This window comes from Elaeis guineensis, chromosome 4 (assembly GCF_000442705.2).
Source record: "Elaeis guineensis isolate ETL-2024a chromosome 4, EG11, whole genome shotgun sequence".
In the NCBI taxonomy this organism is placed as follows: domain Eukaryota; kingdom Viridiplantae; phylum Streptophyta; class Magnoliopsida; order Arecales; family Arecaceae; genus Elaeis; species Elaeis guineensis.
Genome location: NC_025996.2, coordinates 34,418,475 through 34,490,563, shown reverse-complemented (window position 1 = coordinate 34,490,563; position 72,089 = coordinate 34,418,475). Strand labels below are relative to the sequence as shown.

Here is a 72,089-nt window from a genome sequence, read left to right as displayed (position 1 = left end):
TGGGGGCCGCATCAACTCGCTGCTAAAGGGGTGGGAGTTTCGTCACTCTCGCCCTCCTCGGTTCTAGGGTTTGGCTCACCCCCAACAGCAGCACTATTGTCCATATCTCTTCAAGTCTGATTCACCAATAGTAACGGCCTCCTCATTGGTTGCACTAAGAGGAACCTAGCATCCATTCTGTATGATTTCATTGTTCTTGATTGCCTTAAGAAGCTACGATCCCAGACCGATGACCATGAGAACCATCTCACGGTGCCTTGAGGCTTGCCGGTTATTAAAATGTGGAGGGAAGCTAACCGACAGCCGGCCCAGCATCTTTTAGAATCTTTGGATCGCCGTCTGCTCTCTAGTTGCACCCTCGATGAGAAAGGAAGCAAGGAGTCTCAAGACGATAGAGTTGGAGTGTTGAAGGGCGTGAGCACTCTATTTGCAGAAGAAATTCTATTCGGACATAGTCGGATGGATGTGATGAGAAAGAGCAGCTCCTTTGCATGCATGAGCTATTTTAAATAAATAAATATAAAATAAATATAATAATAGATAAATAAAATTAAATATTATTTAAAAAAATCACATTCCATGCGTCGCATGGGTTTAGGGCTGGAAGTGGGCTCGGGCCGGCCCGGCTTCGGGCCGGGCTTCGGTCTCGGCCCAAAACTTTTCGGGCCGGGCTCGGGCCTAAAAAATTGGGCCAGATTTGCTTTTGGGCCGGGCTCGGGCAAACCTTTGGCCCGGCCCGGGCCCAAGCCCGAATTAGGCCCAAAGTCAGGCCCGAATCAGGCCCAAAGTCTCGGCCCACCTGGATCACAACGCGGAGCAGCGGAAGACGACCGTTGCTTCCTCCACTTCGACGACCCCGGACGAAGTCGGAGTCCGATCACCAGACCCTAGGGTGCTCTATAAATAGATCCCTCTACCTTCAAAGATCCTTAACCACTATCCATTCCTTTGTTTTCTCCCTCTCTCTCTCTCTTCAAGTTCAATGTTTTGTAGCACTATGGCCGTCGGAAATCAAGCCTGCAGTAGCCGTCGGAGCCGGTAAGAGCCCCAATCCCCCTCTTCATCATCTTTCCTTGTGATTAGGATTGTCTCTGGCTAAGAAATCACCCAAGAAGTCGGCGCCGGTGAATAGCCAACGGCCAAGAACCATCGAGAAGGGGCTCCGATGTTCTTTCCCCATTTTTCGGCCACCTGCCCCTCCGTCTTTGGACACCAAACCTTGAGCCGATCCATCCCTCTTCTTCCCTTGTGATTAGAATTGTTGCCGGCCAAGAACTCGGTGCTGGTGAACAGCCAACGGCCAATAAATCGGGCCAGCCCAATTGGGTTTGGGCCGGTCTCGGGCCGGGCTCGGGCCTATATTTTTTCAAAAAAATCGGGCCTAGGCCCGGCCCGAACCCCGAAAAATTTTTTCGGGCCGGGCTCGGGCAGGGGTAGAACCCGGCCCAGCCCGGCCCAGTTCCAGCCCTACATGGGTTTCTAAGTTAGTATTGATAGAAATTTGAGTATCTAAATTACATCCATATCCATATTCATTAAAGAAAAATGGATATAGATATAGATAGAGAACCATTCGATCAATATCTGAATATCTAATTTTATTTGTAATCTTATTTAATTTTATATAGTATTCATGAATTTGTAAGAAAAATAAATGACTATATTAACATACTATTAACTTTATTTATTTTTCACTTACTACTATCTTAAGTTTTATGGCCATCAAATTTAATTATCTAATTTATATTTATATTTATATCCATAGATTTACTATTTGATTTGTATCCATATCTGTTTAAAATAAATATGAATATAAATTTCTATATCTAACCAACATTCGTATCTGTATAGTTTTTGTCAAATAAAATAAATAAATAAATAAATAAATAAATAAATATATATATATATATATATATATATATATATATATATAATAAAAAAGACAGGTGTCACCTTTTGGAATCGATTCCCCCCAAATTTGCCATCCAGACCAAGATTAGGTGGTAGCTCGCATGTTATTTTGATGTTGCTCTGTTTTGGATTGGCTTGCAGAGGCTGCCGGATTAGAAGCAACTGAAAATTTTCTGTATAAGATTTCTATTTTATCAGAGCATCTATGTTGAAATCTGATCAACATCACTTCAACGTGTCCTTGGTGGACCATGCGGTAAAAATAGTATCACATCATAAAGCAAAGTCCTAACCGGACATCTACATTCACCGAATTCTTGACCAAGAATTCTTTACTATTGCCGACATTGAGTCGGTATTCCTGTGATGGTGCGACAATTGACATAACATGCACGGTGGAGAGCCTTGTAGACGGCCCCAGGATGTCAACACAGCGTGGCCGCATGGTTTTGCTCGCAAATCTGTGTAATGGTTCTGTCGGTTTATCCCTGTTCACTTCAGATTTCAAATGACAGGATTACTTCCTCACAAGAGGATCGATATTGATCACTAACATAATTACAGTAGTTGCTATTCTCCTCGTTATATGATGCGATGTCATTTGTTTCAGAGTACTAATGGTTATAACTATCATTATAACTATATTACATATATAAAAAAGTCCAAATAAATAAATAAATAAATATATTGGCTTTCTTGTCCAAATCTTTTATTAATAAAAACTATTATTACATTCAGATGGTGTGTGCTTTTTAGCTAAAAAAACGATGGAAAAAAAACTATCTGTTTAGAGAAGAAGGCACATGGCTGCTATTCAAATATTATTAATATGTGTGATGAAATGGACCTTTTCCAAAACTGTTGTGCCAGCTATTACAAGTGTCATAAATCTAGACTTTTGTCTACTCTTCTTTCAAAAACATTTCCCCAAAGTACTTATTTTCATCCCATGTAAATGCAAGTATAAAAGAAGAATTTGAGATTATATATATATCGGATCAATTTATTTCGCCTCCGGTGCGCAATGCTGGGGAAACGGCTCGGCAGCGGAAAGTTCCTGCCGTTCACAGACGTTCCCATACGGCACCCACCATACGGCACCCACCCTCGCCGCCACACGTTCCGTTATTCCGCGGATATCCCCAACCCCACGCCTCCTCTCCTGCCTCTCCTTCCCCTCCCCCAAACCCAAACACAAACACAAACACAAACACAAAGCCTGTCCGATATGCTACCTTAATTCCCATCCTTATCCCATAATGTGCCGGAATAGAAGGGACGTAATGGCGTCGGCTCCCAATCCCCGACCCAGACAAAAACCCAAGTCCTCTCCCCGCGCCTTCCGATCCTCCTCCTCCGCCTCGTCAGCTGCCGCCGCTGTCCCCACTGCCTCCAGCTCCGCCGCCACCAACTCCACCACTAGTGACCTCACCGCTCTCTTCTCCACCTCCTCCTCCTCCACCTCCCTCGCCGGCCTGAGCCTCTCCATCCGCGACAAGGGCCCTATCCTCTACTCCTTCGCCGAGATCCTCGCCGCCACCAACAGCTTCCTCTCCCCTTCCCTCTCCTCCTCCTCCTCCGCCTGGCGCTGCTCCCTCCGCGGCGCCGACGCCGCCGTCGTCTGCCGCCCCTTCCGCGACGACCCCGCCGCCCTCCCCGCCCACCTCGCCGCCCTCTACCGCAGCCACCACGTGGCCGTCGCCCGCCTCCTCGGCGCCTCCCTCGCTGGCGACCACATCTACCTCGTCTACGAGTACGTCCCTGGTGCTACCCTCGCCGACTGCCTCAGAAACCCTAGAAACCCCAGCTTCTCCCCACTCCCCTCCTGGCTCTCACGCGTCCAGGTCGCGGCCGACCTGGCCCAGGGGCTCGAGTACATCCACCACTATTCTGCCGGCACCAGCCAGCAGTCGCCGGCGCCGCCGGAGCGCGGGCGGTTCCGCGGCACCGTCCACGACCGGATCAAGAGCTCCGCCGTCATCGTCACCGAGCATGGCTTTCGCGCCAAGATCTGCCACTTCGGCGCCGCGGAGCTCGCCGGGGACGTCTCGGTCGACGCCGTGGAGACGAATGCCTGGGAGATAGAGAGCGCCTCTCCTCGACGGCGATCGGAGACCCGCGCGACGAGGATCGAGGGAAAGAGGGGGTACATCGCGCCGGAGGTGATCGCTGGCGGGCGGATCTCGCGGAGGTCCGATGTGTTCGCCTTCGGCGTCGTCCTCCTCGAGCTGCTCTCCGGGGAGGAGCCGGTCCGTTACCGGTACGACCGGGAGAGCGGGGGGTTGGAGGTGTTTTCGATCATCGAGGCGGCGAGGAGGGCGATCGAGGCGGCGGAGAAGGAAGAGAAGGAGGAGAGGTATAGGAGGGTGAGGGGGTGGGTGGACCGGAGGTTACGGGACTCGTTCCCGGTGGAGGCCGCGGAGAAGCTGATCCGGGTGGCGCTGAGGTGCGTGGAGGCGGAGGCGGGGAAGAGGCCGGACATGATATGGGTGGCGGGGAAGCTGTCGAAGCAGTTGATTGAGGCCGAGGCCTGGGAAGAGAAGGTTAGGATTCCAGCGGACTTCTCGGTGTCGCTTGCTCCGCGGTGAGCATGTCACGGGAGTTCATATTTTTTTTTTTTTTTTTTTTTTACACGGCACACTGAAAAGAAAGTTTGGGATTTGCTTTCAAGGTCGCAAAGATCGGATGGGCCTCTGGATTCAGGATGTACAAACAAACTAGATTAAAGCTGCTATAGTGTGGGACCAATAAAAATAAAAAAAAGGAAAAATTTATTTTTTTCTGACCGGATAAATTTGAAAAATCTCAACGGCATTACAGTAACATTTGAATCTGGAAATGCTTGCGATCGTAATTAAAAAACTGCCGGTGTTTGAAATATTTTATTCGGCTGGGTTTGGGTCCACGCGGAAACCCCGTCTAATTTTATATATGACATGCATGGTGCACCTCTATATGGAATCATGATTCGATTGGATATTCATGATGTTTACGTTTGTTTGATAAAGTAATATTTTGGTGCACTTGATAACTTGGAGAAGTAAAACTCTGGCCGCCGAAATAGTTTGACGAATATCCAATTTGATGTCTGTCTGACTTGGCCTCCACTAGCGCGTATGGCTGCGGGTATGGGAACCTGATCGTTTTTGCAACACCGCATGAATTGGTGGACCGTCCCATCTTTGGTGGGCGAATTGCGTGGTCAATTTTAGGAGAAAAATCAAGCGTCGCAAAATTTACTACTTCTTCAGCTTTGGTGAAGGGGGAGGACTCTGTCTTCTGCGTCATGTCAAAGCCTGCGCGGCTTCCAATCATGTTTTTATTCGTTTCTTCTTCTCTTTGTTTTCCTTTTTTTTTTTTCTTTTTTTTTTTTACAATTTTTGTTGGATTGGGCAGTGGGGATTTGCAGGTGAAAGCTATATTTTTAGTTCAAATTAGGAGCGACAAAAATCGATCCAATCCGTCAATTGGACCTGCATTCGATCCATTTTAAATAGATTTAGATTTGAATTAAACAGATTTGGATCGTAAATGAGTTGATTTGTTTAATAATCGAATCTGATTCATATTTCAGACAGCTGACTCGTTTAACCCGTATAACATAACCTGTTTAAAGTCTTTACAGCATGGAGTGCACTCCTTTTTTTCGAATTCGCCCATTCACGCCTAGGAAATTGGATCGTGTCCGCATGAAATACTGACATTCTGTCGATAATACGCCACGTTACCCTTAATTTTTCTGTTCCCATCCCACAGCCCCATGCCTTTTTTCTCTTCCCCTCGGCCTTCCCCTTTTCTTCTTCTTCACACTGCCGGAGGCTTGTCGGAGACGAAGACCACGGAGGCCAAGACCATGGCTTCTGGGGTTTTCTTGTCCCCTCTAAGGGTTCGCCGATGGGGGGCTTTGTATGGGGTAGGCCGTACGGATATCAGGCTAGCTTGAGGACACCGGCAGTCGCGATGGAGGAAGGGGAGGCGAAGGAGATAGGGAACCCGAGGGGGAGGTGGTAGTGGAGGAAGAATCATTCGAGAAGGGTGAGAGAGTGATGGAGACAATGGAGAAGGTGGAGTCGACAGAGGAGGGGGGAGGGATCTAGGGTTAGGAGGGTGCATTAAGGGTTAGGCCGTAGGTGAAGCTGGAGGCAAGGGCTTTCGGTTAGGCTGCGGGCGGAGCCGAATGCATCTAGGGTTTCGATTAGACCACGGGCGGTGCTGGAGGCAAGGGCTTTTGATCGAGCAGAGCTAGAGACGGTCGACAGCGTGGCGATTGGGCGGAGATGGAGACAGTTGACAGTGCAGCGGTCGGACAGAGCAGGAGGAGGGCAGTCTGATGGAGATCCGACAGGGCAGAGCCCTCTCAAGTTTTTATTTTTCTTTTAATCGCGTTTGGTTGGTCTGATTGATTTTTTTAATAAATTATTATAAATGGATAGTAAACAGATTGGATCGGATAATCTGTTTGTTAAGTAGGTCGGTTTTGAATTTTAAAATCTGATCTGTTTAAATAAATAGATCAGATCCGAATTTCAAGTTTTTTGAGTCAATCCATATCTAATTCGATCTGTTTATATTTGATCCGATCCGATTGCCACTCCTAATTCAAATTAACATGGTTGGGTTCGTTCGTGAGCAAAGCCCCCCCACCCGCTCGTATGCATGCATGTATGCACAGTTTCAAAATCAAGAAATATTCCATTTTGATTTTGCCTGTTATTGTTACGCTCGATCTGTTTATATTTCATCCGATCCGATTGCCACTCCTAATTCAAATTAACATGGTTGGGTTCGTTCGTGAGCAAAGCCCCGCGCCCCCTCCCCCTCGTATGCATGCATGCACACACAGTTTCAAAATCAAGAAATATTCCATCTTGATTTTGTCTGTTATTGTTATGCTGAGCATATACCAATGCGCGCACAGTTTCAAAATCAAGAAATATTCCATCTTGAGTTTGTCTGTTATTGTTATGCTGAGCATATACCAATTGTATTGATTATAAAAACAAGTTATCACCCTATAACAACTTTCTCATTATTAACTACCCTGCACTCTTTCTTTCTTTCCCAGTCAGATGGAACACTTGACTACCAAACATATTATACTCGCTCACTCTTCCAATTTTTTTTGGGGTTCCATGTTGATGCGAGACAACCCTAAAGAAGAGAGAAAAAAAAATCAATCTTAATGATCAAGCTCTCTTCTATTCATCAACAACAAATCACGTCCAGCTAGGAGCTCATTATTCCTAGGACAGACAGTACAGTTGCCTATACTCTGCTCAGGAAGCGTGATACAGATGAATGCCATTCGAGAGATCAGTAAACAACTAGTAATAGAGAATTTCATAAACAGATAGCAGAAATTAAACATGCTCATGAGTAAATGCAAAAAGAAATAAGAATGAACGAGAGAAAATAAATATTAAACCCGTGAGAAAATCCAAGAAGATGATAAGAATCTAGATCGTGGTAGTTAAGAAACTACTCTGATTAGGGCTCTTAATCTTTTAACCAAACAGATCCATCGATAAAGAACTAGGTCTTTACCAATATCGGATTAAAAAAAAATCAAAGATCAACTGTTAAGGAACGAAGGTCCTTGACAGGATATGATCTGTAGAATAAGAAATCACTCTTTCTCTCAGCACGACAGATGAAAATTTTGGAGGAGACAGATCTTCTCTTGACGGAATAGGCTTACGTGGGTAGATGGTGAAGTCGATCAGAGTCGCAGGAACACTGGATCTTAAGTAGAAGGAGTAGGATAGAAAGTGAGCCTCACACCCTCCCCTTGTGGGGCGATTTTGGGTCTCACACTCTCTTCCTCTTGGAGCGATTGACACAAGTATTTGTGAAGTTTGTAAAATCATTCATTGTCTTCTTCATGAAAGATACAAGGATTTATATAGGACTCTAAGGGTCCTGTTTGTTTAGGAATCTCTTATCTTTTACAAGGAAGAAATCAACCCTCCATAAAAAAGTAAAGCATTATAATCTATCATGGGAAAAAAATCAGCCTTCAACAAAATAAGTAAGTAGCCAAGAACTCTTAAGAAATTCTAAGGAAGAAATGGAACTCCATGTGGGTGCTTGATGCTTGACACAACTTGACATGAGCACGGCACATGCTGGCATGCATATTTCTTCTCTTAGCATGTGGAGAGTGGTGGCTCCAAAGGTGACGTGGACAAATCCAAGTATGGCTCTATGGATCTAAAGCTAAATGCATTAAAAATTTATTGACTAAAAATAAATAACTGAAGTAGAATCAATCTAATGAGGCTTCTTCAATCCAAATTGAACTTAAATCATGTTGTCGATTTTTGATGGCTCTGGTGTCCGCACCAATTCTCCCGAGGTGGAAAAAACTCGACCCTGTCGAGTGTGGGTCGATTCCGCTCTGATGACGCTCAAGTAGATCGGGATCAATGCATTGCAGCTCTTCTCGAGTGATCCAGATATCTTCAGACTCAGGTCGACCTTGCCATCTGACCAGATACCGCTGATAGCCTCGACTCCGGATGGAAAGGATCTGCTCATCCAAAATTCTCTCAATCTGATCGTGTTTTGCTGACATTTTGGTTGGTGGACACTCAGGGATAGATTCACTCTCAAGGTTGGTTCAGGCTCAATGGCTCACTAGGTATCCGAGTTAGTTTTTTATAGGCGACAAGATCTGTAATGTTAAAAGTAGAGCTAATCCAAAATCAGAAGGTCGGTCCACAACATACGCATTTGATCTGATTTTCTTTATGATCTTAAACGGACCTGCTTCTCGGCATGTAACTTCTTCACGGTTCTGGAGGAAAACCGTTCAGGCCTCAATCGAACCATCACATAGTCTCCCTCTGCAAACTCTTGAACACGTCGATGAGAATCTGCATTCTGTTTATAACTTTATTGCTCATACTAATTTTTTTACTAATCTCTTTATGCAGGCTCTTGACATGCTGTGCAAATGACTCTGCAGATTCGGAAATCCTAGCATGCATGGGTAGTGGGATGAGGTCTATTGATTTTCTAGGTTGATATCCATGAACTATTTCAAAAGGACTCATGCCAATGGACCTATTAACAGAGCTATTATATGCAAATTCGGCTCGGGGCAGCAAAAGATTTCAGTTACCCATATGTTCCCCAATCAAGCAACGCAAAAGATTTTTAAGACTCCTATTAACCACTTCGGTCTGACCGTCTATTTGCGGATGATAGGCAGAAGAAAACTTTAGTTTTGTACCTAAAAGGTGCCATTGGATTTTCAAAAGTAGCTCATAAATCTAACATCCCTATCAGAAACAATAATTTTAGGCAATCCATGTAGTCTAACAATCTCATCAAAGTATATCCTTGCAACTTTCGACGCATCAGACGTTTGGCAACAGGGTAAGAAATGGGCCATTTTTGAAAATCTATCTACAACCACTAGAATAGAATTATGCTTTCTAACTGTCCTAGGTAATCCCAAAACAAAATCCATACTAACATCTTGCCAAGGACAGTCTGATATAGGTAAGGGTGTATATAAGCCGGTGTTTTATTTTCTCTGCTTGGCCATGGCACATGTTCTACATTGGGCAACAATTCGGGCGACATCTCTTTTCAAGCTTGGCCAAAAGAACTGGGCTTCTACCAACTCTATAGTTTTATTCCTACCAAAATGTCCAGCTAATCTCCAGCATATAATTTCCAAACTAAAAAATCTCTTAAAGATGTACGGGGATACACAACCTAGTTTCTCTAAATAGGTAACCATCCTGAAGGGTATATTCACTACATTCTCTAGATGGCCCCTTACGTAAAGCGATAAGTATGTCACCAAAATCTGGACACTCCTCATAATTTTCTTTAACCTTATCCAAACCAATAACTTCTATACTAACGGTGGACAGCAAAGTATGACGACGACTCAGGGCACCAGCAGCATGATTTCTACACCTGCACGGTTTTCAAAATAAAAATATAGGCTTGCAAAAACTCGACCCACCTATCGTGTCTATGATTCAATTTCTTTTGAGAATTCAGAATCTAAAGGCCTCATGGTCAGAGTACAAAATAAATTTTTGCGGTAGTAGGTAATGCATCCAATATCTTAAAGCTTGAATTACTGCATAAAACTCCTTATCATAGGTAGAATACTTGAGTTTAGAATCGTTAAGTTTCTCGCTAAAGTATGCTACCGGATGACCTTCTTGACTAAGGACACCACCAATCCCAACTCCTGATGCATCGCACGCTACTTCAAAAAACTTTAGAAAAATCAGGGAGACGTAAGATTGGGGCATGAGTCATCTTGTCCTTAATGTCTAGAAAGGCTCTATTGGCTGCCTAGTCCATTCAAATTTTTTCTTTCTAATGCAGTCAGTGATGGGAGCGACTATGGTGCTAAACCCTTTGATGAACCTACGATAAAAGGTTGCTAATCCATGAAAACTCCGCACGTCATGCACACTCTTGGGCACCGGCCACTCAACTATTGCTCTAATCTTTTTAGGATCAGCAGATACACCATTGGGGGTAACAACAAAACCTAAAAAGATGATATGGTCTGTCATAAAAGCATACTTTTTAGGATTAGCATACAAGCTTTCTGTTTTAAGAACTTGACACACTCTTTGGATGTGATCTAAATGGTCTTCCCTAGTTCGACTATAGATCAAAATGTCATCAAAATATACGACTACAAATACTCCTATAAATGGTCGTAGTACTTGGGTTATCAACCTCATGAAGGTACTAAGGGCATTAGATAATCCAAATGGTATCACCATCCACTCATATAAACCATTTTTTATCTTGAAAGCAGTTTTTCACTCATCTCCCGGTCTAATCCTTACTTGATGGTAACCACTCTTAAGATCGATCTTAGAAATGATAGTGGATCCGACCATCATATCTAACATATCATCTAACCTAAGGATGGGAAAGTGGTACTTAATGGTGATCTTGTTAATGGCACGGCTATCTATGTACATCCTCCATGTATCATTCTTCTTTGGAGTCAGTAGTGCAGGAACTGCGCAAGGACTCAAACTCTCCCTCACAAATCTTTTTTTTATCAGCTCTCCAACTTCTCTTTGTAGCTCGGCATGCTCATTAGGATTCAACCTATAGTGGGGCAAGTTGGGTAGGGTAGATCCAGGAACTAAATCAATGACATGTTGAATGTTTCTCATAGGCGGTAAGTAATCTGGAAGATCCTCAAGAAAGACATCAAGAAACTCACTAAGAAGGCTAACTACTTTCTTAGGATAATCCACCTTAGAATCCTCACGAACTTCTCTAGCAACAAGCATCCAAACTGGTGATCCTTCACTTATGGTCGTCTCTAATTCTTTAGCACCTATCAGATTGAGGCTTTTCTTCTTGAGATTTTCTTTTGGTCCATAACCTATCTTTCTATTAGTAGCCTTAGGTGGGGAAGGATTAATCGTGATCTTCTTACCCTGATGAGTAAAGCTACAGGAGTTGGTACGGCCATAAATCGTAACATCATTATCGAATAGCTAAGGCCGACCTAATATGATACTTCCGACTTCCATGGGTAAGACATCACACCACCATGATCCTGATAGGAATGAAGCTGGATGGGCACACGGCATTTAAATTTGATGAGAATAGAGGAGAAATCAATCCAAGACACACGGTATGGATTGGGATGATTTACAGGAGTTAATCCTAATCGCTTAACCGTATCGGTGGAGATGGCGTTGATACAGCTACCACTATCAATGATCACCTTACAAATTTTATCGTCAAATTTTATGAAGGTATGGAAGATAGGGTCCTACGCCAGTCTTCACTTTCCTTAGTTTGTGCTAGGACATACCTAACGACTCCAAGCCTAAGGTCTGACTCAGGTGTGGCATAACCTAGGATGTCCTCAGTACTCTCAAATTTCTCGGCTAAATCTGGATCAGCTTCATAAACTTTCTCCTCAATATTTTCTAGAGTTTCTCCTTCTAATTCTTCTACGAATAATGATCGGTTGGGGCATTGTGCAGCAAAGTGACCGTAACCATGGCACTTGAAGCAATGAGATCGAGAACTACTTCCTTTTGATAACTCTCCTATAGTTCCTTTTCCTTTATCTTTTTTTCTCCCAATAGGATTTGTAAGTGGAGGTCCGTTACTAGGAGTTTGATTAATATTAGGTCTCGATCCAGAAGGAGTTATTCGACTGGGTTCAGCTCGACGGAGAGTCGAATATCTAGAAAATCTCTCAAAGTCTAAGGCAAGTTGATAAGCTTGTTCCAACATGGTTACCTCTCGCAGAAAGAGCTCCTGCTGAATATCCTCTCGTAATCCAGCTCTAAATCTAGATAAGGTAACAACCCTATCTTCGGCTACTCCACATCTCATGAGGTATTCATCAAATCTCGTGATATACTCGGTGACTGATCTATTCCCTTGAGTAAGCCTCTGCCATTGATCTAAAAGTCTTTGTTGGTAAGAGGTGGGGAGGTACTTCTCTCTGAGTTTTTCTTTCATCTCATCCCAGGTTTCTATCGGATCTTGTCTTTTCTGATTGAGAAGACGCTCAACACTTTCCCAATAAAGTCGGGCTTGCCTCACCAATTTCATCCTAGCAAACCTAACTCTCCTTGCTTCAGATATTTCATACCATCCAAAACAATGGTCCATACCTGATTTTCAATCTAGGTACTCTCTCAGATCTAGACAACCATCAAAACTTGAGGCTTCGACTTTTACATTCCTAAGAATATGCTCATCTTGATCGAACTGGTTATGGTGCGGGCGTGCCCCTATAGGTCGATCAAGTTCTAGATTCCTACCTCTTTGTCCTATAGGTAGTCGGGGAGACAGGTTCAGGTTGTTTCTGCCTAGCTTCTTCTAATACCACTATTCTTTCATCCATGGCTTTCATAAAATTTTTTATGTCATCAAACTTTTCAATCAGAATATTAATGATGGCTGCTATATTGGGATCCATATTGGTGTTGGGTGGGAAAGTAGAATGTTGGTACCAGGTACCTGATCTAGTGGTCATGAAACTCTAAGATGCAGAAATAAGGTGCAATAAAAATTAAAATGCTTGAAAGTAAAGTACGAAATTTAGAGTGCGAAAATTTAACTTACGAAAATTTAAATTGCTGAATTTAAACTAAACCCTAATCAACCGACTCTGATACCAAATTAATGCGGGACAACCCTAAAGAAGAGAGAAAAAGAAATCAATCCTAATGATCAAGCTCTCTTCTGTTCATCAACAACAAATCACGTCCAGCCAGGGGCTCATTATTCCCAGGACAGATAGTATAGTTGCCTATACTCTGCTCAGGAGGCGTGATTGATTGATACGAGACTAAAGCGAGATCAATCTAAATGATACAGATGAATGCCATTCGAGAGATCAGTAAATAACTAGTAATAGAGAATTTCATAAACAGATAGCAGAAATTAAACATGCTCATGAGTAAATGCAAAAAGAAATAAGAATGGAACGAGAGAAAATAAAACATTAAATCTGTGAGAAAATCTAAGAAGATGATAAGAATTCGGATCGTAGTAGTTAAGAAACTACTCTGATTAGGGCTCTTAATCTTTTAACCAAACAGATCCATCGATAAAGAACTAGATCTTTACCAACATCGGATTAAAAAAAAATCAAAGATCAACTGTTAAGGAACGAAGGTCCTTGACAGCATATGATTTGTAGAATAAGAAATCACTCCTTCTCCCAGCACGACAGATGAAAATTCTGGAGGAGACAGATCTTCTCTTGACGGAATAGGCTTGCGTGGGTAGATGGTGGAGTCGATCAGAGTCGCAGGAACACTGGATCTTAAGTAAGAGTAGGATAGAAAGTGGGCCTCACACCCTCCCCTTGTGGGGCGATTTTGGGTCTCACACCTTCTCCCTCTCGGAGCGATTGACACAAGTATTTGTGAAGTTTGTAAAATCATTCATTGTCTTCTTCATGAAAGATACAAGGATTTATATAGGACTCTAAGGGTCCTGTTTGTTTAGGAATCTCTTATCTTTTACAAGAAAGAAATCAACCATCCACAAAAAAGTAAAGCATTATAATCTACCATGGGAAAGAAATCAGCCTTCAACAAAATAAGTAAGTAGTCAAGAACTCTTAAGGAATTCTAAGGAAGAAATGGAACTCCATGTGGGTGCTTGATGCTTGACACAACTTGGCATTAGCACGGCACATGCTGGCATGCATATTTCTTCTCTTGACATGTGGAGAGTGGTGGCTCCAAAGGTGACGTGGACAAATCCAAGTATGACTCTATGGACCCAAAGCTAAATGCATTAAAAATTTATTGACTGAAAATAAATAACTGAAGTAGAATCAATCTAATGAGACTTCTTCGATCCAAATCGAACTTAAATCATATTGTCGATATTTTATGGCTCTGGTGTCCGCACCACATATCCAATTTCAAACATATTGGATTAGAATGTTACACTTGATTACTAAATATATTGTACTCTATTGTTACCAAAAAAAAAAAAAAATTGCACTCTATCACTCACTTTTCCTTTTCTCTTTCCTCAAATATATATTTCACATGCCTAATATATGCATGCATGTATGTATATCTATCACTCACAATGTGTGTATGTTTATCCATCACTCACATAATTGCATAGCACTCGCAGAATACCATTGTTTGTGTGTTGTATTTATGCTTTATAAAGGTCTGTAGAGTTTTCGGCCTTAAAAAAATTTGTATATAAGATGTCGGGTTATAGCATGCTTCCAACCTCATGATGAGGTAATTTATGACAATGTTGTTCGACTAGTTCAACGTATGAAATGATTTGCTTCACTTCAACTCGGATCATAAATTCAAAATAAAGAGTGTGGTGATAAGTATGCAAGATATGGCTTCTATGAAGGAGGCTTTCTCGAAGTATTATATGGACGGTAACATTTTGATAAGAGGATCGGAGAACTTTGGGGGTTTTCTCTGAGGTTGCTCTTTGCTGCTCAGAACCGATGGTTTTTGGATAATTTATTTTCAAGCTTTATTAACATTGTTTAGATATGCTTGAAATAGGTAGTTAAAATTTGCTTTCTCAAACTTGATTGATGAAACGCTTTTGAGTGAGAACTACTTTTGTTTTGTCAAAGCTACTAAGATAATATTTCTATTCCTCCGAAAGATTCTGAAATCTCAAGAGGACCTAAAAGAGCATATTATACTGTTGCAAGCATGAATCTGCCCCATGTTCTACTAGAAGTACGTTCCTCCATAAAGCTGATGTTCACGTCCATCCTCCCATGGTTATTGTTTCTGTGCCTTTTGAATTTAGGTTCATTGACTTTGTCTCCCATTGCTCGTATTTGTTTGCCTAGTGGTGCTGTACATTGACCTGGCTCATTTATTGTCGATTGTGGAAAGTCCACACACGTAGTATTACACACTTGTTTTCTACTAAACTATTTTCTACTGAGACACATTCGTTCAGCCTTTTTCTAATTTTTTTTTCACCTAGTTGTAGTCTCTATCTGACAAAACAGCAACATTGAAATCATGGTTTTCTTTGCTAATTTTTTCTTGATGTTCTGAATCCTAAATGTTAACAGTAGTAAGTATTGTATGTGGTTCAAGAAGTAGCTATTTCATCTTGTTTAGTACATAAAATTCCCTTAGAATCTAATCCCCATGAGCTTGCATCAAATATTTTAGTTTTATTTTCTTAATATCCTATCATGAATCCGGTCCTCCATTTACAGTTGATACTGTTCCACCCATACCTATTCCCATCAGATGTATTTGTTATCCAGCTTTGTAAACCTTTATCCCCTGCATTTCTGCCATGGTTTTTATAACGTATGTGACAGTAAGTGATTATGAAAAACATCTTTTTTATCTTCATATGCCGATATGATTACGTGCGAAATCTAACTGCCACGACTTGACTTTGGCCAGGTCCTAATTAACTTAGCTTTCATCCAGCATCCTACTTTCCTAGTAAAACACTTCACCAGGTGGATGCAAGAACAATCTTTGTTTCTGTTTCATTCTTCAATATATGACCTGAAACCTCATTAGCATGCAACAGATTTAGTGTCAGAGAACTCCTAATAGCATGGCTTCCATACCTCTTCATGTTGCACTACTGCTTTCTCTTCTCTGCACCCAACCCTTTATTTCAACAGCACATTGCTTGCAACAAGAGCGAGATGCCCTTCTCGGCTTCAAAGCCGGCATTAAAGATCCTACCAACAAGCTTGCTTCATGGGTCGGCGACGACTGCTGCCAATGGAGAGGAGTACACTGCAGCAACACAACAGGGCATGTCGTCCAATTAGACCTCCATAATCCACAGCCTCTCAACTATGATGGCTCGCCCGACTACAGTGGCTCTCTCAGTGGTGAGATCAATCCATCCTTGCTTGGCCTTGAACACTTGAGCTACTTGGACCTCAGCCTCAATTATTTTGTAGGTGCCACCATTCCTAAATTCATCGGTTCATTAAAGGAGTTGACATACATAAACTTCTCTCGAGCCAGTTTCGCAGGTATCATACCACCTGAGCTTGGAAACCTCTCTAACCTTCACCACCTTGACTTGTATTCCCTTGCTCCCACACTCTATGCTAAGGATGTTCAATGGATTTCCAGTCTCTCTTCTTTGAGATACCTTAATATGGGTGGTGTGAACCTAATCAGTGTGACTAGTTGGTTGCAAGTTCTCAACATGCTCCCCTCCATCACTGAGATACATTTGTCTTCATGTCAATTGCATGATTTTCCGCAAAATCTTCCACAAACCAACTTCACTAATCTCTCTGTTCTTGATCTTTCTGATAACACTTTCAATTCTAGCAGAATACCAGATTATTTGTTTCATATAACAAGTCTTAAACATCTTGATCTCCGAGCAAGCGAACTTAGGGGTGTTGTCCCAGTTGACATCGGGAATCTGACCTCTCTCGAGTACCTTGACCTGTCTTACAATGTTTACTTTGTGGGTCGAATGCCAAGATCACTTGGTAGACTCTGCAATTTGCATACATTATACCTGTCTGCTTCATTGTCTAGCGATAACCTGGCCGAGTTTGGGGAAGTCCTTGATGGTTGTATTAGAAATAGCCTGGAGGAATTCTCTTTAGAAGCCAATGGATTTTTCGAGCCTTTACCAGATTGGTTAGGGAACCTTAAGAATCTCAAAACTCTTGATCTTTCCTCTAACAACCTTTATGGTTCCATTCCTGCATCTATAGGAAGAATGTCATCATTACAAAACCTTTATCTCGCACAAAATGGACTCAATGGAACAGTTTCAGAAAGCATTGGACAACTTTCAAAGCTAGAATATTTGGATCTTAGCTTCAATCCTCTGAAAACTGTCATGTCTGAAGCACATTTCACTAATCTCACTAGTCTGAACTATCTGGAACTGACTGAAAGTTCCTTAGCTTTACATGTGAGCTCTGATTGGATTCCACCGTTCCAACTTAGGGTGATTCACTTATCTTCTTGCCGACTTGGTCCACAATTTCCGGCATGGATCCGAACACAGGTGAATGCTTTTATCCTCGATATGACGAACACTGGACTGGCAGGTACCATGCCAGACTGGTTTTTTTCGGAAGTACTTTCTCATCTGAATGTTGCAGAGCTATCACTCAATCGAATCAGCGGCGAGATGCCCAGAATACTAAAAGTTGGCAAGTATGGACCTGTAAGTCTTAATTTAAGTTCCAATCGCTTGGAGGGTCCAATACCTATCTTCTCTCCAAACCTTATAACTCTGGATTTATCAAATAACTCACTTTCAGGAACAATTCCTTCTGCCATTGGCAAGGCATTACCATATTTGACCTTTCTTTCTCTCTCTGCAAGCAACTTGCATGGTGGTATCCCCTACTCTTTGTGTAATATGAGGTTTCTGAGGTTTCTGGTGCTGTCAAACAATCACCTATCTGGAGAGATCCCAGATTGTTGGGAGAATTCGGTCAGAATGCAATTTTTGAGCTTAGCCAACAACAACTTGTCTGGAGTTGTTCCAAGCTCCATTGGTTCACTAGCATTGCTTAATGTGTTGGACTTGAGCCATAACAGTCTGGGTGGAGAACTCCCAGTCTCCTTGAAGGGTTGTAAGGAATTGGTTCTTTTGAATCTTGAACAAAATAAATTGAGCGGAAACCTACCAACTTGGATTGGTGAAAGTTTATCACGTCTGTTGATCCTCAGCTTGAGATCAAATATGTTCGCTGGCGATATACCCCTGAAGTTATCTCAACTTAGTCTTCTGCATTTCCTCGACCTGTCAAACAATAAATTATCTGGAATTATACCAGCAAGCTTTAAGAATTTCACTGGAATGAAGGTTGTCCGTCGAAGGGCTGGCGAATCTTATGTCAACTTTTGGAGGACCCCAATGGTCATCATGCAAGTGGTGATGAAGGGAAGAGATCTTGATTATGGGAAGTTGCTTTCACTTTTGACATCCATAGATCTCTCGGACAATAATTTATCAGGACAGATACCAGAGGAATTAATGGATCTCGTCGGGTTGCGAAATCTGAATCTATCTGGAAATAGTCTTACTGGAGAGATCCCTGAGAGGATCGGTGAACTGCGATCCTTGGAGTCATTGGATTTATCAAGAAATGAGCTTTCAGGTCCTATTCCATCAGGTTTGTCTGGTTTAAACTTTTTGAGCCATTTGAACTTGTCATATAACAACCTGTCTGGAAGAATTCCCTCTGGTGGACAGCTGCAGACATTCAACGATCCATCAGTTTTTGTCGGAAATCATGACCTCTGTGGGTTCCCTCTGCCTGTAAATTGCCATGTTGATGATAAAAATCAAGGTCCAAAATCTTTTGCTGATGATGAAGGAGAGAGTGGAATTCTGTGGTATGGTCTAGGTGCCGGAACCGGTTTTGCTGCTGGATTTTGGACGGTCTTTGGTGTGTTAGTGCTCAATAGGTTGTGGAGAATTGCTTATTTTCGATTCGTGGACGGTATGTGTGACATGATTTATGTAGCTTTTGCCAGGAACATGACCAAATTGAAGAGAAGCTTGTTTGGAGGAAGGATGGGATGAGGTGATCTCGGAGGATAACAAATAAGAGCTCTTCACATAGTTTCAGACCTGCTTTTACCTTTATGTTTATAAACCTTACGAGGTGTTTTTGATTTTTTTTTTTTTTTTTTTTGATTTTTTTGGAAACCAAAAGACAGAATCTTACTCTTTCCTTTCATCTGTTTCTATGACTTGGTTGTCCCAGGTATAGTGAATTATGTATGAGAGAAACTTGACACTTCCTTTATTTTCATCACTTCGTTGTCCCTGGTGTACTCAAATATGTATAAATGAAGTGCTTCATGAATCTGTATGCATCAAGGAAGTACTACGCAAATTCGTGTCCTGGCACATCACTGATAAGAGTAGCAACTTTCTTTTCATTTCACCTAATGTTGATGTTTCAATTATGTTAATTTCACTGCCATCCATATTTTTTTTAATAAGAAGTGTTGGTTTCACTCCTTAAGAAATGGAACAAATTACACCCATGATAAGCAACATTTGAAGGGATGGATATTTCCCAACACATCATAAATTGCATTGGAAAAGATCATCCTTATCATGCAAGTAGTTAATCAACCATCGTCTGCTTGTATGTCCAGTTCATCTTAGTTCTAGTCTAATCACAAATGTTGATATCTATGTGCTTGAGTACAGATTCAGTTCCAGAAGGAAGAGCAAATTTTATCAAATTTTGTAAATGAATGCTGGATAAGGTTAGTGAAAAGAAACCATCGACCAAACGTGGCACTTGAAATCCTTTGTCTTAGATTATGTAACTATATAAAAGATAACCTATTACTCGAGTGGCACTACATAAGCATATATCAGAAGGTTTATTAGCTTTAAGGACTGTGAGTTAGATCATATCAAATTTGGGAAAAGAAAAAGATCGCAAAAATGAAAAGAAAAAAGAGGTTTTACTTTGGGGTTAAGGTTACAAAGTCAAAACCTCAGACGTTCAAAGTATAAGGTGATGCAAGCAGGCTGCAAATAGATGAAACAAGGACAAGGATACCGAATCATACAAGAAAACCCATGCCATAGATGAAACAAAGACCTATGAAATACACAGGGAAAATAGGGAAATAAAAAAAGAGAGGCAGCCAGGGACAAGAGTGGGTTGAGATGTGCATTTCCAAACAATGGCCCCCACTTTGAGAACGACATGAATTTTTTTAAATTTTTTTTTTATCCATTAGTTTTATACCATCCAAGGTGCCATCTGCAAGCAGAAGAGGTAATAATAGTACCATGAAGAAAAACAAACCCATCAGATATTCTTATGAAGAGATGTCATTCTAGTACGAGGATAAGGAAAAGGAAAGCAATCAAATAAACTGGAGTTCCTCGTGCATGTAATAGTATCGAAGTTATTTGTAACTATTCTGGAAATGGTTGTTTTGAGTTTTCAAGATTTGATGTCTCGTGATTGTCCTGATCGTTTTCATAGGATTGTTCATATACATTAATTTTCACATTACAACAATCACTAGAATTGCATGGGCATTAGTTTCGACGAATGGTGGTAATTCTTGCGTGACCAAAGAATTAGCATCAACAGCTACACTTACATGGATAGGTCAAAATTTTATATGCCCATTCCTGAGCAAATGGAATACACTAACATAATACATAATTATGCAGGAAAAGAGAAGAGGTGATAAAACAAATCTTGAATGGATCAGGCCCCCGCACGTGTCTCACTGGATGACTTTTGTTTCTTCCTTTTTCTTTTCTCCCTGCCCTCAGACCTATCTTGACGCTTGGACAGCTGCGTTCGGATTTCCATAAGCTTTGCCTTGGCATCTCGGAAAGGGGCATCAGATTTCATTGACATTAGTTCCTACAAGACCACGCAAAAACATCATTTAGGTTGACTGGTTTTTGTGTTCAAAGATAGAAGTCTGTAAGTGCTGTTAATGGGAAGTCCAAGCAGTATTCACCTTGAGATGATCCATTGCAGCAAGATTGAAACCAATCGTGTCTTTGCATTCCTGAAAAATCAGAATGAAACATTATACTCTTGTCTGATATTTTACAGATTTGTTAGCCATGCTGCCATTCACTCCACTAGCAACAACTTAGTATTTGTAGAATTTTTTTCTTTCTTTTTTTTTTTTTTTTGGGAAAAAAAGGCTGACATCCATGCAGTATCACTCTAACCTAATTAGTAATGCTTTATTGTAGATAACTTTATAAGGTTTCCCATGAGAAAATAGGTTGGGTATGGCACGAATTCATATCAGGAAATTGTTAGTCGTTGTTAGAAAGTCATGATAACAAATCAATTACCTTGACTCGTCCATGAAGAATATCCTTGAGCACTGTCAACATGGGTCTGGCAGATGGTGTAGCAGTTAACTGGTTATGATGCGTTTGCAGCAGCACCGTGGTAACCCTGCAAACAAGCTCAACCTGCAAGCAGATATAACCAGGTAAGTCTATGGTGCAGCGACATTGTATGGATCAGAAAGCAAAATCTGATTTACGACTAGCATTTTTATAAACAAACCCTCAAGCGATGCAATTTCTTCTTTTTTCAAGAAAGCTTGATCAATGTTATTTCATTTAATCAATCACTAGTGAATTATAACTCATATATACATCATCTGAAACCTTCCTCAAGATAAAACCCACCTAATAATTTCTCATAAGTTGTAATTTCTTATAAAGGAGAACTACCACCTTAAACATCTTTGGAAGTCGACATTTTTCCAAACAACAATTTCCCAATACCGCCACACGGACATGGTAGGGGTGGGTGAACAGGAAGGTCCATGTAGGCACACATGCATGCTAGTTGTCATCTAGGTTAGTTCATTTTAATCATGAGGGCTGAGTAATGGACCTGTACATAACTTTTGGGGTAACCACAAAAATAACCTTTATGGCGGTTTCACAATTTAGGATGGCAAAGGAGAAGTTGTAGCTGGCAGCATTTGGGCCATAAAATCGGTGAATGTGATCATTGACCAGCAAGGCAGACTGATAAATCTTGCTTATTCTTCGTTCAATTTCCAGGGAATGATAATGTAACAAATCTGACATGGAACATCCCCTCCACGATTATTAATCAGGAGGGCATGAAGGGCAGCCTCTGAGTACTTTCAATCTTTATTCATCGATATGGCAGAGTTGCTTGATGAGTTTAAGGAATATATTGCATAGTCACAACTAGATTCAGAACAAATACATACTGTACTTTCAAACAACTCAACATGAAAGAGGAAGAAGAAAGATAGTAATTAATATCGGAAAAAAAGACAAGCATTCATAGAATCAGAATATATAAAACAGGGAAAATCAATGCAGTATTTTAGAAACACAGGGAAAAAAAGGAAAAAAAAAAAAAAGAAGAAAAATCAGATAGACTGCAAGCCCAATAACACAGCACAGAACATGGGCATTACCTTGTCAGGAATAAGGGCCCATTCCTTCAAGTAAGACATAAGCTTCAAAGCATCTGAGAATGGCAATGACTGCAAAAGAAAATGCTTGCAGTGAATTGAATGTACGATCAAGTCTCAATGACAAATCAGCAAGTAGAGAAGCCACCACAACAACTAAAAAGCTTCTATGAGGCTAGAAGGATCAAGAAATAATATTTGCAAACATGTAACCGCAATTTTTCCCCAACAGCAGAAAATTCAATCCAGCATGCAAATAGTTATTCTATGATTTGATCACATGAAGGTTATTGCAGAAACTATCATACAGATTAAATTCATGACATTCAAATTGATGCTTCTTTGATATCATTATCCGCTTTGAATTAACTGGTATATAAAAACATATGTGCATGTGATTTGCATACAAACATTAATTTTAGTTCTAGAAAAAAATGCGTATATGGAGTTTGGCCTCAAAGAAAGTTTTCTGGTAACAATGTTTGAATGTTCTAACAGGACAACATTGTAATGTAAAGACTTCAGTCAAATCTTTCATGCCACGACTTACAAAACTTATCATTTTTTTTTCCTAGAGAAATGACAATACCAAACAGGATACTTAATTAAAAAAAATGGTTGAGAACACACAGTACTATAACATGATGCAATATGATAAACATGGAAGCAGCTTATTAGTAAAGACTGCTTAATCAACAGTTTGCAAACCATCTACATGGTATATGGTGCAAGAAAAAAAATGCAGTGAACAAATAAATCATAAACATACCAGCAGGGTCTGCTCCAGATCATTGGTGTTAACATTGGAAAGTGCATGGAGAACATAATCAGATGGTGGAAGCCCACGCATCATAATATTTGGTTGGAATTCACCTGCTTTTCCTTTTTTCTTGTCCTCCTGAAAATTTTAAAGAGCAAAACATTGCCAAGAATCTGAATCAAAATTCTCTTGTATTTGGGTGGATGCATTATAGACCTGGGCTACATATTAACAAAATCTGAAAGTATCCCAGATGAGGTATAGATAATCCAAAAAGAAATGTCAACCTGCTGTGATGAAGTGGTATTGTCACTTGATTATAATATAAGTACATGAGAGCATAGCAACTTATGAATATAAATAAAAACTGTAAACAAAATATGTTTGTATATCATGTTAGCAAGTTTGTCTTCAAAAGTAGTGTTACCAGCATGTTAAAGATGAGTAACCAGTAAACTCTATTTGTTTAGACCCTTCAACCACCATCTTCCTCTTTTACAACAATCTATTTTTTGATTACCATGCACTGGAGGGGCAATGAAACTCAAATTATAAGAGATCATTGCAAAATTAATTGACCAAAATTTAGGTACCTAAGTCACGATACAATATATCATACACCTTACCCATCTCTCTGCCAAGATCCAAACACTTAATTATCTTAAGCTTCACAGAATGAAACTACTCTTCCCTATATGTTGATTGTTAATGACGTATAAGCAACAAGAAATCATTTCAAATGAATAAAATAATAAACATGCTTTAACTTCATAATATTGCTCTTCATCCTTTATGCCAACTATTTATCAAAACACATGGAAACCCACTAGGTTCCCAAAATAACTAAGAGCAAATGAGATTTATTGTTCATCTAAATGAATGGGTTACATGGCAATTGACATACTCCATCTCAATGCTTGGATTTTCTTTTTGACATAGGAACAAATACTTAAAGAATGGGGGTTCTCCATCTCAATGAATAACATAAGGATTAAGAAATGAGACAGATGATGGCATTCATGATACTTCATGTATGTCCCCACCTAAGACAGATCAATCATTTCATTTGAAAGATATCAAAAAAATGTTTAATTTATTTTCCCTCTTCAATGACTGCAATTTATTTTTAACTTTGTAGATTGGTTTGCACCTTCTTTACCCCAATAGAAATAGTTGATCTGCTAAATTTCACTTTATGTTGAGAACCTGATGATTTTGCCCATCATATCTATATTTTCAGAATATTTCACACCTATACCACATTTAGCACAAATTATGTTCTTATTAACTAGATGACAAAGAACAACAGCAAAGTTCAGAATTATATTTGCATAGCAAGGTATACAAATTGTACCTTATGTTGATCAATTCGCTTTATTTCTGCCTCAGCTGTGTCTAAGGCATCAATAATCATGTCAGTTGCAGTGAGAGTTTCTTGAGTCTTCTTTCCTGGCACAGCAACAGATCCCTCCTCTGGAATCAATTCTTTTGGTGCATAACTATTTTCATTTAAATTGTCCAAGTCAGACTCAAACATCTCCTCCAACCTTTTCTCCCTTTCTTCCTGCACAACAGTAAGTTTTCCAACAGAACTTCCATTAGTCCAATAATAATGATTATCTGTAAAGGGCTTCATCTCCAATAGAACAAACATACACACAAACAAAAAAATAAAAAAAAGCATAAAATAAACAACACCTCAATGAAAAATGGTTCTTCAGTACGATCCCAGCGGCGAATTGAACGATCATGAGATCCTGTGACGATGAAATCACCATGATTACTAACTGCAAGGCACCAAACTTCGGCATGATGCCCCTCGAGAGTTAACAGTAACTCAAATTTATCAGCATCCCAATATTTGACAAGGCGATCTTTCCCCACACTAAACATATAATGAGTATTTCGCACAAACTTCACATCCATGACACTGCAAAAACAGGCACAACTGCATTTCAGTTCTGCATTATCTTTGATAACAAAAAGCAACTTGTATTGATGTACATTTTAAGCCACCTGTCAGCATGAGCAAAAATAGATTTATGGCAGTCACCAAAATCCAAACCCCAAATCTTCAAATTTTTGTCTGCAGAACCACTAACTATAAGATCTCCATCTGATGAAATATCCATGCAGAGCACAGGCAGCTTGTGGCCATAAAGGGAAAGGAAAAATTTCAAGGAGTCCATAAAGAAGACCTGTCGAAAATTGTGTCAGTTGGACATGCATAAGAAATTTAGTCAGAAAAATGCACCAATCGATTTGAAATCCTACATCTAGCAGTTGAGCCACTGAAATATCGAAAGCATAAATCGCTTTCACATTTCTATATAATTAAAAAGACAAAAGGAAAAAGTCCCTGTCTGTTAAAAGCAGAAAACAAAAGGCGGGCATGCCAGTGGCACACACAACTTCAATTCCTGGTTTAAAGAGACTCATTAAATAAGAATCAATTAACCTCGGAAGGATTCTAAAGAAAGTTGTTGCATTCTCAACAGACATTTAAAGTATGTTCAGAAAGGGTTTGGGGTGTGAACAGAGGGAGCAATAATGAATTGGAAGACTCGCAGGACTAAGAACACCGGCAAACCGCAAATCCAGTCAACAGAATTAAAATGAAATCAAAATCTCATTAGTAATTTACAGAAATGAACTAGATGCAATGGAACTTTTAGCAGATGGAATCTTTTAAATGCAATGCTATGCCCATTTTGGAATCTCTCTTGCATCACACTCTCAGACCAGCATTCTCTTCATACCACCATCTCCAACACATTAAATTTTTTATCTTAATGTTGTAACTATTTTAATCTATTTAATTTCACAATTAACACACTATCTGTTGGTATATTGCTTTTTTTGAATAACTAGGTCATGAATTTCTCTAGAAAAGCAATACAATATTCTAAGTTTCTACTATTTTAATATAGTTCAATGAGTTCCCAGCTGCTTCCTCACCCTAAATATTTCTATGGACTCTGTTTCCCTACTCTTACATCAGTACACGTGTTCCATGTGCAGGTACCATTATTCAAGTTTTATGGGATTAAGTCTAGAGTGGAGGACTTGATCAAGATATGCAATTAACACCAAGTGCAACTTCCATATGACAGAGTTAGGAACTTATGGGAAAAGGAGCCACATAAGCCATTCCTGCAACTTTGTTTTCATCGTTTAGAAGAATATTCAAGATATGATACCATACTGAACAAACTGAAGCAAAGTACATAACTCTAACTCTCAATTGCCATGTCATCCACAAATAACATCCGGATTTAGCTACATTTTTTTATAAAAACTTGCTGCTCCACTTAGTCGTTATTAGGTCTAGCAACTGAACATCCAAAAAAATGTCCTGCAAATATTTCTTTTGAAAATATCATGCACTAGACTTGGACTTATGATGCCAAAACAACATGACAATCACTGGATGCCAGTCTCTAATAGAAGTTCTTCAGACTTAAACTGCACAAGATCTAACCAAATACCTTCCACTCCAACTGCATCCACCATCTTTAGCTAAACAACCAAAGGTATCGAGTATGCTTTGCCAAAATGTAAAATCATTTGTTTTACTGAATAAATAGAACATCTAAAGGCCCCAGAAAAATATCAGTCCTTTTAGACATTTTCAAGTTAAGGATCTTGCAGAGAGTTCAATTTAGATGACATGCAACAATCCACAAACCAGAATACAGGAAATGGGAAAAAATTGTTCCTAGTACGACAATTTGGTACCATATGGGATTATTAAATAAATTTTATAAAGAACTGGCATAAGAAAGAAATTAATCATGCTAATATATGACCTTCACTGTGCAATCCAATAGAGAAACAGCGATGTACTTAGCATTTGGACTTATTGAGACCGCAAGAACATCATCATTCATTTTCAACGTTCTCACATTCGTCACACTCAGCTGTTTAGAGTCCTGAAAAGATTGACAATCCAACTTAAATGAATTCAAGGGTTTCAAAATAACAACTTCATTCATATAAGTAAATAAGAGATCTGATAATGTGTCAACCTACAGAAAGTCATATGGATGTTTACCTAATACATGCAAAGTAATTAAGAAGAGAATATAATGCCTCTGCCCAGCATACAACGGTTAATGCCATACTCTGAAAAACCAATAAAACTTGAGGTTCACCAAAAGAATGAAGTTCATATCCACCATTAGGTTCCGATGGAACTCATGACCCAATAGATCAATAATAGAACTCACTGTAAGATCAATATATGATTGCAAATTATAAAGTCCAAATTCCAAGATCCATATAACGATACAAAATTTAGGCCTGCACATGCTATATGGTAGATAGTAGTTTAAGAAAGGAATTTCATTTATGTCCTTTCCTGTTTCTATTTAATAAAATCATTTAAAGCTCGCATATTTCACAAAGTTTCCCCTGGTCACCTCCCTAAAGGAGCTGCATTCTTGTGCAGTGGCCTTGAGCCTAATAAACCAGAAATGTACTAGTGCGAGCTGGCCCCTTAAATCTTATTAATCTTCAGCGACCTGCTTTTATATGTTTCTTATATAACTATATCTCTATCTATCTATCTATCTATACACACAAACATACATGCATATGTATGTATGCATGTATATATTTGTATGCATGTATGTATGTATGCATGTGTGTGTGTGTGTCTATATATATATATATATATATATATATATATATATATAGAGAGAGAGAGAGAGAGAGAGAGAGAGAGAGAGAGAGAGAGTTTTAAGTTCCTTTTCTACAAGTTCCATCACAATCTGCTGCTTATTTATGAGGTGGATAGCCTAAAAACAGGTCTTCCTTCTGACTATGTCCATGGTCTGACTATGACAGCAAAATTAACAGACCGACCATGGCAGACCGGAAAGAACAGCTTTTAAACTGTCATCCTTCAAGAGGTTACTTCTCCAATGTAATACTTGACAAACGGACTCCACTATTAGATTCTACAATAGCACTCAAGCAGTGGAATACAAGATATACACACAATGTGTTGCCCTCACCTATGCAAATTACACTCACAACCAAACAAAAAAATAATAATGATAATTTTCAACCATAAAAGAAGCAAAGAAGTGATTAGATAGTGATACAACTGTGGAAACATCTAATTAGCCAGAAAGAATCCACAAATAACACATAAGTTATCAGACTTAATATGCATCTGCCCCATAAAATTGGCTACATAAGAAAATTGGCAGGTGAGATAGGATAATCCTTCATAAGTGTTTAGTAGCACTCAAAAGAACCAGCAACAAACACCATCTAATATAAGTGGAGAACCTAGCAGATCTTAAAGGACCTTCCATCAAAATGTTTGGGGAAAACCCTATCATAAGGTTTTTAAAAAATATCAAAAGTACAGAAATAAATATCAAAATAAAATTAATTTAAAATAATCTCAAATTACAGACGTCAAAAAAAAGGGCCAGGCATACCTGATCCAAGAAGGGTTTCTGAAATATTTAATTTTTAACTTTAAGGTGATAAACTACTGAGAACTGGACACTTCTCCAGTGATTTATTAAGGGTCTATGAGATATCTATAATATTGATTATCATGGGAAAATCTAATAAAATTTGAAACGACAAGACTAACCATTGCCATCAAAGGTAGTGATACAAGTATTATTTGATTTGAAATTGTCCCACCAATGTAAGGGTTTGAGATAGTTTGTTGGGAAGGATCATCAGTAAACGAAAGAAAACTTACATGATCAGGTCTCTGCAAGAGCTGATATTCCCAGAATTTGACATCATGGTCAGCACTCCCTGTAACAAAACCACGCCCAGTGATGGAACCATTTTCATCTGGAACCGGCACAATCGACCTTATGGAACCAGCATGAGCTTCTACCACTTCAATGCGGCTACCACTACCAACATCAATAATTTCCAACGTTCCGCTCTTCGTTCCAACAAGCGCATAGCGGTTCCCAGGGACAAAGGAACTACACAACCCATATCCAGATTCAATAGTGCGAAGGCATGCTCCAGTGCTTGGATTCCATATCTTAACAGCATTGTGACTGGAAGACATCAAAAGGTCATTGTCCAAGCTAAGTGTAACACTTCTAATATCAGAACGATGTCCTTGAAGCTCAATCGAATGCAATTTTGAGACCTCATTACTATCAACTAAGTAAGTCTCCAGCATGTTATTGTTCAGAGACAAGGATAAAGCGGCAAGGCCACCCTTAGCTGGAGCATTCGGACAGAAAGCAATGGAGCAAATTTTCTTGCTTGCCCTTAAAATTTGTAGAAGTTTGAAGACATCAGAGACCATGACTGTTGGACGCTGGAATTCCTGGCCTGACAAAGGATCCACCACCATTCCATTCTCACTCCCCTCCACAGTTGCTTTTGCCAAAATTTTTTCCTTCTTTCGGCGAGCCCTCCTTTTGGCCTTTCGAGCTGCTTCAGCGTCATCCAGAACTCGATATATCTCTACTGTCTTCCCCGCCACTTGGCATGCAAGAAGACTCCCAGACTTGTTAAATCTCACTGTTGCCACCCTATCCTTGCTCTGCCGTTGAATCTCCCCAAACTGCTTCAAAACTTCCCACTTGTTTGAATTCTCAATTTCCTCAGCATCATGTTTTATCTGGTAGAACCGGAGCTCCAAGTCCGCCGACCCAGCAACCAAAAACCTCTCCTTTGGGTCGATATCCAGAGACCATATCTCACTATGGTGCCCACTCACTATCTGCATACAGTGCTGCATCTCAAGATCCCATACCCTCATGAACTTGTCCTTCGAGCAGCTCACCAGCTTCTTCCCGGCATCAAGGAAAGCAACGTCGGTAACCTAAAAAAGGAGCAATTTTGACATAATCCAAAAACGAACAAGCTGCAAACGATCAAAAGGAGAGATTTTGAGAAAGAAAGTGCCTGATCCCGGTGGCCACGGAGGCGAAAAACTCCAGCTTCGCCGACAACATCCCACAGAATGATGTCGCAGTCCTTGCTCCCGGAGGCAAGGAGCGATCCGAGGTGGTTGTAGCGGAGGGCGGTGGCGGCCGACTTGTGGCCATTAAGGGTGGCCTCGCAAGTGCCCTTCTCACAGTCCCACAGCCTTATGCTCCCATCGGCGTGCCCGCTTGCTATCTGCCACACAACAAAAAGGTGAGACTTTGATTGAAGGAGATAATGGTTTGGGGTTTTAACAGAGATTTGGTATTTACCGATGAGGAGGAAGGGGAGGAGGCGATAGACGTGACGGCGAGGGAGTGGGAGGAACGCGAGGAAGGGGAGAAGGTCTTGGAGCAGAGGCCCTGCTTAAGGTTCCAGAGGCCAACGTTGTCGAGGGCGGGGGCGAGGAGGTGCTTGCCCAAGGGATCATAACAGATGTTGGCGTCCACGGAGACGATTACGCCGAAGGCGAGGCCTGGCTCGTAGCGCAGGTATGACCTCACCATCTCGGCCCGTGGCGCGGGGGAGCGGGGCCGCGGCGGGGGCCGGCCGGCGGTGGAAGGAGGAGGAGAAGAGGTCCGAAAGTGAAGGCGTGAGAGACGTCTTTTGGCGGAGTTTGAGGAGTTAGGGTTTAAGGTTTGGGATTTTTCAGGCCAAAATCAAATGACCGCCGATGAAAGCTTCGGGCCGGTAACCGGATTCTTCCGGTTTAATTGTTTTTTTGGTTTGCTCTATCTGGACCGTGAATAGGGTTGTCAATTGTAGGATTGAGAACGGTCCGGTAGATTTAATTTTAAATAATTTTTTTCAAATCAAATCAATGTTTTGATTTAAAATATTTTTAAAATAAAATATTTGACTAAATACAATCAATATATTTAGTTCGTTTTTATATCGATTTGATTTATTCATATATTTTTTTTAAATATTTGAACGGTTCTTCGATTTAGACAGATGGATCAATTTGATTTTTATTTTTTATTTTTTTATTGTGATCCATAATTAAATTAAATTTGATCTAAATTACATTAAAATAGAAATAAATCAACATTTTAAATTTTTAATTCACATGAAGTATATAGTCCAACTTTGGACAAATATGTAACATAAATATATAAATAAATATATGAAGTATATAAAATAGATGTATATATAAATATATAAAATAATAATATTTTAATTTCGATTTGTCGGTTTGGTTTGATTTTAGTGGATCACACAAATTAATAAATCAATAATCAAATCAAAATATCAATTTTTCTATTTTATTTAATCAAATTGAACTAATTAAACTGTCAAACCGCTATATTTGGTTCGGTCCGGAACATGTTAGATGGTTTAGATGATTTGAATAGAATTTTTTAAGCCTCTGATCAATTGTTCGAAGAAGCACGGATCCAACTCGAGCTCAACTCAAATTAGACTCAGATTAAGCTCAAATAGAACTTAATCTGATCAAGATCGCTTAGAATTAAGCTTGAACTAAGCTTGAATTTATTGATGGGTTAATTAGATATTACATTTTATGAAGTGATAATTTATTTTTTTATATATTTGCTAAGGGTTTTCCAAGCTTAATTATTTTGATCAATTAAGCAGTAATCACACTTGAAATTAAGTTTGACACGAGCTTAAATTAGTTTTAACTTGATTTGAATCATGAAGTTGATTTTTTTTTTTGGGTAGAAAATCATTAAGTTGATTGGTTAGGAAATAATGAGATCAATGATGGATGTAGAGTTAATGCCAGCCACCGATATCAATAACTCGAATTTGTTGTCAATTATGAAGTTGGCGAACTTTCTATCCTTTCTAAAACAAAGAATTTTTGTATTTTATCTAATTTGTATTCCATTTTTTTCATTTCACAGAGATAGACTATTAGACAATTAGTAATGGTATGGTTATCAACAGAAAGTAGTGTTTGTTAGCCAAGTAGGTCACCTGGCCAGCTACACCGCAATGGATGGTTCGACTTAGAGTGCTAATTCGTGGATTGTTGACTTAGCATATGGATGGTTGACTTAGCATCTACTTCTAGTTGAAGAGTAGGAACCCTGTCTCAATATATTATTGTCTATATGTAAGATAGAGTCCCCATTGTGAGATAAACATCTAGAGGCCCACGATCATACAACTAGAGATAATACGTATCTCCTATGCTTCTCTCTCATTGGAGTGTCGTTCACCATCTTTCATCTCTCTCGCCAATCCCAGCGGCACCATCACTAACTTTTCATCTTCAGGGCCAAGTCTGGAGGGTGATTGCGTGCATCGAGCTCCTCACATAATTTGTCATTTGCCTTGGAGGACTCCTCTCACCTTTGTTGTTTTCTTGGATCTGTAGATCGTAAATCAAGCTATTGTCATCATCCACTCTCTCTATCATGGCCTGTCTTCCAACATTAACATCAAAGTCCTTGGGCATGAATCTAGTGCAAAAGAAATCCTAATTAGATCCATCTCTCTCTCTCTCTCTCTCTCTCACTCTCATTTTGGTATATTTGGGGTGTCAGGATCCATGCAAACATATATTTATTCCTACATTAGCCATGCACTGGATAGATTTTAGATACTTATTTAAAATCAATAGGCCTAAATAATATCTTTCGACTAATTTTTCTAGATAAGGTCTTATATTATAACCAATGATATTAGAGTAGACTTTATCATAACCCATATGGATTAGAAACACCATAGCATGGGCTTATTCAGGCTCATCATGAGTTGATCCTGATGTTTTTGATTGAATTTATGATACTTATAATTAGTTTTGAATAGGTTTTTAGACTCTTTGGGGATGTTTGGACTTAAATAAATTAAAGAAGCATATATGGATCCTATCCGCTGTGCATTGGGTAGAATCTAGATATTAATATAGAGCTAAAAAATTTAAATAATACATTTCGACTAATTGTTTCAGAAGAAATCTTGAGTTGTCACATGAAGAATAGAGAAAAAAAAATCCAATATGGAATCTAACCAATTCAAATTAGGGAAAACATATGTGTCAAAGAAATGGACACAAGAAGCATCAACCAGACCCCTTCCCTACTTCTTGAGTTAATAATGAGGAAGAGAAGTAGTTTTCACAGCTTCAGAAACTTGCTAGCTTGTTAGGTAGAGATTGGCATATCAAATTACATGGTTTGCGTAGAAGAGATCCAAGAAAAAGGCAAAATATGTGAGAGTAGAGGATGTGTAGTTGCCATTGAGAACTTGTTTTGATGCTCCTTTGCCCGGTTGATTTCTCCTTCCAACCAAATCTTGGTTAACTTGAGGTAGTCAGCAGCAGTTAGCTACCATTCCCAGCTAGCCTGATCTCCAGTTCCAGCAATATAGGAGCATTAAAGCTGTTGGATGGATGTCTGATCAGGACATTACTTTTTAATATCTTTTCAATACTGTACGATGCAGCAGAAAGAAAGAAGAAACAAAACAAAAATAATCAAAATATGTGGATCAGTCACAAAAGGGCTCGCCTCTATGGGATATACAAACTTCACTACGAAAAATAAATTTTACAAGAGGAGATCTCACCCTCAACCCTCGTACATCCAATTTCTCTCTCACAGAAAGTTTTCCTCACAAAAGCTCTCTCTTGGAAGGCCCTCCCGAATCTCTGAAGCGACCACTATCCATTATCCAGGAGCCCTGCTCCTTCTTTCTACAGTGTACAGCTCTCTCTCTTCTCTCGGATCTGCACGTCCACATGCCTCACGGTTTTCGTGAGAAAAACCAAGCCGCCACCCTTCCCTATTCACGCACAGGCCTTTTAAAAGCCTTAAACCTAATTAGATTAGGTTTAGATCTCTTAAACAGATCCAAACAAACCCCTTCAGCCGTCGGATCAAGTCCCAGATCAATCCATGCCGTCCGATCGCATGTCGATCCACGAAATAGTATCGTGGACCGCACGAAACGCGTGGGAAACGCCACGCAGCCCACAGCCCTGGCCGGAGACCGCTCGATCCATGATGGACCCCCGGTCCATGGTGGACCGGGGTACAGTCCAGGCCCCAGCGGTGGCCTGGATTTACGGGTGAGCAGAAGAATAAATAAGAGTGTCATAGTATCTGATTAGAGAATTGAAGAAATTTAAATTGTAATTATGCAAGATTTTATGAATTATTGTTGAAATAAATTATTATGGTTGATAAGGTTGTAATGATTTAATTTGGCCATGCATATTCTTTAGGGCTTGCTCTAAGGAGTGTGCGGCCATCACGTATCCGACCTGGGTGTTGGGTTCGGGACGTGACAGAATGGTATCAGAGCTTAGGTTTAAGATCACTAGAGATTATAAAGAGATATTAAAACCTTATGTAAGATTAGTAGGATGTGACAGAGTGGCATCTGAGCTTAGAGCTTAGGTTACGTTTATTTGGAGCCAATGATACAAGTGATTAGGATATGACAGAACAGTACTAGAGCCCAAGTTTAAGGTCACTAGGGATTGTCATATAAGTGATATCAAAACTTTGAGATTATAATCAATAGAGTATGATTGATAATATCAGAGTTTAATATTATGATCATTAAAGGTATGATAAAATGATATTAGAGTTTAGTTATGATCACTAGAAAATATGATTTAAGTAGTATTTGAGTTTAATGTTATAATTATTCAGAATTATAATTTTAGTGATATCTGAACTTAGGTTATGATCATAAGGAATATGATAGATATAAAAGAGAAGATTCAATATTTAGATTTTGAATCAATAGATATTAAGATAAAATTTATGCATAAGTGGCATATGATATTTATAATAGAATTGATGAGTTATATCTTGGATTTCAATTAGTAGGATGGCCTGAACATAAGAAGAGTTGACCTTAGAAGAAAGTGAGAGGTATTGATATGTTATGTTGAGTATACTCGATGATTTTAGAATGCTAAACTTATATGGATGGAGATCATGATATTTTTTTTTTGATTTTGATGTTAATTATTTGAGCATTACAAATTTTTGGACTTATCAAAAGAAAATTAATTAGGGTATGGTCTAAGAAGAAATTTCATCATATGAGAGAGAAATATTTTTGAACATTGAACCTATAAGAAAATCATATATGAAACTCAATCTTAGATGAAAAATATACTTGAATTTTTATTATGAGAATATGAGATACATATCTTGGTAAAATCTTTGGTTACTCAAAATATCATATTCTGAATTTGATTCCTTGAGCTTTCAAGTTGCATTGAATTTCAAGTCAAAAATTTATTTTTCTAAGTGGATCAAAAGTATTTTGATATTGTTGTTAAATTAAAGAAGAAAATTAATTTTGTCAGAGTATGATATATAGGTTATGATGAAATCTTTAATAATTTGTATTACTATCTTTGGATTACATTTTAATTTTTCTTGTGATTGTTGAAGATGGTGAAGTGTATTAATTATTCAAGTCAAAGTTTGGATTATTTTTTTTTATTGAACTAAGACATCTTGTTAGTGTTAAATTTTGAATAACTTATACAAGGGACAAGATTTTGTATGGATTTATTGATTAATATTAAGGGTTGTGATGAAGGGAGTTCTATAGAAAATAATCAAGTTGATTCTACTTAAGGATGCTGGCTTGAGTTCTTCTAGTTTGTCAAGTTAGAATTAATTCTTTTAAAAAGGAAGATTGATTTAGAAATTATCTAAATGATTGTAAGGTAAATTTAAGATTAACTCCAATTAATTCTAGACATGTTGGATTCTTAAAAAGTGATGAAACTTATACAATGATTTCAAATATAGGAAGTAGATCAAAATTTAATTTTTATATGCTATGCCCAAAGATAGTAAAGATGAAGAAACTTAAAATTTTGTCCTAAGTCTTATATAAAATTTGAAGGTTGGATCTATCCTGGATTGATCTAACATATAAGGATATTTTTATCTTTGATAGACTTATATAATTTGATAAATTAATATCAAAGTGCGCAGCAAAAGCGTGGTGGATTAAATTGATTAGAAATATTAATCTTTTAAATCAAAAGATATTATGATGAAATACATTAGTTGTAAATAAGGAAGGATTTTATTGATAATGAAAGGATGCTATAAATTTTGATCTAATCTGATCATAGCCAGATAATTTTTGTCAGTAGGTTGTTTCATTATAGATAATGTCAAGAAATTTTAGATATCTCAAGTTTATTAATAGCTTGATAGTTCTGATATTAGTTCAAACTTAGAATATCCTGACATAGATCTCATATTTTTTTTTAAATTTAATATTGTTACTTGGACTGATATAGAAGATTAAAGTTTTCTTAAGATGAGAGTCTATATATAAAATTTGTTGAAAGGTCAAGAGAAGAAAGAAATCGATGATTGTGAAGAGTGCCCGATGTTTGACCTTTATTTATTTTCTATCAAGGATAGTCTGAGATAATTATGAATTTCGAGTGAAATGTATTAGACAAATAATTGTGGTATATTAATACAAGTCCAAAATATTACAGTTCTTCAAAAAGTTGAGAAATCAATAAGAAAGGATGAGTTTGAGATTTCAAATAATTTTTGTTATAACAAGATCATGAGAAAAAAAAAATATATAAGATGTTATCGTAAGCTTGAGAATGACATGAAGAATGTATACTTTGAAATATGTATCTCGAACGACATAACTTAATTTCGAGGACGAAATTATTTGAAGGAAGGGAGAATATAACACCCCGGCCCATTTGGATCCTAGAATCAGCCACAGCCCAAACACACAAAAAAAAAGAAGAAAGAAATAGGGGAGAAGACTCCCGAAGGGAGTCTTCTTCCTCCGTTCACCGGCTCCCAATCGGAGTCGGATTAGAGCCCCCTGTGGCTCTATTTAAGGAGGAGAATCCTCCTCTCTCCCTCTCACAGAAGATTTGAGACCCAATCAGCGGCAATCACCGAAAAATCCACCGTGGAAGACCGTCCCTGTGCCATCCAATTTCTCGCCGGAAAAGCTTCGCCGGCGACGGAGGTAACCTCCTCTCCTTCCTCTCTTCTCTTCCTTCCTTCCCATGCCGATGTGCACGCTCGCCGGCGATCGGAGTCGTCAGATTTTGTTGCGGAAGAAATCTTTCTTTTTACCATTTTTTCGTTGTCAATGGTCACCGCCGACCACCGGTTTGGTCCCCCTCTTGCCGTCGGATCGCCTCCCCTCCTGCCGACGGTCGCCCCACGCCGGCTGCGCCGTCGGCCGGCCAACCAATTAGGGGATTCAAGTTCCCCTGTTTCGGCTAAAGGAAGCACGGGAAAAGAAGAAAAGAAAAGAAGAAGGAAGAAGAAGAAGAAAAGAAAAGAAAAGAAAAAGGAAAAAGAAAAAGAAAAGAAAAAGGAAAAAAGAAAAAGAAAAAAAAGAAAAAAAAAGAAAAAGAGAAAGAGAAAAATAAAAATAAAATAAAATAAAAAGAAGGAGAAGGGAGAAAAATTTTCTCTCTCTCCTCTCTCTACCTTTTCTCTCCAGTTTCTCTCTCTAGATTCTCTTCCTATTTTCTCTCTCTAGATTTTTTCTTTTTTTATAAATTTTATCTCTCTAGAGTCTTTCTCATTCTTTGATTTCATCACAGACCATAGAATAAACTTGAGATGAAAATAAGATGATCCGAGATTGCTCCAAAATTCGTGCGGTAGATTTGATCTTAGTCTGATCTTATTCAAAATTTGTAACACTTGATTCATATTGAGTCATCCTGATAGGACCTCTGATGATCTCGACCATGATTACCTCATCTGAAGGATATGAAGATTTCTCTCTCCACTTTCTCTCTTTAGAATTTTCTCTCTCTTCATGAATTTTCTCTCTCTAGAAGTCTTATGGATCAGTGGAGGATCCTGATACATAGACAAGTCCTAATTTTGATTAATCCTAAGAGAGGTCCTCGATTTGTGTATTAGGATCAATTATCGATAATTTCTCTATATGTGATTTTTATATTGATCAGGGTTATGAAGAGATGATTGTCTGCATATGATATCAAGTGAAATATTTTATTAAAAAAATTTATAAATTAAAAGAAGAACATTGATTTCTGTGCTTGGATCAGTCACTGGTAAAGGTAAGAATCCCTGTACATGATCACTATTATATATATGCTATTTTACTGTTGGTCTTGCATCATCGAATTTGAGATCGATGAATTTATTATACCTGAGATACTGTTATTTGATTTTGAGCATGAGTATATTATGTCAATATATATATGTATCAGAGATTGATGGCATGATTATATGGATATGACATATCTGAATTGATCATAATGCAAGACAGAATTGATTTGATGGAATCAACACATAATGATTAAATAAAAAGAAAGAGATGTATGGTATGGACTAGTCTTGTCATGTGGAACAGCCTGTCAGGAGCTTATGCCTGGGATAGCCCCCACTGGCTTACAGGTGGATCAGCCGACCAGGAGCTCATGCCTGGGACAGCCCGCCAGGAGCTTATGCCTGGGACAGCCTCTCACGGGCTTTCGTACGTGAGACAGCCGATCAGGAGCTCATCCTGGGACAGTCTTGAAAGACTTTTTAAGTGGATTCGATCCGGATGATGACTGAGGTATAGAATTGGATAGTCCAAAGCCAGAAAGAAAATGTTAAAAATCATGTGATTATGAAAAGAGAAATGAAAGATAAGACATGAAATAATTGTTGAATAAAAGTGTTTCACCTATTAACATATGATGATGCATCTATTTTAATAAGACAGAAAATTTATGGATGTTTGCATTATTCTGGACATTGAACATGAGATTTTATATTTTATTGCTTATCCTTATTTTCAGACTATATTACTATATCAGTGTGATATGAGAATTCTTACTGGGCTGTAAAGCTCACACCTCTTCATCTTTCTTTTTCTTCTCAGAGTTACAGGATGCTTATGATTGGCTGTGGCCTGGATTTACGGGTGAGCAGAAGAATAAATAAGAGTGTCATAGTATCTGATCAGAGAATTGAAGAAATTTAAATTGTAATTGTGCAAGGTTTTATAAATTATTGTTGAAATAAATTATTATGGTTGATAAGGTTGTAATGATTTAATTTGGCCTTGCATATTCTTTAGGGCTTGCTCTAAGGAGTGTGCGGCCATCATGTATCCGATCCGGGTGTTGGGTTCGGGGCGTGACAGTTTGCGTAGAAGAGATCCAAGAAAAAGGCAAAATATGTAAGAGTAGAGGATGTGTAATTGCCATTGAGAACTTGTTTTGATGCTCCTTTGCCCGGTTGATTTCTCCTTCCAACCAAATCTTGGTTAACTTGAGGTAGTCAGTAGCAGTTAGCTACCATTCCTAGCTAGCCTGGTCTCCAGTTCCAGCAATATAGGAGTATTAAAGCTATTGGGTGGATGTCTGATCAGGATACCACTTTTCAATATATTTTCAGTACTGCACGATGCAGCAGGAAAAAAAATAAATAAAATAAAAATAATCAAAATATGTGGATCAGTCACAAAATGATTCGTCTCTATGGGGCATGCAAACTTTACTATGAAAAAAAAATTTTACAAGAGGAGATCTCACCCTCAACCCTCGTACACCTAATTTCTCTCTCACAGAAAGTTTTCCTTACAAAAGCTCTCTCTTGGAAGACCCCTCTGAATCCTTGAAGCGATCACTGTCCATTGTCCAAGAGCCCTGCTCCTTCTCTCTATAATATACAGCTCTCTCTCTTCTCTCATATCCGCACATCCACAGGCCTCACGGTTTTCGTGAGAAAAACCAAGCCGCCACCCTTCCCTGTTCACGCACAGGCCTTTTAAAGGCCTTAAAGCTAATTAGATTAGGTTTAGATCTCTTAAACAGATCCAAACAAACCCCTTCAGCCGTCGGATCAAGTTCCAGATCAACCCACGCCGTCCGATCGCACATCGATTCACGAAATAGTACCGTAGACCGTGCGAAATGCGTGGAAAACGCCCACGCGGTCCACAGCCCTGATCGTGGACCGCCCGATCCACGGTGGACCGCTCGGTCCACAGTGGATCGGGGTACAGGCCAGGCCCCAGTGGTGCCTGGGCCTGGGCCGGCTCGCGCGTGCGGGCCTTGGCCGCGCCTGGGCCCGGGCCGTGCCCCGTGCGCGGGCCCACGATGGGGCCGCGCACCCACGCCTCGGCTGCGCCCTGCGTGCCTGGCCCTCGCGCTGGGCGGCGCCCCACCGTGCACAGCCGCGCCGTCGCGCCGCCATCGTTTCACTGACCGCCGGCAGTCCTCCACCGTCTCGGATTACGTGCTGACTTCAAAAATATGTATCTTTTCCATTCGAGCTTCGTTTGGGATGTTCTTGATCTCGTTGGACTCTATTTTTTATCACGAATCTCGTTGTGGGCTCAATATGGATCGAATCTCGAGACGTCAAATTCTAACAAAAATTTTCTTGATCCAGCAAATAACAGGCAGCCACTCCACTGTGATCCTTTACGATGCATCCTGCTCCATACATGAAGCATCAAAGTTCACCTTCACCACTCTATAGGATGGGGGTAGGCGGCGAGCAAGATGACAGGTTCTACAAGATTACTTGGTTTCCCCTAGGAAATGCTCATTCCTTGATGTCCAAATAACCCAGCCAACGTAACAAATCAATGTTCCACCATGCTTCGCTGGCTTGTGATCTCAACAGCAATGTATCAGATTTTGCGGTGAGCTAAAAGCTAGGATTGAGCTAAAATCTATTCAACGTTCCAAGTCTAATATCATGTATTGATTAAATTAAATTAAATAAGGTGTTAGTGAGTGGGGGCGAACTTTGCCCTTGCTAATCCAGTAGCCAGCAGGTGTTTCTTGGAGTTGGCCGGTGACGGATCACTAGACTTGGAAATGCCGAGCTATTCGAGTTAGAGATTGCACCTCATCTTTGCAAGCCACCATATTTTCTCGCTTCTCTCCCAGGTGGACCCTAATGAATTCAAGCAATCTGGCATCTCTTTGGTGGCCGGAGACGGTCCGATGCTGGGGAAGACAAAAGATACCTGTGGTTTGGAGGAGAAGATTTTTTTGGGGCTGGCTGGTTGCTGGTCTGTTCGCTGCTGCAGTGAAATATTAGATTGAGGAGGAAGAAGAAAGAAGGGCAGCATTGCAAAATGAAGTATAGAACTTGAAAAAGTAAAGATAATTTCCATCAATTAGCACTTAAATTTAGTAGTGCAGAAATTTTGGGATGTTTTTTTATACTATATCTCTAATCATATACATGATTTCAGTCATGTCATCCATTCTATCTCGCTCCATATAATCGATCCAAATTTGATCATATTTTTCACACGCGCCAACAACACCTCCCTCTCCCCTCCCTTTTGAAAAGATGAGGTTTACCCATTTTTCAAGCCCCCCGACAGAAAACAAGCCGTTCCACTACACGCACGCGTCATCCCAGCCACTCTCCTCCGCCCTTGTCTCATATGCCTTCAAAGCCTCCCCGCTAAGCTTGAAGTGCCTCCCGTCGCGCTGCTCCACCGCGCCCATCCCCGCGTAGAAGTCGACGGCGCCGGCGTTCCAGTTGGGCACGCCCCACTCCACCTTCGGCAACCCTAACCTCGCAGCCTGCGCCGCCACCGCCGACAGGAGCATCCGCCCAAGCCCCCTCCGCCGCCAAGGCTTTCTCACGAACAGGCCCTCCACGTACAGCCCTGGCTTTGCCCGGAACGCCGAGTACTTGGGGAAGCACAGCGTGAACCCGGCGACAACCAACCCCCGACCCCTCGGCGACGCGAACGTCTCTGCCTCCTTGTCCGCCACCGGCGCCGCCAGCTCGATTCGGCGGACGACTGGACTGATCGAACCGGGTTTGTTCTCTTCTCTGCCTTCTTCCTTCTCGTCCTCGGGGTCTCGTTGGGGGATGGGAGAGGGGGAGAGCTCGAGGAGGAGGGCGGTGAGGGAGAGGAATGGCGGAGGGGAGGGAGTGGGAAAGAGGGAGGAGGAGAGGGAGGTCTCGGTGGCGGAAAAGACGTGGTTGAAATGGAGGAAGTCGGTCAACCGGCAGACGAGGCGGTGGATGATGGGAACATCCTGGTTGTCGGCCAGCCGAATCCGAGCCCAGACGAAGGGTTGCTCCGGCGAAGTCAAGGCGGCCGGAGAGATTGGGTTGGTGGCGGAAGACATGTGGTCCGTTTTGGGGGACGACGGAGTTATCTCCGGTAAGATGGCAGTCAAAAAGGAGGCCGAACACACCACACACGGCTTATTGAAAAAACCAGGAAATTTAAGTTCCGGAGGGCGAATTAAATAATAACAATTGTTTTATTTATTTTCTAGAGAGTTCCGAGATCTAATCCAGGGGTGCCCATGGTTAACGTGCTTATGGGGTCAGTCCAGATCTTGTCTCGTTGTGGTTCTTTTTTTCTTTTTTTTTTAAACAAAAATAGATTATAATATTATTTTGTCATTATTGAAAAATAGATGTCGATCTCAAAATTATTTATGAAAAAAAAAAATGCACGCTAAGTGTTTTGATCGGACCACAAATATCTAATCAAGGTACAGAAAATAAGCATTTTGAGATCTTAGGCTCCTAATGATCCAGTTTGGTTTGGTCCGGTCACCATGTTCAAGCCACCTACCGGGACAAATCTTTGATACCCGGCATGCATTGTGATTCCAACAAGCAGCCACTCATAGTTCAATTCAGGACAATGCCCCTCGAGTTTGGCTGTAGAATAAATTTGGGATGGTATATCCCTATAAGTAGCATTATGGTTTTTGGTTGGAAGAATAATTTGGGAGAATAAGTGCATTTAATGTGCATTGGATTTCATTATAAAGATAAAATTATTTTTCCTTTTTTATGTATATTTATAGAATGAACAAGGATAAAAAGTTTATTGGTGGGGATAAGGGGATGCCTATTCCAACCTTTTTCACAGTAGAGGTCTATTTCACCAAAATTATATCATGCGGGTCTACTTATAGCTCCACAAGGTAGAGAGCATTATCGATGTTTGATATCCCACTATTTTGAGGGATATCCTCCCACTCGTCCTCCAACCAAATAGCCCCAAAAGCATAAAATGGAAGTGAGCCGACACGTTTCTAATCTTCCAAGCATAGTACATTTTTTTAGCAAGAATAATACTTCTTCAGGGATAATTACATGAATTTTCTAAACGATTCTTGTAGAAATTTATTCTAATAATAATATTTTTTTTCAAAATTTTAAAATTTTAGCCCTAGCTGAATTTTTCTTATTGATCGAACTTGTTCTAAAGACCTCCTTTATGAAATCTTAACTTGCTCTCCTACATGGTTGCATTTGCTGTCTCATTGAAGAAACCTGTTGTATGCACTCAAACATGGTTTGTCAACTACAATATCTCCAAAATCAAGCTTCTCAACCGTCAAAAAGATAAATTTTGGACTGCAGACCCAACTCTTTGCTACCATTGAAATGTTTTTCTACTCCACCCCTTCCAACCTGAATTTCTTTACTTCTCCTCATAGATGCTGCTTTAAAAACTAATTTAAAATAAATAAGAAGAGAAATTAGCTTTTAATTTTTCATTTTGTTCTTAAAAGGTAGTCAATTTTCTATAGTTTTGGAAAGAGATAGGAATAATCATGCTGTAAAAGACCTTGTATTTAGTTCCAAATAATTCTTACCAAGCTTAAATAATTTTAAACAAAAATGGTACTTATTCCTCGTTAACCATGTATCACTTTTTTGATGTACCCTCTTTCCAATTAGTTTTAACCTATTCAAAATTGAATATGACTCAAAAAAATACTTTTCAATCCCAAAAATATCTCTCCTTGGTAAGAATTTGTTTATATCCATTCACATGAGTTGGAAATCAAATAGAGCATCAATCTGAGAAAGTTATTTATCTAGATTTAGAATATGTTTGAATATTTCTATAGGATTGGACTAAAAATTCTTTAGGATTCATAAATTGGGTTGTCCATTTAAGCATCACCCAATATCAATCAAATACCATCTAACCTAAATCTTGTTGGAAGAAAAATAATCTGCATAGATTTTTCTTCTTGCAGTCTAAAGGTTAGGATCTACACTTGTTTAGATAGTGTTAGGGGTTATCCCACCTCAGCTCATAAGGAAGTCGATCTGAATTGAAGGATGTTTATCATAAAGTCAATCTGAATTGGAGGCTATCTATTATAAATCCGACCTAAACTGAAGGCAGAATAATCTTACTCATTTCAGCTTATATAAATATTGACCTAATTCATTTCAGCTTATATAAATACCGATCTGAAATAGAATGTTATATATACCCGAGACATTCGTCTCATATGATACTTGATTTTATCCTGATATTTTATTGAGGTGAACTGTTACATTAATGGCTGCGTCACCTGTAAAATTTGCTATAATCTCTATAACTAAGTTACAACTGACCATGATCTCATACACAGCTGTGCTACAACTCATCCCAACTGGCACAAACAGCTAAGTATGACTTCATTTTCAACTAATACATATAGCTATGCTCTAATAAACTTATAGTTGGCCTCTAACGATCTAATAAACTCTTCTAATGGCCTAACAAACTTTTTCAACGGTCTCATCAGCCCCTCTATATATAGAGGATCAGGAGATCCTTTAGATAAATTCGAACTTCTAAGTCTCAAGCTCAAACTAGAGCTCAAACTAAAAGGAGACTCTGCCACTAAGACTCTAGTTCTCCAAAGTCACAAACTCTCTAACTCCATACTAACTCTCCAGCTCTCTATTTCTCTATTTTTTTATTTTTATTCTCGAGGCTCGAACTGACTTAAGTATCAGAGGGTCAAGAACTGAAGGATCTCTATTCGGTCTCTTTACTTTTGTAGATTTCTTCGAAGAGATCAGGATCATATCGTTACAGCCACTCCAATATGACTTCATCCAATCTCTTCATCTGAGATTTCGAGCCTTGCAACAATAGATTGATGCTAGAGAAAGGGACATTGCTCAATTTTTTTTAAAAAAAATAATAAATCAGAGAGCACAAAATAACTTTATACCTTCACTGTCTCCCCTAGAAGCGTACAAGAAGCAGCTTCACCTCTACTTTAATGGAGATTGGGGGGTAGATAAAAGTTCTCCCTCAAGAACACAATGCATTGACAATAAGCCTTCACATTACTGGAGATGGCGTCCATGTACTGTGAATGACAACATACCTATTTTGAAAATCAAAGGAACAGGCTCGATGCTCGAGAATATGATAAGGAGAAAAAATATCCTTTCTAGCCTCTTCTTTTCTCAAGGCCCTCAAATAGAATTTATGACTCTGTGGTAATAAATTCTCAAACCCCATCTATTATTCTATTCTTTTCTTGCAGGTCAATAGGTTCTTGAGCATGTGAGCCGAAAAGAAAATCAAATAAGGATGAGAAAGTCAATTCAAATGAGATCTATTGGAAGAAACTCAAGTTTCGAGGGAGAAGATGGTGACATCCGAAAAAAAAGGGGAAAAGAGGAGAAAATCCTTATGTGCCTGATCTGGTGCAAGGCCGAAGTCACCTATAGGTGACATGACAAAAAAAAGAAAGAAAGAAAAGAAAGAGAAGAAAGAAAAGAGAGGATAAAATCTCGTGTCTGACCTTGAACATGACAAGGTCAACTATAGGTAGCCTTCCAAATGGATTTTCTACATCCAATAGTTGCAATGATGCTCGTGACATCATCTACAGGTGACATGATGTGGCAAAAAAAGAGAGAGAGAGAGAAAGGGGAGAAAATCCTCATGCACCTGACTTTGTATCCGATCAAAGTCACCTTATAGGTGACATGAAAAAAAAATCAGATCAGCCCCTCTGCCTAAGGTAGTCGACAGGCCCCTTTTTTCGCATCGTGCACATTTCCGACGTTGGCTCCACTGGGACGATGATCTGCATCTCCGATTCTCCTCTCCACCTCTGTCAGTGTTTCCAATGTCGGCTTCCATTAGATCGATGGCCTCGATGATCTCTGACCCCCCAGCATCGAATCTGATAGGTTGATGGCCTCCACATGCCTTTTGATGCCAAACTTCATCGGTTCAATAGCCGCGATGTCTTCAGCTCCCCTCTCCACATCTGCGCATGTTTTCGATGCCAGACTCCGTCAAATCGACAACTCCGGTGATGTTGGCTGCCCTCCTTGCATCTGCACATAACTCCGATGTCCAACCTGCTGGATCCAAGGGCTCTTGTTCTCCTATACACCTCCAAGGATCGGACTCCATCAAATCAGCATTCATCGAAATCTCTCGCATGCCCACATGCGTGTGCCATGCTAAACAACTTAGGCTAGTAATTTATCGGTGCCAACTCTCTCCGCCCGACACCGAGTCTACTGTGCTTGTGTCTCCCAATGCCAAACCACCAGGTTGATATTTTACTGGCCTCAAAATTTCTTCAAATCTAGTTAGGTCGGTAATATTCAGGCTCCTGTGCACTGATTAGCATCAACCCCACGTGTCTTCTGGTGCTAAACTTTGTCGGGCCAAGACCTCCAGAGCTTTCATGTGCCTCCCAATGTCAACATGGCTGGAACGTGTGCATCCCAGCAACGAACTCCACAGGGTGGTGATTTTCCAGCATTAATTCCCGTCGGACTGAAATCTCCAGTGCTTCCATGATCACTCCCTAGCATCAAGGGCCCTCAGGTCGGTGATTTGCAGATCTCACACGAGCCTTCTGGCATCAAGGCTCATCAAGTAGGGACACATCAGGCTCTCGCATGCATCCCAATGGGGTATATCAACCTCACTGCTCTTGGCCCTCTCCCTGGTGACTATCATAGGAAGAAAATTCTTTAAAATTAAAAAATGGAGGGAAAATTTTTGGACAGTAGTCCACTAACTTGACACAAAAGGTCTTCATATCCATTCGACCTCAAACAATACCGAGGGGACTTGTGGGTGTCTCCAAATCCCAGATCAAAAATTGATTCAAAAAAAAGGGAGAAAGCCTAATCTCTAGCTAAAATGAAAGTGATTCAAAGTACAGATCAAGCTTGAGTCAAACAATAAGCAGTCAAGTAGAACTCGTAAGTTCTCAAACAAAAGATTCTGATAAAGAACTCTTAAGCTTCCATATGCTATTTTTTCTCTTTTCCTTCTTACAGGATTAAAGGAAAAAAATAGGGCCAAGCCGAAATCAAAATCACAGCCAAATCAAGATCAAAATCAAGCCAACATAAAGCAAAAATAAGTCCAAATTAAGGCAAAGCTTAAAGAACAGGAAGAAGTCAAACATAACGCAAAAGCTCTCAAGCAGAACTTATAACTTCCATAATAATAAACTCTCAAGCCATTTCTACTATTACATTCTTTTTTTGCAGGACAACAGGTTCTTGAATATGTGAGTCAAAACAAAAATAAACAAAGTCATGATGAATGTCAAGCCCAAAGATAAAGTGAAGACTAAGTTAAGATAAAGATAGTCTAATATCTGACCTTATCAAAAAGCCGACCTCATTAGAAGGGTGAAGGCTGAGCTTATGAAAAAGCCGACCTCAACAGAAAGGTCAATGGTTGTTTATCAAGAAGCCTAGCTCATCAAAAAGCCAATCTCATTAGAAGGATAAAGATTGAGTTTATAAAAATACGGAGCTTAATAGGTAGGTCAACAACGGTTTATCAGAAAGTCTAACTCATCAAAAAGCCGACCTCATTAGAAAGGTGAAGGCTGAGCTCATAAAAAAGCTAACCTCAACAGAAAGGCTCAATAGAGGCTCATTAAAGGGTGAGACACTAGATCTCCAGACTGGTCCTCAATGAAAATCCAATCTTCGGATTGATAGAGTTTTGAAAGGTACAAATAGAGATAAGATCTCTCAAATTCAATCTTCAGATTAATAGATCTCCGAGAGATACAAATAGAGATAAGATCTCCCAAATCCAATCTTCAGATTGGTAGAGCCCTGTGAAGCACAAATAAAAATAAGATCTTCCAAATCTAATCTCCAAATTGGTAGAGCCCCGTGAGGCATAAATGGAGATAAGATCTCTCAAATCTAATCTCCAGGTTGGTAGAGCCTCATAAGGTATAAATGGAGATAAGATCTCTCAAATACCGATCTTAAGATCGAAGTTATCTTAGATTTCTATAAAATATCAATCTGAAACTCGAGGCTATCTTAGATTTCTATTAAATATCAACCTAAAGGTCGAGGCTATCTTAGATTTCTATCAAATACCAATATCAAGATCGAATTTATCTTGAAAATATTAATTTGAAGATCGAGGTTATCTTTAGCTTTATAAAATACCGATCTAAAGGTCGAGATTATTTTGAATTTCTATCTGACCTGAGGGTCAAAGTTATCTTCAGCTCTACCAAATACCGACCTAAGGGTCGAGGTTATCTTGAAAATATCAATCTCAAGATTGAAGTTATCTTCAGCTCTATAAAATACTGATCTAAGGGTCGAGGTTATCTTGAAAATACCAACTTCAGGATCGAGATTATCTTTCAGCTCTATAAAATATCGACCTCAGGATTGAAGTTATCTTTCAGCTCTACAAAATACTAACCTCAGGATTGAAGTTATCTTTTAGCTCTATAAAATATCGATCTTAAGATTGAAGTTATCTTGAAAATACTGATTTGAAGGTCGATGTTATCTTGAATTTCTATCAAATACCAATCTGAAGGTTGAGATTATCTTCAGCTTTATAAAATATCGATCCTAAAGTCGAAATTATCTTGAAAATACTGATCTGAAGGTCAAGATTATCTTGGATTTATATCAAATACCAATCTGATGGTTGAGATTATCTTCAGCTCTATAAAATATCAATCTGAAGATCGAGGTTATCTTCAGCTCTATAAAATACTGATCTTCGATCGAAGATATCTTTCAATCTATTCAAAGTTATGAGCAGTTCATTTGAAAAATTAAATGGCACAAATTTACCATCTCGAACTAGCGAGAATTTATTTCTTGGGCTCTTCTTTCATCCAAAACAAATTCTTTGGACTCAGAAGGGGGCAAGTATTGTGAGGGTTATCCCACCTCTACTTGAAAGTCGACCTAGGCTGTCTACCATAAAGCTGATCTGAATTGGAGGTTGTCTACTATAAAAGTCGATCTGAATTGGATGTTGTCTATCATAAATTCGATATGAACTAGAGGCTGAATAATCTGACTCATTTCAGTTCATATAAATACAGATCTGACTTATTTCAGCTCATATAAATATCGATCTAAAGTAGAGTGTTACATATACCTGAGACATTTGATCTCATCTGATACTTGATTTTATCTCGATATTTTACTTTCTAGCTCTACGCCAACCCTCCTGCTCTTTATTATTCCATTTTTGTACCTTCTGTTCTCGAGGCTCGAACTGACTTAAGCATCGGAGGATCAAAAATTAGAGGATCTCCATCCTATTCCTTGACTTGTTTTATAGATTTTTCGAAGGAGATCAAGATCGGATCGCTATAGCTACTCCAATATGGCTTCATCCAATCTCCTCATCTGAGATTTTGAGTCTCACAGCAACAGATAGGTTCTTAGAAAATGTAGGCTAGATAAGCCAATAAATTCGATTCTCATAAAATTTTTAGTTCAATTCCATAGAAATATCTAAACAAACTCTTTTGTGTGATCATTGTATAACATTGCTTATGTATTCAACACAGACAAAGTTTTCCCAAAAGCGCGGCCGTGCTTGGAAACTTTTACAACATTTGAAATTAGTTTGATCCTGCCTTCTGATTTGGTTGTACGAGAAGGTGGTCGGGCAACAGAGGGGCCCGGAATGAATCCTAGCTCCGCCGCCATGTATGAATCATTCTGCTCTTAGTCGAAAAGAGCCAGAGTAATTAATTTATAGCTTAGACCATTTCCACGAGTGAGAAGGCTTGTCCAATTAGACCGCACTCTTGGAAAGAACGAGGTTTCATTAAAAGAAATAAAAAATAAAAATAAAAAAGAGAACAAGGTGCCCACGGGCATGCGTGGTCCCATCCTGACCATGTAAACCGAGGCACCAAATGGGCATATATTCCATGTGGTCTTCATATCCTGACTTGTCCTTCACGACCAAACCGCCGTATAAAACCCAAGGAAAGAAAGGCATAACCAACAAACGGAATACCGTGGGCTTTCCCTCGGACTCCACCATGAAGATGGTATTGGTGCTGTTATTGGCTCTCCATGGTTTCTTTTCAGTGGATGGTGTAGCTCGAGTCATGAGAACTGGGGTATATGCCGAGAACAAGAGGGTGTCAACCTTTTCCCCTCCTACTCCTACCCTCAATCCCACCCCCCATTTTTTTACGATCCCTCCATCTCCGAATCCTCTGGTAACTTCATCCGCATCGCCAGCTCTCTCGCCACCTCCACCTCTGGTGGAATCACCTCCAGCGAGAGCTCCAATTCCGCTACTGGCACTGGCACTGCTACCGGCAACATCGAGTCCCCCAACAGCTGCCTCTTATGAGCCATCAACAAGGCCATAAAAATTGTTGGGATGGAAAATTGGATGATTTATTTTATTTATTTATATATTTGTTGATTAATTAGTTGATTTATCTCTCTCTCTCTCTCTCTCTCTCTATATATATATATAGTCTTTGGTGAGAGATTAGATCATTGTTTATGTAACTTGATTGAGGGGAACATGCACGATATTATCTGAGTTTTAGTGATGTATGTTGGTTGTCCATAAAGACTCAAAAATTAATGATCGAGTGTGATTTTTCTTTAAAGAGATCGATCATGATTACTGAAAAGGAAGACAAATTGGGGGGTTCATGCAGCAAGTAAATTTGCAATAATACCAGCCAATTGGGTTTTTTGGTGCTGGTTCGTACCACTTCCTCACCGCTAGCATGTGCTCGTATACCATCTCCATTTGCAATCTCACCTAACAAATTAGTCTGAGGTTACCGAGTCTTTTTCTCCAGATGCAATACATACATATAGACGGAACAAATGGAGTGAGATCCTCTTACCGCAACCATATCTCATCCATATAATGATGTAACACTGAAGCAGGGAACATCAGAAAAGAGAAGAAACGGATGCGGTCCGATTTCTCGTTCGTATAGAAACTTCATCGTGATGAGGTGGCACCGATGAGAGATGCGGATTTGCTTCCGCAAAGGCATTGCTTATTTGTATCAAAAAAATAAAATAAAAATGCATTACTTTCGCATTTACTTTCACACTTGCGTTCGCATTTACTTTCGCATCATTTTTTTGCACCACCTACATCCCACCATCGGGCTTAGGAATGGCAAAATCGACTCGACCCGATGGATATGCACCATATCCAAACCCGAAAAATAGAGTTTGATGGGGTTTGGATTCGGATTTGGGTAAAATTCAAAAACTATAGCACGGATATCGGTAGGATATGGATAGTGCTGTTTTCTACCTAAACCCTTATCGAACCCGACCCAAACCTATGGGTATGAATAATATCCGAACCCATACCCGAATATGTATGTTTATAATTCTGTTTTGGTAATTCTGTTTTGATTGATAATATGCATAAAATTATTTTGATTATTTATATATTCTATATTGAATTGTAATTTTATTTTTATGTTTGATTTCTATAAATCTGGACTTATAAATTATGTTCTATGTTGAATTGATTATTTTGTTTTGATTGATAATTTGTATAAAATTATTTTGATTGTTTATTTTTTTTGAGTATGGGATAGGCATGGGGCAGGTATAGTTGGGTATGGAGAAATGGGTTATCCGTGGGTATCTCCGAACTCATTGGGTATGGAGATGGTATCTTTTTCTTACCTGATTGGGTATTGGGCAGGATTTGGGTATTGAGTATTAAGTTCAGATTTAGGGATGGATAGTACAATATTCGACTCAAACCCTACCTATTGCCATCCCTAGTCGGGCCACCGGTCCAATCCCTCCCTTCTTTATCAAGAAAAAGAGCCACCACTCTCCTGCTGGTCTTGTAAATGGAAATCCTCCTTCCAAGCAGCACCAATCCGCTTTAGAGATAAAATAGTATAGATATTATTCATTCGAATCTATTTGCATATCTAAATAATTTGGATATGGATAGAAATTTAAGGATCCGTATCCATATCCATATCTAACAAAGAAAAAAGAATATAGATATGGATAGATAATTATTCGATCCGTGTCTGAATATCCGAATCGATATGTAATCCTATCCAATTTTATATAGTATTTACTATTTTTTTTAAAAAATACAACCATATAAATATGTTATTAATTTGATTTATCATTTATTCAGTAACATCTTTGATTCTGTAGTCATAAAGTTTGATTATCTACGTTATATCCATAATTATATCCATACTTTCAGTATCTGAATTGTATCTGTATCTGTTTAAAACAAATATGATTATGAATTTTTATATCCAAATAATATCTGTATCTGTATTTGTATTCATTAGAAAAAATAAATATGGATATGAATATGCTGGTATCCGATTCGATTTTAAGAGAAATCCGCTTCCGCGACCCTAAGGTTGCATTTGGTTGGCAATCTATTCAAATCAATGGCGGATCAAGAATTTTATTCTGTGGGATTAATATAATAAAAGAAGCAGAAGAGCTGTCGGAGAGAAAGAAGAAAGAAAAATAATAATAATTTTTTTAAAAAATAAAATATATAAAAAAGATAATATATAATATCTTAAATATGCTTTACACTAAAATATTATAAAAAAGCACCATAGCAAAATTTAGATATTATTAAATGTTAAAATTATAATGGCTAACCAAAAATTATTTAATTATATATATTTATTATGAGTGAAAAAAATAAGAAGACATAAAAAACTAAAGAATGTTACAGAAAAAAGAAACTAAAAAAGATATATCTAATTAAGTCGAGAAGAGAGACAAGAAGAATATATGCTTATATATTATATTTTTAGATTAATTAAGATATAAAAAATAAATTAATGTGGGGTTTAAATATAAGGGATGGATGGATGAAACTATAGGATTAGGGTGAGGTATTAAAAGATAAATAAGAAGTAATGAATAAAAAAAAGAATGAGAGAGAGGAGGAAGAGATCAAAGTGGCATAAGAGAGGAGAGAAAGATGTGATATATGAGTCATTAAAGAGAGAGAATATATTATAATTATTTTTTTCATCTTTTGATGTGATTTTTTTAAATATAAAAAATAAATTGATGTGGGATTTAAATATAAGAGATGGATGGATAGACTTGGGATGGGGTATAAAAGATAAATAAATAAGTAATGAATAAAAAAAAAGAATGAGAGAGAGATGGAGGGAAGTCAAAGTGGCATGAGAGAAGGAGAGAGACATGGGATATATAAGTTATTAAATAGAGAAAATATAGATCGTAATTATTTTTTTGATGTGATCTTTTTATTTTTTACTTCTTCAAAATTTTACATGGGATATGGAGTCAATTCATAAAATTAGGATATATATATATATATATGGCTTTTCATACTAGTATATACACATGAGGTCAATTTTTTTTATGGGATCAATTGACCCCATATTTTCTCAAATACATCCATCATTGATCTAGATTGGTAGCAATTTAAATAGGCCCACTGAGTTATTGCATTTGGTATATTTTTTGGATGGTAACCTACATTGCCTCCCTCCCATGAAACAATCTAGATTATCTTGGAGAGAGGTGACTATCTAAATTATCATTTTTTTGACAATATTACAATAAAATTTTGGATAAAATTATTCTCAAAACAATCATACAAAAATCCATCGCCCAACTCTCTCCTCCCCACCCCCCTCCACACGTGCCCCCCACCTGTGGCTTCATTTCTCTCTGTTTCCTGTGGCTTCTCCGCCCTTGTCCCCACCACCCCCCAACTGCTCCTCCGCCTTCATCCCCTATGATCTCTCGCAGCTCCTCCGTACTCATCCCTACCACCCCATGGCTCCGCACATGTTCGCCCCCTCCCATCCCCCAGTGCCCATGGTTTTCCACACCCCTCAGCTTATCGCTTCTCTATGCCACCACCACATCTACACTACTCCCACCATTTTCATCAGGAAAAAAGAAGAGCACCAAGACAAAATTATTGGGGGTGTTTTAAAAATTTGAGTTCATATTATCGATAATTCGATTGTTATACAAATATGTCAATCAAAATTTTTAATAATTTTACTGTAATATTACTTGCATTATCAAATATAGTAATCAATATTATGATAATTTAATAATAAAAATCTATCTTGAAGGTAATCCATATTATCTTTAAAAATTTCTGACGATGCACCAAATACAACCTAAGGAGGGGAGAGAAAGGGATCTGACACGTTTGGACCCAGACCTTTTCTGACCCAAAAAAAGGGTGCACAATAATTAGCAACCAATCGGAGGCAATTAATAGTGGTCCACCCATGATGGGGTCACTTGGTTATGTACGCTTCTGGGCATTATTTTTTTTTTTTTTTATTCCTTTCTTAGTCAGCATGACATGTATTACCTTATATATTTAATAAATTTTTTTATGTATACCTTCTAATATATAAAATTATATGAATATTCTCATAAATTTACTATTGATATATATATCCTTACAAAATACTTATTTTGTATCTATACCTTTTTTTTCTTTCTTTTTTGCATATATATATATCCATGTCATCTAACACTATTAAAAAATAAATAATTTAAAACTAAAATGCTAAAATACATTATAGATAAATATGTAAAAAGAAAACTTTGTGAGGGTATACATGCAACCAACAATTTATGAGGATATTCATGCAATTTTATATATGTAGAGGGTATACACTCAAAAAATATATTAAAATTGGGGTATATGTTTAAGTGGCAAGAAGTTAATTATAGTGAAAATAATTCAATTACTTTTGGTTGAGGCTAGTGTCAAAAAAAAAAAATATTATTATGCTGTAGGATCTTTGCTAACTTCAATTTTTATAGAAGAAATCATGTTATCTTTGTGAAATTCTCACCTCAACAAATAACAACCCATTATACAAAAATCACTAAAAGTCATTTCATTGACTTTAACATCAATAATTAATTTAAATCCAATAAATTTTAATATTCTAAAAATAATGAAGAATATATAGATTCATGGACTCAATAATATATTAGATCAAAATAAAATATGAGAATATAATTACAAAATAGTTATTCAATATTCTAACTGACCAAGTTAAGATCTTGAACAATAAAATTTGACAATGTTACTTAATCTTTTTTGTTTTTGACTCATCGATTTAACTAAGACATGAAAAATTGAATAGGTCTAAATGAGTTTTGATCATTTTTTAGTAGATTTTTTTTTTGAATACATATCTTCTAAATATATAAAATTATATGAATATCCTCACAAAATTACTATTTACATGCATATCCTTATAAACTTTTCTTTTGCATTTTTCCATAGAGATATTTCATCATCTTAATTTTAAATATATATTTTTTTAATGATGTTAAATGGTATGGATACATATTAAAAAAAAAAAAAAAAATATGTAAAATAAGTATTTTGAGAGAATATATCTATAAATATAATTTTATGGGAGTATTTATATAATTTTGTATATTTATGAGACCTGTGGTTGATTGGAAAGGAATTTGTAAAGTGAGATGGCTTGCACTTTTGAGAAAAACAAGCTGCCCGTGGGCATTCGTGGTCACTTTTTTTCCGCAAGGACATATATTCCACGGGGTCTTTTTACATGTAGCTTGACATTTCCTTCATGCCCCAAGCCTTCTAATAAAGCCCAAGGAAAGAAAGGCCTAACCGCCAAGTGGAGTACATGGGCTTTCCGTCAGACAACATCATGAAGATGGTCCTCGTAGAGAAATTCTTTGCGCACCGCGCGGTGCGCGAATGCGGGGCTGGTGATTTTTTTTTTTTTTTTTGCATGATATTCAGTTCCATGAGCCAATTACCTAAACGGTGCATACATTCCGCACGCATGCAGTGCATAAAGAATTTTCGGTCCTTGTAATGTTGTTGGCTCTCCAAGGTTTCATTTCAGTGGGTAGTGTGTTGGAGTCATGAGAACTGGAGTACCATGCATATGGCCAGAGCAAGAGAGTGTCACTTTTAGGGGTAGCAACGGACTGAATATTAGTCGGATCAACTATTATTTATATCCATTTTATTTTTTTTAAAAAATCATATCCCTATTTGTCCGTACCTATCTCGGCCTGATCGGATCGGGTATCAAGGATAGGTTGGGTATATTGAATCGATTTTCTTCTCATTTTTTATCTCCGCCATCGCCCCATTATCGCTCACTGCCCGATCCCAAACCCTACAAAAATCATGCTTCCACCAAGATTAAGCTCTCAAAACCTCAAGGGACCAATTCACACCACCACAACTCATACAAAATCCCATATGCTCAAGAAAAACCCCAACTGGAACCTAACAACCCTTATGATCTCCCTCAAGTGCTTTCTTTCCCCACAATCTCTAAAAAAGAGAATGAAATGAAAAGAAAGAAGCAAAAAGAAAAAAAGATCAATCTACGTGGGAAAAGTCTTACCTTTAAGTTTTTTTCCATCTTTCCTTCATTTTGGTTAACTTTTCCTCTATTTTTTCGATCCTCAGGAGTCTCAGTGGGGTGGAGGCTTGGAGCAGCCAAATAGGGAAGCTTAGATAATGGCCAGGATTTTATCGAAATCCTAGCTACCGGGCCGCAGCTGCTAGGAGGAGTGGGATCCATCGAGCTGCCACTAGAGATGGGGGGAGTGGGGACCTGCTGGTCATAGGGCCACCGCAGCACCGCTTGTGTCGAGGTGGTCGGGTGAGGGTGGTGGGGGACGGATTTTATATAACGAGAAAGAGAGAGGGAGAGAGAGAGATTTTTAAGTTATTTAAATAAGGAAGATATTATCAAGGCAGGCTCGGGACTGGACATACCATTACTCGTACTTGATTCAAATTGCTTCGAATATTTTTTCTAAAATCCATACCCACTCCACCTCTTAATTGAGTCGGATAAAATTTATCCCATTCGGATCAGATCAGGTCGGATACCCATCGGATTGAAAAAAATTGCCACCTTTAGTCACCCTTTTCTCCATCGACTCCTACCTCAATCCCATACATAGCTTTTCTTCATGATGCCTCCATTTCTGAGTCATTTGGTTGTTTTCCTCCGAACCACTTGCTCTCTTGCCACCTCCACCTCCTGATGGAATCGTCTCTGGTGAAAGCTCCAATTTAGCTACTACCATTGCTACGTGCAACATCAAGCCCCCCACCAACCGAACGGTGGCCGGTGGATCTCACCTTTTCTGGCCTACGATTTTGACAGCAGAGTTTCACGTCATTTGGACCGGTGTCACTTTTGCTCGATAGCACCTCTATGCGAAGAGGATCTTCCTAGAGGGTGACTCTACTACTATTGTATCTTAAATTCAGGAAGATACCAGACAGCTCGAGTTTCATCCAGTCATTTGGAATGTCTGGACCTCTCTTCACCAATCTGCTGTAGTGCAAGCTTGGCATATCTACCAGGAGGCCAATACTGCAGCAGATTGGGTGGCAGCTTTTGTTGCGGAGTACTCTGACGATTGGTTATGGAGACAGAGTGATGATTGCCTGCTGGTATTGCGGATTTTATGTATCTTGATCTTTTAGGCTGTTCTCACATTAGATTGGTATGACCGTCCACTTGTATCAAAAAAAAAAAACAACCGTGTTTTATGAGCCATCAGCTCTGCCATAAAAAAAATGTTGAGGATGAAAATTTGCATGATTGTTTTATTTTTTTATTTTTTTGATTGGTTGGTACATACATACATTACTGGAGCAAAAAGACAATTTGATTGGTTCATACAGCAAGTGAGCCGGCAGTAATACTAAATGGAGAAAGTCTTTGTGCACCGCGTGCGATGCAATAAAACTGATGTAAAGCACACCACCTAATTATATTGGAACACATAGCTATCACTTTTCAATGCACATTTAATAGCGCATTTAATACCTGTAGTTCTGCTTTTTTGTTTAAAATTTTGAATGACAAAAATACCCCTTCTATTCTGAAAAAATTATGATATTCTATGGCTATATTATGACATTCCGCGGTCAAATAATGACTTCCTGTATATAGAAAATCATAATTTTTTTCAGAAGTCATAAAGAGAGAATGACATATTTATCATTGAAAATTTATGAAATTTTTAAATAATGAAAATGCCCCTCCCTTTCTTATGATATCTCGTGGCCAAATTATGAACAGAAAATCATAATTTGATCGTAGGATGTCATAATTTTTTCAAAAAAAAAATATTTTTATTATTCAAAATTTCAAATGAAAAAATAGAACTGCAGACATTAAATACACGTTGAAAAATGATGATTACATGATCCAATCAGATAGAGCGGTATATCTTTTCTACAAAGGATGTGGTGTACAAAAAATTACTTTATTAAATAATATTGGCTGAAGTTTTCAGAAAACGGCTTTTTGTTCTTCAAAAGTCGAGCAATGACTTTCTCATGCCAGCTTCCAATTTGGCTTGTCTGGTTTCTTAGCCTGTATTTCTAATCTTAAGCCCCAATAAATGGGGAGCTAGCGAGAGAATTTTAGACGAGAAAACGGCGATCGGAGGATCCGAAGGCACTCATTGGCATTGGATTGGTGGCCGACTCGTCGGAGTTGTTTCACGGAACGGGATGGAGAATTGCACTCACAAAATGTTAGCATGATTGACGTGGGTTAAAAACACTAAAAAATAATGTATGTGTTTAATTTCCCTTGGAATCTCCTAATTTGTATGATATTTCGATTCGCTGAACACCTATCCAAGCAACTCTTGGGTCAAATTTTTATTTTTCTCGTGATTTAAACTCTCTCTCCGAAATGCCTGGTGCCCATGAAAAACCATGGGCGTATTGCATGCCCAAACAAGCCCTAAAGAGTAAATGATATGATGTACAAGTTTTGGTCCAGGGATCTAGTGAATCTAGAGGTGGCCCTTTTATTTATTTATTTTTTTCTACTTTTTAATTTTATTTTTTTACCTTCTCTCCATCTATTTGGTTATCGGCCACTGTAGATGTTTCAGATTCTTATAAGGGAGAATCAAACGATGATATATATTTAGGATGCATTTGGTTAGTCATTAAAAAATATATATTTTTTTATTTTTTAATTTTTAAAAAATAAAAATCAAAAACGATGTTTGGTAACATCATGAAAAGCAAAAGGTAAAAATTAAAAAAATTAAAATAATTATTTTATATGTAAAACAAAAATTTTTTACTTTTCAAAACTTGCTTTTCTACTTTTTTTACTTTCGCATGTCTAAGACGCCAAATCAAAAAATAAAGAGTTCAAATCCTTCTTTTTCGTCGAGCTCGTCACCTCCCCACTCCCTTCTCTCTCCTTTTTTAAACCCTTCTCCCTCGTGGAGCTGTTCACCTACCATCCCCAATCGTTGCTTTTTGCTTTATAGCAACATAGTTACCAAACATATTTTTTATTTTTTTGCTTTTACTCAATAACAAAAATTTAAAAAATAAAAAATATTTTTTAAAAATTAAAAATAAAAAAAGTGTAACCAAACGCACCCTTAGGTTTCTAAAGAGATGGGGTTACTCCTCTTGAGAGAAGATTGTATCTACTAATTTAAAATCTAAATTCAATAATGAGAAATCCAAAAATTTAAAGATCTGTATAATGAATCATAATTGATGCCATTAAAAATGCTTAGAACCCCAAAATTATATTTGCTAGTCTTTGACTTACATCAACTAGATGTAAAAATGAATAATTAAAATAATATGCCACTATGTTTCACTATAGTCTAAGTATTACAGTCAATCTGTATATGTTTTATCATGTACAGATCAGTATTAATATGATGGATTCTGAATTTAAATATTTTATATAGACACTAATATTAGTACACTGACATAATGAAAATTGTCTATTTTTATGTTCATATAGTGCATAGGTTAGAGATCCCAAAGTACATGATATTTGGTTGGTTGCTGCTTTTAGTAATATAGATCATGATCAATAATTATATAGATTTTTAAATTAAATTAAATTATTAATTTTAGATTTGATAGAAGCAGATAGCTCTCTCCCTTCTTGAGAGGAGCATAGTTTATCAAAGTTTTTTTGATGGAAAAGGGGAGGTTTGGTTTCCTAGTGATAGGAGATCTACGCCCCTAACTTTATTAGATAATGTACAGTATATTACATCAGGTTTCTACAAGATGGAATGGTTTGGTTGGGTTTTAGAGTTGACCAGATATTGATGATGGTATTGATTGAATTTTTTTTTTTTGGTACAAGTATTGATTGATTTTTTTACAGTTATCTAAGATTGTAAGTTTGAAACTATTCTTCATCTATCACAATGACCTATATCCACTCTATTAGTCCCCTGTTTTAAGTTGTGCAATTATATCTATTGGGTGGATGTCTTGCCAGGACACCACCTCCCAAGATCCTTTCAGTACCACGCGATGCAGCAGGAAGAAAGAAGAAACAAAACAAAAGAAAAAAAACAATCAAAATACGTGGATCAGCCACAAAAGGGCTCGTCTCCACGGGGCATGCAAACTTCACTATGAAAAGAAAATTTTACAAGAGGAGACCTCACCCTCAACCCTTGTACACCCAATTCTCTCTCACCTGAAGTTTCCCTCACAAAAGCTCTCTCTCTCTTGGAAACCACCCCTGAACCCCTGAAGTGCCTGGCGACCGCTGTCCAAGAGCCTCCTGCTCCTTCTCTCACAGCACGTCCGCCTCTCTCTCTTCAATCGGGCTCGTACGGACTTCGTACGGCGCAAAAACCGAATCCACACCCTCTGTTTCACGATCAGGGCCTTTCAAAGGCTTAAACGTGGTTTAAAACTTGATTAGAGAGGGATTAGGAGCCCTAAACAAAGCCAAAAAACCCCCTGAACCGTCGGATCAAGACCGAGATCTCTCTGGGCCGTCTGATCGCGCTCCGATCCACGGAATAGTATCGTGGACCACGAGAAACGAGTGGGAAACGCCCACGCGGTCCACAGGCTCCTCCGTGGACCGCCCGGTCTACGGTGGACCGGGGCAAAGGGTCGCGGGCCTGGGTCGCGCGTCCCGCGCAGGCCTGGGTCGCGCGTCCCGCGTGGGCCTGTGCCTGGGTCGCGCCTGCGCGCGCCACCGCTTGCGGCCGCGCCGCTGCCACCCGCCGCCGGTCGCCGGCGGTCCTCCGCCACCTCGATTCTCGTGCCGACTTCAAAAGCTCGTATCTCCTCCATCCGAGCTCCGTTTCAGGTGATCTTGGTCTCGTTGCACTCTATTTTTCGCCGCGAACCTCGCTGTGAGCTCAATGTGGGCTGAATCTCGAGGTGTCAAATCCTAACAATCTCCACCTCGACTCGATATTCGGCCTCCTCCAAACTCCGAGAGCTTATGGATCTCCTCGCCCCCATGCCCTGGGGCAATCGCCTGCTGATCATGGATGGGCAAACATGGGAGTCGAGACAGGCTGCTCGATCCCATCTCCGTCGTATGCTGTGCTCCTCCTGACCTGAGACCTGCTCGGGGCATCATCTTGCGACAATAGGAATCTCACCTTGCGACGTCGCCTCTCGTCCTCCCGAGTCTCCTGTCTCGTGCCCGATCCGCCTCCTGGAGCTCCACCTCGCTCTGGGCTCCACCTGGCTCCCGAAGCTCCACCTCGCACTGGGCTCCCTGCCAGGTAATAATGTCCTCTGCTCTCCTTCTTCCCCTCCAGCACAATCCTATCGCCGCGTAGCACCCTCAGGATTCCTCCACCAGCTACCATCCTGTAGCCTCTTGAATTCAGTCTGCTAAGTGAGATAAGATTCCATCTGAAATCGGGTATGTATCGGACCTCCCCCAATCTCCTCACTGCACCGTCATGTGTCCTCCAGCTGACCGTCCCAATGCCTCTGATCGCACAGCTCGATCCATCCGGTAAATATACAGTGCCCTCACTGTTCTCCAGGGAGTCAAACTGCTCCTCTCTGCAACACACATGATAGGGGCTTGCAGAATCTAATATCCACTGCTGGAAAGAAGTAGATACCTCGTCAGATATCTCCAGGACATCTCCATCTGAATCGCTGCCGGCCGTCGCTACAGCAGCCACCGTTCGATTTTTAAGTTGAGGGCAATCTCTGGCTAGATGCCCCAACTCCTCACACCGGTAACACCTTATTTTGCTCAAGTCCCTCCTGGACTTAGACCGCCCTCGTTGCGATCTCCTGTCGCTCCGTCCACCGCCTTCTGCTCCTCCAGAAGCCACCAAAGCTGAGCTATCGACACCTGAGCTCGAAGCTGGGTTCTCCCTCCTGAGAACCTCGTTCTGGAGTATCGCCACGGTGACCTCGTCCATCTTGATAGTGCTCTTTCCCACTAGAAGAGCAGTTACCAAGGACTCGTACGAAGAGGGAAGCGACGCCAGCAAAACCAGCGCCCTGGTCTTCTCCTCAACGTTCTTGCCAATGCTGAGAAGGTCGGTGAGGATCTTCTGGAAGTGGCTCAGATGCTCCTGCACGCTTTGTCCCTCAGTCATCCGCAGTTGGTAAAACTGCCTCCAGAGGAAAAGTGTGTTGGTGAGAGATTTCGCTATGTACAACTCCTCGAGCTTCGACCACAGCACCGTCGGGGAAGTCTCGCTCAGCACATGGATCACCACCTCATCCGTCAGGTACATGCGGATGGTACTCACCGCCTGCATCTGTAGCCGTTTCCAATCCCGCACCTCCATGGTGGTCGGCCACAAGGAGAAATTGCTCTTACCATCGAACTTGTTGATCTCCATCTTGATTGTTCCTGTTTTCTCCATCTTCAGTCTTGCTCACCACTACTGCAATCTGCGTCCTTGTACCGCCTTGCTCTAATACCACTTGTTGGATGGATGTCTGGCCAGGACACCACCTCCCAATATCCTTTCAGTACCACGCGATGCAGCAGGAAGAAAGAAGAAACAAAACAAAAGAAAAAAATAATCAAAATACGTGGATCAGCCACAAAAGGACTCGCCTCCACGGGGCATGCAAACTTCTCTATGAAAAGAAAATTTTACAAGGGGAGACCTCACCCTCAACCCTTGTACACCCAATTCTCTCTCACCTGAAGTTTCCCTCACAAAAGCTCTCTCTCTCTTGGAAACCCCCCCTGAACCCCTGAAGTGCCTGGCGACCGCTGTCCAGGAGCCTCCTGCTCCTTCTCTCACAGCACATCCGCCTCTCTCTCTTCAATCGGGCTCGTACGGACTTCGTACGGCGCAAAAACCGAATCCACACCCTCTGTTTCACGATCAGGGCCTTTTAAAGGCTTAAACGTGGTTTAAAACTTGATTAGAGAGGTATTAGGAGTCCTAAACAAAGCCAAAAAATCCCCTGAACCGTCGGATCAAGATCGGGATCTCTCTGGGCCGTCCGATCATGCTTCGGTCCACGGAATAGTGCCGTGGACCGCGAAAAACGCGTGGGAAACGCCCACGCGGTCCACAGGCCCCTCCGTGGACCGCCCGGTCTACGGTGGACCGGGGCAAAGGGTCGCGGGCCTGGGTCGCGCGTCCCGCGCCGGCCTGGGTCGCGCGTCCCGCACGGGTCTGGGTCGCGTGTCCCGCGTGGGCCTGGGTCGAGCCTGCGCTCGGGCCTGGCGCGCCATCGCCTGCGGCCGTGCCGCTGCCGCCCGCCGCCTCGATTCTCGTGCCGACTTCAAAAGCTCGTATCTCCTCCATCCGAGCTCCGTTTTAGGTGATCTTGGTCTCGTTGGACTTTATTTTTCGCCGCGAACCTCGCTGTGGGCTCAATGTGGGCTGAATCTCGAGGCATCAAATCCTAACAATATCTTCTGATTCTTGCTTTGCTTTTCATTTGTAGCATGAGGTCCGGTTGCCTGAGAGGAAGATTGAATGATGGTAGATCATGTTTTAAGAGAGTGCTTCAAAGCGAAAAATCCTCATGTTTCTCTCTTTTTAAATTATCCAAAATACCGTTGAGACTAAGCTCTCCTAAGGTCGCTTGTGAATATTTAGTGGGAGCTTCCTTCGCCATCCTTCCACATTATTTTGATATTAGCTAGGGGAAGGGGAGTATAAAGCTTCCAAGTTATTTCTTTCCAAATGGTTGTGGTATACCTGCAGAAAAGAAATAAATGGTAAAGGCGCAACTTTGCATATTTTGTAATTTTCTTTTCTTTATGTTTTTTTATGTTAAAATTTTATTATGAAAAAGTAGCAATTGAATACTTTTACTTTTTCTGCTAGAGGCATTTTTCAGTTTGTTTTGATGAATTCTGACCACATTCCTTCATTGCTAAGGAACATATAACACTCTCTTCCCATGAAGATCCCTTTCGGGTTCCATTTCTATGTTGCTGTGTCAAGTGAATTAGAGAGGTTAACTTCTCTGATTGAAATCAAGAATTGTAAAGGCTGTGTTCAATAAGATGTCTTCTCCAAATTGGATTTTAGGATTTGCTTCAGAAAGGAATCTTTCCACTATTATTTTTGGCCTTATCGTGAGAAGGTAAAGCATTGGATAAGTGCCTTTCAGTGGTTCTATATTCTTCCAATGATTGTGCCACATTGATATTTGCTTTCCATTTCCTAGCTTGAATTGCATACCCTAATGGAAGAAGGTGTTTTTTTTTTAATATGCTTTTCCATGCAGAGGTGTGTTTTAACTTTCTCATCTCTGTTTGGCTTGGGATTTTGTTGTTGTATTGCGGATTATATATGAGCAATCTGTAAGCTTTGTTGTGCTCTTGGTGAAATCTCCACCAACATCTAACGAGGATGCTTCTGTTTATTTAAATTTAACACTTCTAGTCCTCTGAATTTTGTTTGGTCTACATAGTTGGTGAGGTTTTGCCTCCCATCAAAAGAAAATTTCTTCATTTTTTGTCAATCTATCAAGAACTAATTCCTATGGAATTAGTAGTGATGACAACCAATAGTGCTTATCAAAGTTGATGAGCTCTGACTTCGGACTGGTTTGGATTAACCGCAATTCCAATTAGTCTCATTCAAGCATCCTCCATAAGGTAGTATGGCACCACATTTATTAGCACCAAAATTGAGAGTGCACGCAATTTGCAAATGAATGGTGCTTAAATTGTCCAAATTTTAATTGTAAAGGAACAATACTTAAATTGTCTAAATTTCAACAATGATTTGTTTAATTGTTCAGCCCAGAGCTACAGACCAGGCTAAGGAGGCAAAAAAGGAAATAAACAAAATAAAATGCAAGCAGTGCCAATCTATATCTACATTGAGTAAAATTCCATTTTGGATCACCAGTCAACTGGTTTGTTGCCTCTTGCCAACTGACACGCTCCCTCTTTCCAAATTGCAAAAAAGTCATTTAATTTGATTAAATCCAGGAATATCAAGGCATGTTATGATGGCTAAACACTTAGTTGGATGAAGCCCGCATTAAGCCTTCATGCTGAGGACAGAGCCATATGGAGAGAGAGAGGTATTGCAATGACTAAAACATGCTGTCACATATGGCAATTTCTTTTTTTTTTTTTGGTGGAATACAGGGTTCACAAGAAAAGATCAAAGAAAGAAGAAAATAGAGTTTTAAACATGCCCCAACACAAAGTATCAGGACCTTTGAAAAGCAATACCATAAGCATTCAGCATGGAACAAATTCAAAAGCTCGAACCGTCTGTGCACATAGAGAATAGAAAAATCTTCTTCTAAGGCTCTCCCCGCCAGCCAGTCAGCCACTTCGTTCCCCTCCCTTCTAATATGAGAAATGTTAATTGCTTGCAAGCTTGATATCCAGGCGTTCAAATCTTTCAAAATAGGATCAGCACCATACCTGCAGGGAGTTTTACATTGACGCCACTTAATAAGAGTACTTGAGTCTCTCTTCAGCTGTATTTGGGTAGCATTGCAGGAGAAGAGAGCATGATGCATTCCCAACCAAGCACCCTGTAATTCTGCAGCAGTAACAGAATAAGAAGAAGGTAATTATTTACCAGCAGCAAATAAAAGAGTCCCAAAGTGATCTTTGATAATACAGGCACCAGATGTTTTATTTCCCGTATTGGCTCCGTCAAAATTAAACTTTAGGACTCCAAGGAGAGGGGCTATCCAAGTCATGATATTTGAACCCATCGTCTGCTGGTGGAAAAAGGATTCGCCCAGTTCCTTGACTAAGTTCCAAAGGTACCAGTTTTAATAGAAAGCTGATCATTGTGATGACCGTATACCATTCTGATTATGTCCCTTGGGGAGAAGATTTGCTGTTGGAAGAGTCTTTGATTTCTTGCAAACCAAATCATGGAGGCCATACAAGCATTATCAGACTGCAGCCCCTCCTCTACTTTGGCTTTGATCAAAAATGCAACCAAGCCCAGCGAAGAATCAGGTATAAAACTTGTTTTCAGATAGTTATTCAAGGCTCGCCAACAATATTGTGCATGGAGACAATCAATTATAAAACATGTTGAACATTTTCCTCCATATGTAACATATGCAAATTTTTCATTTTAATTTCTAGTGTCGAAGATTCTCATTATCTTTCATTTGCCGAAACTTAGTTTCTTCTATGACTGCTCCTCTTCTCACATAGGATCAGGGTTGCATGCAATGCATGAAAGAAGCGTTCACCTTCCAGCACATGAATCAACATTGGATCACTGGACGCACATATCTCAAAGCATGCTCAATTATACAATTCACTTACCAGCACAGATCTCGAAGCAGTCAGTTGTTGATCCAACAGTGTACTCATGTGAAGGAGGGTGAATCCTTCGCACCAAAGATACAACCCCTACCCTCTCACTCAAGCCCAAAACATTATTAATTACTCATCCAATTGGGATGCCAGAAGTTCCTCCACCTAAAAGAAAAAATGCCAGAAGTCCAAAAGATGGTGGAGATTTTCCACGTCCTTTTACCTGCAGTGCCGTCAAGCCACCTTGGTGGACCAATGAAGATGGTAAAGGGCATCCAATGAAGTTAGAAGTCTTGTACCAAAAAAAATGAAGTTAGAAGTCTAACAAAGGACATTCGGATGCTTCCTAGTAACTAATAAAAAACCAAAACGACTACTCCGATGACTTCATGTCATTTCCAGTTAAAAGTGGCTTTCCAATTGGTCTAGAACAGATTAGATATATTCCGTGGAGAACGGATCCTCTGCTGTGCATCGGATGGTGCGGTACACAATGCATGTCGTTCACCACACGATGGATGGCACGCTGTGCACTGCACGGTGCGGTGCCGTGAAGGCTTCTGCGTGCTCCTTAACAGTTCCTTTCTGAACTAGTTCTCCTGCATTATATATATTGTCCAATATAGGAAAGGCACGGCCACCAAATCAATACAATTGGCATTTGTACTTGAAACTCCACCATGAAACTGGTCCTAGGATTGTTGTTGGCATTCTATGCTCTCATTTCCATTGGCAGTGCAGTTCGGGTCATGAGCAATTGTGTATGCGCTGAGAGCAAGAGGGTGTCATCCCATCCTCCTCCTGCTCCACAAAGAAATCACCCAGTCCGCAACCAGCGGGGAGGGTGGAATCCACCTCCGCATCGTTGGTTCCGGCCTCGGCCCCCGGTTGCTTCTTCGAGCCCTCCTACACCACCATCCTCGTTTTTGCCACCTTCATTGGTCTCGCCTCCGGCCAAAACTCAAGTCAACTTGCCGCCACCACTTGCTCCACCAAGCACGGCGTATCAGCGATCTTCTGCACCCTGAGAATTTTATTGATGAATCCCAAGTGCATATTGTATAAGTACCTTGCTTTAAGTTCTGTCTAGGATTCTGGAATGGTAATTATGTTGGTGATCTTATCCTTCTCACTGAATGCATATTGGCTGCCGATGGAGTTTTAGCAAAACTTGAAGCTCAATTGAAGGGTTCCTCTTAGTTCTGAAAGAATATGATGATTATGATTGTACTGTTATATTACACGTATGATGTACCTTTTGAGACTTTAAACCTGTTTGTTTCTTCTGTTCTCATATCCAGTAATTTTCCAACGCCTGATCAGGTTGCAGTGGCACATATCAGACAATCTGACAACGGAACGGGGTTTTCCTGGATCTGAATGATCACCTGCGCCGCACGTGAAAAAATAGTCTGATAATATTTGCGTAGGGGCTTGTCTAAATGTGGTTACACTTTAATTGAACCAGTTTCGGCAAGATCGATGCCGGGACTTGCACAGGAATTGTATAAGCGTTATTCTAAATTTTTCTTTACTCTTATTTCCTCTGCCAGGGCCTCTTTGGTTGTCTGGACTCAAAATTCTATAAAAAAAATTCTTCTATAAAATACATGGGATTGGACCAACGCAACAAGAAAATCAGTCTGGGCTTGGCTTGTTTGGATGAGAAAACAAGAGCTTTGAAGCAGGCCGGCCCGAATCCTATACGAAGAAAATATAGTCCTGCTGGGAATGTAGGTATAAGAGCAATTCTTTGTGCACCGTTGATGGTGTAGAACGCAGGATAGAGGTGCGGTGCATTAAAAAAAAAATTTTTTTGGTCTTGCGTGTGAGCCAATCACCATCGGCGGTGCGTGCGATTCTGCGCCGCTCCTGATGCACAAAGAAGTTCACGTAAATATTATAGGCAACCAAATATGATTTTGGATCGAGACAACCAAACAAGCTCTTATAGTTAAGCCTTGTGGAATGTAGGAACTCTTACATAAAACCTCTTATAGGGAGTAATATATGGATAAGTTCTTTGCCTTTGAAAATGACCTTGGTAGTAATATTAAGGACTCGTTTGGCTTATAAGAAGTGGAGAGGGGAAGAGACAATTCTGAAAAGTGGAGAGGAGGCCTCTTATTTTGTTGGAGTTTTAATAGAAGAATAATGAACAAATCTCTTCCTATGCATGGAAAGACACTTTCTATCGTTTCATGGAAAGTGAAAACCCATAGAGAAGGTGAATTTTGAAACTTCTCATTAGATGAGAATTGATGGTACTTTTTTTATTAAAAATATTCTTTTAAGATCCATAGTTAAGATTTTATAAAATATCAGTAAATGGTTAGGATGAAATACTAAGTAATAATATTATATTAATATTATCTTAATATTTAAATAAATATAATATAATATAATATTAATATTATAATATTTATTATATTTTAGTATTATTTTAATATTTATACTTATATAATATTTTTATTAATATAGTATTTATATTAATATATTTATATTTATATTTATATTATATAAAAATATATTAGTATCATATTAATACAATAAATTATTATGATCTAATGTTATATTATAATATATTAATATTATATTTATATTAATATAAATATAATATTATTAGGTTTAGGAGTAAAAAGATGTGGCCTTATATCTATTAAGAGTATTATAGATATTCTTTATTATTTTTTAAAAAAAATGGATAAATCAAATATAAGCCACTTTGCAGTAAGTGACTTTTTTATGATCAACCAAATATGTCAAAATTATATTCTCAGAAAATAATTTCTCAAGAAGTAACTTTCCAAAAAATTATTTTCTAGGAAGAAAAATTCTTCCCACGAACCAAACAAATTCTAAACTATTTCCCAGGATGCTGAAAGTCTTCTGAGTCATCTACTGCAACTAGATTTTTTTTGGGGATCTAGTATTTGAAATAATGAATTTTTATTGATTGTGTGTTTCTTTCTTTCTTTTTTTTTTTTTTGTTAGACAAAAAGATTGGGTTTTTCTTCTGGGACAAACAATTACGATTTATTGAGATAGCTTTCATGAGGCACTTAAACCGGCTGGTGAGGGTGGCACTTGAACCTAGATCCTGGCACCAACGTCCAATGAGCTTATGAAATGCACTAGATAACACCCAGGAATATACACTTACTCTATGTACATGGTTACTTAATTACGGCAGTTTTTCAGAAATAAATCTCGGAAGCTGTTCGCTCAGGATTTTGACAAAGAAATCATGTTGAAGGTGTTGGAATGATCTACGGAGAGTTCTCAGGATGGGTAGAGTGAGAAGCTCCAGCTCTAGAAAGAGAAAACAGATCGTCTTCTCCAAACATCCCAGTTGTAGATCACGCTCCTCGCTCTCAGCCATTTCATCTTCTCGCCCCCATCGTCCTCCACCCCTGCGCCCCCCCCCCCCCCAACCCCGCTGGAAGACTACACCCTCCTCCGTTAAGCCAAACATTTGGAGGCAGCCGGTGCATAACCGAGAGAACAGCAGACCAGGCAGGTTACTTTCTCAATCCGATGCCAGCTTTTCTCTTCCTTCCACGTCTCGGAGAAACCCAGCGACAGGCGCCAACGCAACTCCACTGGGATCTCATGCCATTCACGGGACTGTAGCCGGGATCTTGGGGAAAGCTCTCGCCTCGGAAAGCCATCCGATGTTCCCGCTCAAACATCTATTCCTCTCTCAACAGCTGGCTTGCAACCATGGGCCGATCGCTCCTGGTCACTCCGTCGGTTCATAAACAAGCGAGGTTTGTTAAAATTAAGGGTGGTAAATGGATTGGATCCATCATAAATAGATCGGATCATAAATAGATTGGATCAGAAAATAATTAATCCAAATCCGATCTATTTATTAAATGGATCAAAAATTGAAATCTGAACCCGACCTGTTTATTAAATAAGTAATCCGACCCGATCCATATTATCCGTTTATTAAATAGGTCAAATTAGGTTAAAAGGATTAAATAGGTTAAATGGGTTAAACAGGTTAAACAGATCAAGTTAAATGGGTCAGAAACAGGTTAAACAGGTTTTAAACAGGTTAAACGGATCTTAAATGTGTTAAATATATTAAACGGATCTTAAATGGGTTAAACAGGTTAAACAGATTAAATGGTTAAATGGGTCAAAAATAAGTTAAATAGGTTAAACAGGTTAAATGGGTTATCTGATTCAACCTAACCTAAATATTAAACGGTTAAACAGATCAGATATCTAAAACTTATATCCGACTCAATTATTAAACGGGTTAAACGGATCGACCCGTTTATGATCCGAACCCATTTAACCTAAATCCAAACCTATTTATGGCGGGTTGAACATGGGTCAGATTGGCGGGTCGGGTCATATTTTGCCAGCCCTAGTTAAAATCCCTCGTCTGGCTCCTGATGGAAGCTGGCTTCACGCTAGTTGTTTTATAAAGTGTCTCCACGTGCCTTTTTCAAGGTTCCTACACTCCGCCAGACCAAAATCTTTCTTATCATCCCATGTCTCCTTCACCGCCGCTCACGGTGCAAACCCCGGGTGCATGGCCTCTCCATCGCCGTTCAGTCATGGTGGTCATCCTGACAGGCCCAGCGGCACTGCAAGTCGCCGTTCTTTAGCAGTAATGATGCCGGCGCCATTTGGTAAGTCAGGTCCTCCTAAATAGATTATGAGGTGTCAGTGTAAAGATTTGATTGATTTTACAAAAATATAAGTTTGATTAAGTTAACTAGGCAAGTTAGAAAGCAAATATATTTTTTTTGATTTTTTTTGATTTTTTTTTATAGAACAAACGAATGAAAGGTCAGCTGAAAAATATAGCAATTAAAAAAAGATAAAAACAAGTAAAGTAGTTAACTAAGAAAGCAATATATTAAAGAAAGTAGTAACTAGATTTTTTTTTTACATATTTTTATAACTTAAAGTAACTAAAGCATGATCTTTGGCAACGGCATCAAAATTTGATCGCTATCGTAGACGTCAAAAATAAATCACTAACTTAAAACTATATAGATAGTAGTGAGTCAGATTCGTATTCACAGAGATCGCGTTGTTACGGTTGAGTTGTTTTAATCTTAAATTGAAGATGAATAGAAGTTGATTAATTAGAAGACTACTAAATAAAAGAGTAAGAAAATAAATAACTTAATTAAAAATTAACTTCAAATATGGGAGAAGTTCTCAGGATCTTAACTATTTTTTTGTTCGACAGTTTATACCCTTCTTAATATGCATTTGCTTACATATCTAAACAATAAAGATATAACCTATCTTAGAGAGCATGGCTTGTATTTGTTGGATCACGGTCTGTCCTTTAAAGTTATAGGGTAGTCTAAATTATCTAGATGCAAAAGAAATTATATCTTTACTTAAAGATAATCTATGCTAAGAGCACGAACTGTATTCATAGATCATAGCTCGTCTCATGGATAATAGATTATTCTAGATTAAAGACTTACATAAAGAAAATAAAGATATAAAAATATAAGTAAATAAAATCAATCTTCAT

The 72,089-nt window shown here is 39.3% G+C and overlaps 4 protein-coding genes across 4 annotated transcripts; 2 read left to right on the top strand and 2 right to left on the bottom strand.

Annotated features, from left to right (window-relative positions):
• The first annotated feature begins 2,855 nt into the window (after positions 1 to 2,855).
• Positions 2,856 to 4,705, top strand: LOC105042998 (lysM domain receptor-like kinase 3). The gene has a single exon (XM_010920393.4). The coding sequence runs from the start codon at positions 3,171 to 3,173 to the stop codon at positions 4,497 to 4,499; it is 1,329 nt and encodes a 442-aa protein (XP_010918695.1). The 5' UTR covers positions 2,856 to 3,170; the 3' UTR covers positions 4,500 to 4,705.
• An 11,270-nt stretch (positions 4,706 to 15,975) lies between these two features.
• Positions 15,976 to 19,217, top strand: LOC105043013 (receptor-like protein EIX2). The gene has a single exon (XM_010920407.2). The coding sequence runs from the start codon at positions 15,979 to 15,981 to the stop codon at positions 18,946 to 18,948; it is 2,970 nt and encodes a 989-aa protein (XP_010918709.1). The 5' UTR covers positions 15,976 to 15,978; the 3' UTR covers positions 18,949 to 19,217.
• A 1,226-nt stretch (positions 19,218 to 20,443) lies between these two features.
• Positions 20,444 to 30,674, bottom strand: LOC105042999 (uncharacterized). The gene is made up of 12 exons (XM_010920394.4): positions 30,300 to 30,674; positions 30,007 to 30,222; positions 28,829 to 29,923; positions 26,910 to 27,032; positions 25,117 to 25,298; positions 24,799 to 25,030; positions 24,455 to 24,664; positions 23,110 to 23,238; positions 22,344 to 22,412; positions 21,226 to 21,348; positions 20,877 to 20,927; positions 20,444 to 20,776 (listed from the first exon to the last, which is right to left on the bottom strand). Exons 1-12 carry the CDS (start codon positions 30,531 to 30,533, stop codon positions 20,615 to 20,617), a joined length of 2,826 nt encoding a protein of 941 aa, XP_010918696.1. The 5' UTR covers positions 30,534 to 30,674; the 3' UTR covers positions 20,444 to 20,614.
• A 10,482-nt stretch (positions 30,675 to 41,156) lies between these two features.
• On the bottom strand, positions 41,157 to 42,214 carry LOC105043000 (L-ornithine N5-acetyltransferase NATA1). The gene has a single exon (XM_010920395.4). The coding sequence runs from the start codon at positions 42,110 to 42,112 to the stop codon at positions 41,366 to 41,368; it is 747 nt and encodes a 248-aa protein (XP_010918697.1). The 5' UTR covers positions 42,113 to 42,214; the 3' UTR covers positions 41,157 to 41,365.
• Positions 42,215 to 72,089: the final 29,875 nt, after the last annotated feature.

Bases quoted from the DNA above. Each gene is read 5' to 3' on its own strand.
- LOC105042998 (XM_010920393.4), top strand. From the start codon at position 3,171: ATGTGCCGGAATAGAAGGGACGTAATGGCGTCGGCTCCCAATCCCCGA.
- LOC105043013 (XM_010920407.2), top strand. From the start codon at position 15,979: ATGGCTTCCATACCTCTTCATGTTGCACTACTGCTTTCTCTTCTCTGC.
- LOC105042999 (XM_010920394.4), bottom strand. From the start codon at position 30,533: ATGGTGAGGTCATACCTGCGCTACGAGCCAGGCCTCGCCTTCGGCGTA. The intron at 30,223-30,299 runs GTAAATACCAAA...GTTGTGTGGCAG, and splicing joins CCTCCCCTTCCTCCTCATCG to ATAGCAAGCGGGCACGCCGA. The intron at 25,299-26,909 runs GTCATATATTAG...AATTTTCGACAG, and splicing joins TATTGGATTGCACAGTGAAG to GTCTTCTTTATGGACTCCTT.
- LOC105043000 (XM_010920395.4), bottom strand. From the start codon at position 42,112: ATGTCTTCCGCCACCAACCCAATCTCTCCGGCCGCCTTGACTTCGCCG.